We start from the raw sequence: 72,089 nt of genomic DNA, 5'->3' as shown, positions 1-72,089 counted from the left end.
TTAGCCAAAACCTATGGTACCATTGTATTCCTTGCATTTTTCTATGCGATTTTGATCTTTATTTCATGAAAAATGATTGAGAAATGAGAGATATATGATTGATGGAAGATTAGAAAAATAGTGGGAAAAAGAAAACGAAAATGAGAGAGAGAGGTTGAAAGTGATGCTGAGTTGGAATTAGAAAAAGTCCATGGAACCCCAAGGACGTGGGTTCGAACCTGGCCAGCATAATGTTTATTTTTTTCCACTTGTTAAATGTTCATTTTTCTTCCTAACTTCAAAAACCCATAACTTCATGACCCCTTAACCTTTTTGACCCATTCTTTTTGCCATGTGTTCATAAGAATGTCTATTTTATGATGATACCAAAAAATCTAAAAAAATATTATTTATTTTATCACTTTTTATTGGATAGAAAACATGTGCTTTTTAGGTGTTTTTAAGGATCCTAATCAATCGCTTTGGTTTATCTTTTGTTTTACCTTGTTGTTAAATGATTGTATGATCATAGTGTAGAACAATTTTAACAGATTCCTTGATTTTGATGATAACAAAGGATGAAACCAAAAATGGCACCCTAACGAAAAGTTTCTAAGTGTGCAGGGTTCTAAAGAAAGAAGAAATAAATCTGATGATGTCATCAGATGCACAACAAGATCAGATGCAAAATCTCAAGTATCAGAAGCATCTAAAGTGGAATCTCATTCAAGAAGCTCTGACTCTGGACAAAACTACAAAGTATCAGAAGCATCTGAACATGAAGTAAAGTCTAGAAGCTCTGACTCTGAACTAATGCCCTCTGTAAACTCTGGAAGTTATCAGCGCCATCTGAACTTTCAAGAAATAACATCAGAAGCAAGATTCTCCAGATACACGAAGACTCTAATCAGAATTGTTAATCATGATGAAGTAACGTTTAAGCCAAGTTAAAGTTCTGCAAATGGATTTCCTCAATTAGAAAGAGACGTTAATCTCCACTTCCAAGAGAGAAGATACTAATTGTGGTAAGTAGTCACTTCTAAGAGAAAAAGTCTACTGCAGAAGCTATTAATGGAATGGCGTAACTACATCTCAATATCCAACAGATTCAACGCTACTTCAACTCTACTTCAACTCCTATAAATAGAGAAGAAATTTCATTCAGCAACAAAAAAAGAAATCACTAGCCAAAACTATACTGAAATTATATCACGCTCAAGAAAAACATCTTTGTTCTTCAAAGAATTTCACTAAGCTTTTGCTTATCAAGTGAAAAATTTGTTCTTAAGTTTGTAATATTTGCTTTCTTAGAAGCACTCTAGATTACACATCTTGTATCTAATTTTTTATTTGATTTCCTCAAGTGACTCTTTGTAGTCTGTAGACTTGAGAGGACTAAGAGATTTTCTTCTCTCTTAGGGGTTGTTTGTAATCTTTCAAGATTAGTGGATTAAGTCCTTGTTGAAGGCGAAATCACCTTGGCCGGGTGGACTGGAGTAGCTTTGTGTTATAAGCGAACCAGTATAAAATCATTGTGTGATTTCATTTTTCAAAAGCGCTTATTTTTCAAACAATTCAAACCCCCCCTTTCTTGTTTTTCTCACCTTCAATTGGTATCAGAGCTCCGGCTCTGTTATTGATTTTCAAATCAAACACTTAACCGTGTAGAGAGATCCAGTGCGAGAAAAACAAATGGCCCACTCAAATGAGAAAGATTCTTACAATGCCAAGCCTCCTGTTTTTGATGGAGAAAAGTTTGATTACTGGAAAGATAGAATCGAAAGTTTCTTTCTGGGTTATGATGCTGACCTCTGGGACATTGTCACAGATGGATACAAACCTCCAACCTTAAATGGAGCTGAAGTTCCCAGAAGCAAAATGTCAGAAGATCAGAAACGTGAGTTCAAAAATCATCACAAGGCCAGAACAATACTTCTAAATGCTATATCATACAACGAATACGAAAAGATCACCAACAGAGAGACGGCTAAAGATATACTTGACTCTCTGAAGATGACCCATGAAGGAAACTCCCAAGTCAAGGAGACGAAGGCTCTGGCGTTGATCCAGAAATATGAAGCCTTCAAGATGGAAGATGACGAAGCTATAGAAGCTATGTTTTCCAGATTCCAAACTCTTATTGCAGGTCTTAAAGTGCTAGACAAAGGATACACGACTGCAGATCATGTTAAGAAGATAGTCAGAAGTCTGCCAAAGAAATGGAGACCAATGGTTACTGCTCTGAAGTTATCAAAGGATCTGAACAATATCAGCCTTGAAGAACTTGTTAGTTCTCTCAGAAGCCATGAGATAGAACTAGAGGAGGATGAGCCTCAGAAAAGGAACAAGTCAGTGGCGCTGAAGTCCAGACCTGAAAGACGGAAGTCAGACAGAACCAAAGCTCTCCAGGCAGAAACTGCAGATACTGACGACTCTGAACCTGAAGACTCTGATGATGAAGAAGAACTGTCCTTACTAACCAGAAGAGTTAAGCAACTCTGGAAAAGAAGGAACAACAACAACTTCAGAAGATCAAGACCCAGAGGGGATAGATCAGAGTCAACTTCAAAAGGTAAACCTAATAAAGATATTACCTGTTTTGAATGTAAAGAAACAGGTCATTATAGAAATGAATGCCCCAAGCTGAAGAAAGATAACTCTAAGAAAGAAAGCTTCAAGAAAAATGCCTTCAGAACAAAGAAGGGATTAATGGCCACCTGGGACGATAGTGAATCCGAATCATCAGAATCTGACTCTGATGAACAGGCCAACGTAGCTCTTATGGCTACCACATCCAGCAGCTCAGATGAAGAATCTGAAGAGGTATTTTCTGAACTTTCTAGATCTGACTTAGAATCATGTTTATCAGAAACTCTTACCTCTCTTCAGAAATTAAAACAAAAAGTTAAAAACATTAAAGGTCTTCTTAAAGCAAAATCTGAAGAGTGTAGTAAACTTGAGACAACAATTCTAACAAGAGATGATACAATCATATCTTTAACGTTAGAAAGAGATGAAGCTAAAACGAAAAGCTTAGAATTAGAAGAAGTGTTGTCTCAAGCACCACAAACTTCAAATGAAATTATTTATAAATATGAAGAAGCCTTTCAACAATTTCTGAAGAATGGAATAGATAGGAGTATTATGGCATCCATGATTTATGGAGTAGGTCAGAATAATAAAAGGGGAATTGGGTATGATTCTGATTCTGATAAAACTTCTACCAGTAACCTAATTAAATCGCCTTTTTCATACCACTACACACACACAAGAACACAAATTTAAAAATGCTAGAAGACCCAAAGTTGTAAGAAACTCTGGGAAAACTAATCTGAAAGGACCCAAGAGATTCTGGGTACCGAAAGATAAGATTATCTATGTTGCAGATATCCTATGCAGCAAAGTTCAGACACCAGTCATGGTACCTGGACTCTGGATGCTCGCGACATATGACGGGAAGAAAGTCTATGTTCCAAAGCCTGGAACTTAAAGACGCTGGCTTCGTAGGCTTTGGAGGAGATCAGAAAGGAAGGATCAGAGGCTCCGGAACTATTGGTAACGGTACTCTTCCCTCTATATCTGATGTTCTTTATGTAGAAGGATTAATGCATAACTTGTTATCCATAAGTCAATTAAGTGATAACGGTTATGATGTAATCTTTAATCAAAAAACGTGTAAAGCCATTAATCAGAACGATGGCTCTGTCCTTTTCACAGGCAAGAGGAAAAACAACATTTATAAAATAAATCTTTCTGATTTAAAAGATCAAAATGTTAAATGTTTAATGTCAGTTCACGAAGAGCAATGGGTATGGCATAGACGCTTATGCCACATTAGCATGAGGAAACTTTCTCAGCTAACTAAACTTGAGTTAGTCAGAGGCCTACCTAAACTGAAGTTTTCTTCAGATGCTCTGTGTGAAGCTTGTCAGAAAGGAAAGTTTTCAAAAACATCTTTTAAAAAGAAAAATGTTGTTTCTACCTCCAAGCCTCTGGAGCTTCTTCACATTGACTTATTTGGTCCTGTGAAAACAGCATCAGTCAATGGAAAGAAGTATGGACTAGTAATCGTTGATGATTACAGCCGCTGGACATGGGTAAAATTCCTAAGGCACAAGAGTGAGTCTCACTCTGTATTCACCAGTTTCTGTTCTAAAGTGCAAAAAGAATTTGACTCTAAAATTGTTAGAGTCAGAAGTGATCATGGTGGAGAATTTGAAAATAAAGATTTTGAAGAATTATTTGATTCTAATGGAATATCCCATGATTTCTCCTGCCCTAGAACTCCACAACAAAATGGAGTTGTAGAGAGGAAGAATAGGACACTCCAAGAAATGGCCAGAACCATGATCAATGAAACAAATGTAGCAAAGCACTTTTGGGCAGAAGCTGTAAATACAGCGTGTTACATTCAGAATAGAATCTCTATTAGACCTATTCTGGATAAGACTCCCTATGAACTGTGTAAGGGAAGAAAACCCAACATCTCATATTTTCATCCTTTTGGATGCATTTGCTTTATATTAAATACTAAAGAACATCTGAACAATTTTTGATTCCAAAGCACAGAAAGGTATTATGTTAGGATACTCAGAACGCTCTAAAGGCTACAGAGTATACAACACAGAAACCAAAATTGTGGAGGAATCAATTCATGTTAGATTTGATGATAAGCTTGACCCTGAAAAGTCAAAGCTAGTTGAAAAGTTTGCAGATTTAGAGATCACTCTGGTAGAATCTGAGAAAACTCCAGAAGCAACTGTCACTCCAGACTCTGAAGAAATTAAATCTCCAGAAATTCCAAGGAAAGTCAAGAGTCGTAGCAACGTATCTGAAGATTTGATTTTGGGAAACAAAGATGAACCTGTTAGAACCAGATCTACCTTCAGAACTTCTGAAGATATTCCTCTGGGACTAGTGTCTCTGATTGAGCCTACGTCCTGTGATGAAGCTCTTCAAGATAATGATTGGGTGGCAGCTATGCAAGAAGAGTTAGATCAATTCTCCAAGAATGATGTCTGGGATCTCGTTCCTAAACCCAGAGGCACTCATGTCATTGGAACCAGATGGGTTTTCAGAAACAAACTGAACGAGAAAGGAGAAGTTGTCAGAAACAAAGCACGACTGGTAGCTCAAGGTTATAGTCAACAAGAAGGTATTGATTATAATGAAACTTTTGCTCCAGTCGCAAGGTTAGAGTCTATTCGTCTTCTTGTATCATTTGCTATTAATCACTCTATAAAATTATACCAAATGGATGTCAAGAGTGCATTTCTTAATGGTTATATCTCAGAAGAAGTGTATGTCAATCAACCTCCTGGTTTTGAAAATTCAAACCTTCCAGAACATGTTTTCAAACTTAAGAAATCCTTGTATGGACTTAAACAAGCTCCCAGAGCTTGGTATGAACGCTTAAGCAATTTTCTTCTGGAACAAAATTTTATCAGAGGGAAAGTTGATTCTACACTCTTCTGTAAAAATCATAATAATGATCTCATGATATGCCAAATTTATGTTGATGATATTATTTTTGGTTCTGCTAATATCTCTGTTTGCCAAGAATTTTCTAAGTTAATGCAGGCAGAATTTGAAATGAGTCTAATGCAATAACTAAAGTTCTTTCTGGGAATTCAAATCAATCAAACTCCAGAAGTCACGTACATTCATCAAAGTAAGTACATTAAAGATGTTCTGAAGAAGTTTGATATGTCTGAATGCAACTCTGCAAAGACTCCTATGCACCCAACTTGCATTCTGGAAAAGGAAGAGGTAAGCAACAAGGTTTGTCAGAAGCTCTATCGAGGTATGATAGGCTCTCTTCTCTATCTGACTGCTACTCGTCCTGATATTCTCTTTAGTGTCTGTCTTTGTGCCAGATTCCAATCAGATCCTAGAGAATCTCATTTAACAGCTGTTAAGAGAATTCTTAAGTATCTGAAAGGAACTCCTAACCTGGGCCTGATGTATGAGAAAACATCAGAGTATAGGCTTTCTGGTTATTGTGATGCAGATTATGCAGGAGATAGAATAGAACGAAAAAGCACATCTGGAAATTGCCAGCTTCTGGGAAACAATCTAATCTCCTGGGCTAGCAAAAGACAGTCAACTATCGCTCTATCAACTGCAGAAGCAGAATATATCTCAGCATCACTGTGCACAACTCAGATGCTCTGGATGAAACATCAGCTAGAAGATCTTCAAATCTTTGAGAGTAACATTCCTATCCTTTGTGATAATACTGCTGCTATTTGTTTGAGTAAGAATCCTATTTTACATTCCAGAGCCAAACACATAGAAATTAAACATCATTTTATTAGAGACTATGTTCAGAAAGGAATAGTAACGCTGAAGTTCATTGATACAGAACATCAATGGGCAGATATCTTTACTAAGCCTCTGGCTGAAGATAGATTTCGTTTTATATTAGAAAATCTGAACATTAAAAACTGCCCTGAGTAAAATTTGGCTCTGAACATGTAAAATGAGAATCTGATAAAAACAAATACACTTCTGCCTCTGACTCTGATACTTCTACATTGTTAAGAAGATATCTGAGTTAGAAATCTTCAGAACCAATCTCTTGGTATTCCTGAAGATCAGATACATCAACGCGTGGAACTCTGAAGCGTCAAACTTTAGAACTTCTAGACAGCTGTCAAGAAATTCAAAAGGCAGACGTTTGAGTTTTCCTCGAGCAGTGTGCAAACTGTGGGATTAGACATTCATTTATGAGCTGTAATCATTTTTCCCCCCAAGCGTGCCATTTTGAGTTTTGTGTCTAACGCTGGTATGTGTGTCGTTTTGCATGCGTTTTTACTTAGGTATATAAACACTTTTCTCACATTTCATACACTTATCACTCTTCACTCACTCTTAAACCCTAAACCCTCTCTCGAAGTTTTCTCTGCAACTCCTTCAGTTCTTCATCTTCTTCATCAATTTTCTTCATGAATCCTCAAGAGCAAGAAGTTTTTAACTTCTCCCAACAAATGGAAGCCAGTTCTAATCCCCAAACCTCAAACACTCAAACACCCATGGTTATAGACGTTACCACGACCCCAGTCTACAAAGAACCTCACATTCTTGAACGTGAACAACACATAAACCTTTCAACTCCCTTTGAAGGTTTGGATGTACTGTGTGAATCACTGGTGGATTTTGAGAACTTGAGAAGAAACAGTGTTGATCTTACTGAAGATCTTCGCAAGCAAGGTTGGGAAACCTACTTCGACAGGCTTTATGGCCCAATCTATCCTCTTCTGGTGAAAGAGTTCTGGAGATGTGCAGATGCTGATGACCAGTTCATTGTCTCGTTTGTTCTGGGTGTAAAGATTGTCATCACTGAAGCATCAATTGCTTCCTTGCTAAACATGGAGAAAGCTGGAGGTAAAAGGATTTACAATATTCCTCCAAGGTCCAAGCGCATCACAGAAGTCATTAACCCAACAATCTTCAAAGCAAACGCTGAGGGAAATCCCTCTAAGAACAAGGAGCTTCATCAGAACCTCCGAGTTTGGCTGAAGATTATTCTGGGAACAATCCATCATCGTCCAGCCTCCAACTCTTCAGATTACATAAATGCTGATCAGAAATGCATCCTTTACTGTATTCAGAAGGGTATTCCGATCAACCTCCCTGTTCTCCTCTTCAGATATCTGAGGGATTCAGTCAGAGAAACCAGGAATAACATGAAGCCCAGATCCTACATTCCTCTGGGTAGATTGCTCTCTGACATCTTCATTGAGCATGGGCTGGTAGATGCTCTGGAGAAGACCAGATGTATGGATGATCTGGCAATTGACGTTGGAAAGCCTCTGAATGCCAAAAACCTGAGGAGTATGGGAATCATCAAAGACATCAGAGTCAAGCCCACTATGGATGTGACCTGGGAAGCTCTGAAGGATCAGAGGAAGATGCCTCATGGCCTTGAAAGGTTCTTCAAGAATGAACCCAGAGATGCCATTGCTATCTACCTTCAGGATCGTCTGGATGAAGGCATTGATATTTCTGATTTCCGCCTTGAAGACTGTCTGGACTCTGTAGAAGATTTGGTCAGATACAAAAGAGGTCTTTCTGAGAAGAAGATAGCTGAGGAAGCAAGGAAGGCAAAGAAAGCCAGACTTGGAGAAACCTCTGGCACCAAAGCTTCAGCACCTCTGAATGTCTCTTCTGGTAAGTCTATTCCTCCTGTCTCTTCTGAATCTATAATGGCTTCCTCTAACCCTCTCTCCTCTCAACCAATATTTACAACCTCTGAAATCCCTCCTTCAACCATCAGAACCTCTCAACCTCCACCTGTTCTAAAAATTGCTCGTAATTTCACAACAACCTCTGACCCTAATCAACTATATCACCACAGCTCTTCCTCATCCTCTGAATATGAATCACCCCCTTACCTTTCCCCTTCTTCTGACCAAGAGTTCTCTGAACAAGAGTCCTCTGACCAAGAACACTCTGACCCAAACTCCCCAACAATAGCTGAAATTTATGCTAAAAATTTCGCTCCACAACCCTCAAGACAATCTGAAGTAACCTCTCCCCTCCAAACTTCACTTCCACCACAACAAACAACAACCTTACCCTCTGAAACTCAACCATCTGATCCCTTCACCTCTAATATCACTCCACCATTTATTCCCGCTGTACCTGGACCAGACTCTGACCCTTTAGACCTAAATCCACTATATGCTTCATCCCCTAGTCTTCAACCAGACGCAGATTCTGAACTTCAAGCAGAATCTGAACCTCAACAAACTGAACCTCAACCTCTAAATCTCAGCCCTCAAAACTCTCCACCTCATTCACCTGAACCTGAACCTGAACTTACCATACCTACCCTTGAGGAGGCCATTATACAGGTTGCAGAAGCTTCAGTCCAGAAGATCAAGTCTCTGGCTAAAAACTCTGAAGTTAGTGATGATCCTAAATCTGTTAGGACACACTGGAACAGAGTCATTAGTTGGATGACCTCTGAGTCTTATAGGCTGAAGAGTATCTCTGAACAAGTCAGAAATGGCTACATCAGAGACTCTGAGGAAAGACTCCAAGAGAGACTGGCTAGAGAAGCTGAGGCCAGAAGATTAGAGGAGGAAAGATTGGCCAGGGAAGCTGAGGAAGAAGCAAAGAGGTTAGAAGAAGAACGACTGGCAAAGGAAGCAGAACTTCTAAGGATTCAGGAAGCTGAAGCCAAGGCTCAGGCAGATGCAGAAGCCCAAGCTGCTGCTGAAGCTGAAGCTCAGCAGGCTCTGACTCAGGGGGAGTCTTCCTCTGCGATCCCTCTGATTCTTAACACTCTGAAAGAGATAAAGCAAGATCAGCAAGAGATCAAGAAAGATCAGAATGAGCTTCGTGCCAGGATGGACAAGCAAGATGCTCTGAATGAAAACATCCAGAACATGTTTGCCATGTTGCTTCAGAGACTTCCTCAACCTCCAAACCCTTAGGCACTTAGGATTTATTTTGTTTGCTTGCCTAGTCTTTTTGCTTCTGTCTTCTTTAGCTCTGATATTCTGTTGAATCTGATGTTTTTTGACTGTTGTTTGCCTTTGTGTTTTTTTAATGAAGTGTTTTTCTCTTTATTATTCTTTTTATGCCTTTTTGATTATGCCAAAAAGGGGGAGAAATTATTAAATAGCTCTGATGAAAATTATGTCTAAAACCTTAAGCATTCTGCAACAATTATAGAAATAGTTCTGATATAAATAGCTCTGATTAAATAACTCTAACATTAAAATTAAGAATTTGCAGAAAGTTTTCAGAAATCTTATTGCTTGGAAAGCTCTGGTAAGAACTTCTGAACTCCCTAGTACTAACTCAGGGGGAGCTTTTGTCTATCTGATCTAATATTTTTCATGTTTCATCTGATAATTTTATTTGTTTTGTCATCATCAAAAAGGGGGAGATTGTAAGAACAAAAATTGTTCTACAACAGATTCCTTGATTTTGATGATAACAAAGGATGAAACCAAAAATGGCACCCTAACGAAAAGTTTCTAAGTGTGCAGGGTTCTAAAGAAAGAAGAAATAAATCTGATGATGTCATCAGATGCACAACAAGATCAGATGCAAAATCTCAAGTATCAGAAGCATCTAAAGTGGAATCTCATTCAAGAAGCTCTGACTCTGGACAAAACTACAAAGTATCAGAAGCATCTGAACATGAAGTAAAGTCTAGAAGCTCTGACTCTGAACTAATGCCCTCTGTAAACTCTGGAAGTTATCAGCGCCATCTGAACTTTCAAGAAATAACATCAGAAGCAAGATTCTCCAGATACACGAAGACTCTAATCAGAATTGTTAATCATGATGAAGTAACGTTTAAGCCAAGTTAAAGTTCTGCAAATGGATTTCCTCAATTAGAAAGAGACGTTAATCTCCACTTCCAAGAGAGAAGATACTAATTGTGGTAAGTAGTCACTTCTAAGAGAAAAAGTCTACTGCAGAAGCTATTAATGGAATGGCGTAACTACATCTCAATATCCAACAGATTCAACGCTACTTCAACTCTACTTCAACTCCTATAAATAGAGAAGAAATTTCATTCAGCAACAAAAAAAGAAATCACTAGCCAAAACTATACTGAAATTATATCACGCTCAAGAAAAACATCTTTGTTCTTCAAAGAATTTCACTAAGCTTTTGCTTATCAAGTGAAAAATTTGTTCTTAAGTTTGTAATATTTGCTTTCTTAGAAGCACTCTAGATTACACATCTTGTATCTAATTTTTTATTTGATTTCCTCAAGTGACTCTTTGTAGTCTGTAGACTTGAGAGGACTAAGAGATTTTCTTCTCTCTTAGGGGTTGTTTGTAATCTTTCAAGATTAGTGGATTAAGTCCTTGTTGAAGGCGAAATCACCTTGGCCGGGTGGACTGGAGTAGCTTTGTGTTATAAGCGAACCAGTATAAAATCATTGTGTGATTTCATTTTTCAAAAGCGCTTATTTTTCAAACAATTCAAACCCCCCCTTTCTTGTTTTTCTCACCTTCACATAGCACATTCTTTCAAGTGTTGATTGTTGTACTTAACATGTTTAAACTTGATTATTTTGATATCATGTCTAAATTGATTCACCTTGAATACATGTTTGAATGAATGGTTAGGAGATGATTAGGGTTCCCACTTGCTTGTTTCTTATTCATGCCATGATTAGGGTTTAAGTCTAAACTTGTCCCTAACGTGCTCTTGTCTCTTATTTAACTTGTATGCATAGTGATCCATTTAAGATTTTACTTTGTCCGTACCATGTTCATATGATCCATATTTTGAATATCCTTCTCTCGTCACAACTTGACTTGACAACCAATATCTTGATTATGATACTTGTCTTATGTGGTTTGATACCCTTATGTTGAGTAATGTACACTTGTTTAAATAATGTCTTGTAATTATATCCTAATTTGTGATGTTATATCCATATCTTGTAATTGTTTATCACTTCATCCAAGTATTTCCTTTATAAACTCCCATGATGATTGAATACGTATCTCATACCTATTCATGTGCTATCTCTTGTGGTGTTATGTAAACCTTTGTCATGTCTTGTTTATGATCATCATACTTCAAAAACATGTAAGTGGCTTGTTTATGGCTTACCAATTTATATATCTTTATTTACCTAAATCCAAGGGAAAGGATCTTATGTTGACTTATTAGTCATATATTGTCTGTTTGTTTGTTGATTTTATTTGCACATTCATGCATTAACCCTACCCCCTTTTCAAACTAAAACACCCACTCAAACCTTGACTTACCTTTAGTCAATGGATCTTTCAACTACACTTGAAAATGCTTTAGTACACATGAAGCATTTCAAACACAACCTTTGACTTACTTTTAGTCAATGGATCTTTCAATTACAAATGCTTTAGTACACATGAAGCATATCAACTCAAACTTTGACTTACCTTTGGTCAAGTAACACTTTCCAAAAACATTTTTTTAACCCTTTTATTATCCCATCAAAAAAAATTCAAACAACTCTTAAAACATAGATAAAATCAAAAGGTTCCTGTAGAGTACTATAGATGTTTAGGGTGCTAATACCTTCCCTTTGCATAACCAACCCTTGTACCTTCGATCTCTACTTGCTTTGCTCCTAGTTTTACTATTTGCTATTCATGTTTATTTTGGGTTTATTTTGAATCTTTTCCCCTTCCTTTGGAAAAATAAAAGTTCGGTGGTGATATCAATGATTTGCGAGTCAAGTTAATCCAATAGCTTGGTCTCCGATTCTCACCGCGACAAAGTAGGCCCAAGCAGACCTCAAAGAACAAGAAACATGCCTGCAAGGTTGCAAGAATGTGTGATTACATCAGATGATATGGTCAATGAAGAAGGTGAGCTGGTACATTATGCTTTCTACGCAGATGTTGAACCAATCAATGCACTTGAGGCATTGAAATATTCGAAGTGGGTGAAGGCAATGAACGAAGAACTGAATTCAATCGAAGTCAATAACACTTGGTCACTTTTCGAATTTCCCCAAGACAAGAAGGCAATCGATGTGAAGTGGGTATATAAGGTGAAGTTGAATCCCGTAGGAGAAGTGACTCTACACAAGGTGATAGTTGTGGAGAAAGGATTTCTTCAAAAAGAAGGAATCGACTTCGATGAAGCTTTTGCACCTGTTGCTATGATCGAAATAATCAGGTTGGTTGTTGGTCTAGCAAACATAAACAACAGGAAGATGGGTCAGATGGAGGTGAAATGTGCGTTCCTGAATGACCCCTTAGAAGAAGAAGTTTATGTTGCACAATCATCTGGGTTTTTGAAACAAGGCGAAGAAAGAAAGGTGTACAGGCTGCATAAAGCCCTGTACGGACTTAAACAAGCTCCAAGAGCTTGGAACAAGAAGGTAGATGGCTTTCTAAGGGAGAAGAAATTTGTGAAGTGTGCATCTGAACATGGAGTATATGTAAGAATAAGCAAGAGTGAATTGCTTATATTATGCCTATATGTCGATGACTTGTTGATAATAGGTAGCTGCAAGAAGGAGATCGAAGACTTCAAAGATGATCTCAACAAGGAATTCAAAATGTCATATCTGGGTGACATTTCATATTTCCTTGGCATCGAATTTTACAAGAGTGGTAGAGGTTTGATGATGCATCAAAGAAGGTGTGCATATGAAATCCTCAAGAGATTTGAGATGCAAGATTGCAACCCAACTTCGACTACAACTGAGCCCAGATTACAACTGTTGAAAGATTCAGATGAAGATGATGTAGATCCAACCCAATATAGATGACTTATTGGGTCACTTCGATACTTTTCTCACACAACACCTGAATTAGTATATAATGTAGGTATGGTGAGTAGATTCATGCAGAAGCCAAAGGTATCACATATAGCAGCGGCGAAGAGGATACTAAGGTATCTAAAAGGAACTCTCGACTATGACATTTTATTTCCTATAACTGATGAAGGAAAATAATGCAAATGAGTGGGATACACCGACTCAAGTTGGTGTAGCGATGTTGAGGATCGAAAATCCACAACTGACTATTTGTTTATGCTAGGTGGTACACAAGTTGCTTGGAGTTTGAGAAAGGAGCCAGTAGTAGCATTATCATCGTGCGAAGCATAATACATAATTGTTTCTCTTTGTGCATGTCAAGCAACGTGTATGGTGAATATGGTCGAAGAAATGACAGCGAAGAGTCGTGGAGCAATTACCATGGAGATCAACAACATGTCAGCTATCAATCTAGCGAAGAATCTGATAACACATGGTTGAAGCAAATACATCGAGATGAGGTTCCATTATCTTCGAGAGTAGGTAGCAAATGAGAAGATAAATGTGGAATACTGCAGAACTGAGAATCAAATTGCAAACATCATGACGAAGAGAGTGTAGGTTGAAGTGTTCAGAAGACTAAGAGCAATGATGAATGTAGATAGCTTAGACACAATGAATTAGGTGGTGTGTTGAATTGTAATTCCTTGTGTCGAAGAAGGTTTCTTGACAGAAGCAAGGAAGTATCGAATCACATAATGTCTCGAGTTGTATTAGAGTGTCGAAGTGTCGAAGCATGTTGTTTCGCACAGGATTTCGACTTAGGCCTAATTTTAGTAGTGTTAACTATTTTGGACTTTTATACTTTTGAGTTTTGGTTTAGGGAGTAAGTTAACCAAAATTTATAAATAAAGGGAGTAACCTTAATTCTTGTAATAGAGAATTCATAACATTGTATTTACAGAATTTTGCAGTTGCAAAATGAATAAAGAAGTTTTCCATATATTGTGGACAGAGAGAAACTCTGCAGAAAATATTCTTCTTCTCCATCGTTCTTTCTTTTCTCTCTCAATTGTTCTTCTTTTTTCATTGTTACTGTGTGGGTGATAACAATCTTGTTCATCAAGATAGATAGAAATTCTCCATAGATTGTGGTGGATTTCCAACACATTTTACATCACTTCTCACTCTCTTATTGACTTAGACATTGAAATAATAACTTTACATATAAACCCCCACACCACCGCGAAGTTCAATGCATTGTTCTAAGAGCCCAATCTCAACCACCACAAAGTTCAATGCATTATTCTAAGAGATCAATCTCACTTATTCACTCCTATTTTTGATTCCCTAACAAAACAAAAACTACAACCTAGTTGAAGAAAAAAAATCATAACAATTACTTTATAAAACAAAATGCTAGCTCAAATGAGTGTGTTATTGCAATGTTCGACAAAAATGTTCTAACCATTCAAGTTTACGTGAATTCAAGTAACACAATTCTATACGAGTAACAAAGTGATATTGGTTTGTAGAATTTCATGTGAATTTACAATATATTTATGGATTGTATTGGCTACCAAATTAGAACAAATAAAAAACATGATCATATCCTAATAAATTAATGAACACGAGAAAGCTAAAAAAAATCTTTTTTATAATGCCAATAGATTTTTGCATAAAGATAGAATGTGGATCAGAGATCTTTTAAGTTTAAAAATTGCTTACATTAAAGCAAATGTGAAGGAAGAAAGATTCTTACTAAATTTGTGATTGTCGAAAAATAATAGTTAGTGCAAAGGTTGCAATAGAATTAATGAGCACTAAGTTGTCTAGCACACATAAGTTTCAATTGTGATAAGAAAAAACAATAGGTAAGTTTATGAATGATATAATTAAGTAACCATAGTAAATCTACTATCCCCCTCTTTGTCTAGATTTATACTGTATTGTATTTAAGCCGAGAAAAGAGAGATTATTCTTATTAAGCTATGTCTTGGCTGACATTTCAGAGCATTTGTATCAACGTTTCATAGCACCCATAACATTGTTTTGGAGTGGTTATTTTTCACTCTGCTTTAACAAAACCTTGTTGTTGCGATCTATATAGCAAATAACCTTTATTTAAAACCACGATCTAGATGTCAATAAATTTCAATTCAACATGAATAGTATAAAAAAACAATTTATTAATGAATGTTGATTGAATCAATCAATGATATAATTTAACAGAATTCCGGATTATTAGATCTGTTACTTATTGAAACCGAAAAGTTAAAACAAAACAAAATGTACCTACATTATTCATACAAAGAACAACATCTGACAGTTTACAAATCATACAAAACAGCAGCAACATCATCAGAGTTTCTGGCGTCTGTAGTAAGCTGATGGAGTTCTTCGTAACAGACTCGACAAAATTTGTAGGTGCAAGGTGCAGATGGTGTTCATCAGGCTCAAAATCTTATTGATCAATGGGCTCGAAATAATTTGCAGGAATCTCCCCAGCAGTCAAAGATGCCATACTCATAAACTGTTTGTAAAAAAGGCCAGTTAGATTAGATATTAGTGATGGATGCAGTAACACACACAGACAAACAAAGTGAATACTAGGAAAATGGATTCAATGCAGTCACATTAATTAACCACGCATTTACACATTCAGGGCTTTAATGACCCCGAATGCATGTAACCGTGACTGATCTTGATTGAATGGTCAGTAAAACTCTGAATGCGTGAATGCGTGTGACTTTAACTGCAAGGAAAGCCGATTCACTACCTACCTTGGATTTCATGTACTTTTCCCGGACTGCTTGTACAGGCCACTTTGAGATATTGGAGTGCACTTCATGTATTGCAAGGACACATTCCTGCAGGTCACTTGCCTTATATCCTGATCGGCATTCTAACTCTTGATTCTGCTACACAATAAAAAGGAAGAGATATTAGGTTAAATTCAAAGTGAGTGATTCCTGATTTCATTTGTGTTAATCCTAAACTTGCCACTCAATTTTAGTTGAACAATCTCATCTCAGTTCAGCACTCCTAAATGCAACAGTTTTTAGGTAAAAACTCAAATAATCTAATATGATATCATAACCTATTTGATTTGGGTCATCAAGTATGTTATCTAGGCACCAAGTTCAATAGAGTGGATCATGTCATAAAAGACCTAATGTGCCCTTTCGGTTGATCAAATTTTAACAAAGGTAGCTAACATTAAATGGATAGTTGAATTGCATTTAATAAAACACAGTAGGAACAATAATGAAAGTGAATTGCAACATTAAATCGTACCCAGGGGTGATCCTTTGGTTCAAGTATAAACCTCGATAGAAATATCGCAGAAGCAGCAGCTATGGAAGGTAAAAACTTGATGCATTTGGATGATAATAAGCATAACTCCAGAAGATAACAAGCCAAGAATTCCATCTGCTGGTCATATTTCTTAGAGACCAAGTAATCGAATGGCTTGGTACAGCGCTACGACAGTAAAAAATAATAAAATCAGTTTTAAGACACATACGTATCTCTCCAATAACAATGTGACAGGCGTATCTAAATCATTCTTAACATGCATTCTGAAGTGAAGAAAAAATATTGAAAAAATCATACCAGAGTATTGGTGTGACTGTGAAAAATTCCGATTAAAATTCTGTAGGAAACGGGAATTGTTCAGCGAGTAAATACAAAAGGTAAAAATGAAGAACCAAATGAAAGATACTAGTTATTCACCTGAGAAAATTTCTAGAGGTGGGATAGCATAAATCAGAGTTCAAACATGCAAGGACATCCTTCTCCATCTGTATAACCTCGGAGACGTTGTAAGTATTATCCGTCATAAAGCACAACCGTTCCTCCGGTGGACAACAAATATCTGCTTGCTTCCTGTTTGTTAAATATCGAAAGGACAACAAGATTACTAGCGAGTTGCTCAAGAAAAACAAATATATATGAAAAACGGATAGGAGGAGATGATTACGAGGCAATGAGGATGGCAGTAATGCCGAGAAGCTGGAGGTAGTTTTTGTCGAGAGGATGAACAGAGAGGAAACGATCGATGCAAGAAACACCGATATAAAGAGTATCGGAAATAAGCTTGAATTCCTCAGTAACCTCCACTAACCAATCAATCAGAATTTCACGCATGTCATTTGTCATCCTTTTCTGAACTGTCCCAATGTAATTCCCTAATGGCCTCTTATTCTCATCCCTCTCCATGGTATGGAGATATTTGTAAATGGAACAGGGAGATGGCTGTTTGCTTTCCTCGGTCGTCTCTTCTTTTGTGGCTGGACTCTGGATGTCGAGATTGGCGATTTCGCCGACCACTTCTCGCTTCTTGGATGACACCGGTGAGTCTGGATGATCAGACGCACGGCGTTTCGGGTGGTCTTCTTCAGGAGGTGCGTCCAAAGCCATGGTACAGACGAGAGACAGTAAAGAAATCAGCGTTAATTGCTCTTCTCATAAATTGTGTTTTTTATTCTTTTCTTTTTTCTTTTATTTTTTTTGTGCGGGGAAAATTCCGCCATTTTCATTTGTTCAAATGCATTGCACCGCGCCATTCTTTTCCATATTTGTATTTTTTTTCTATTAAAATCTTTTTTTATTGAATTTTTTGGAATTTATTTTTAAGATAAATTTAGAAAAATAAAATAAAAAGAATAAAATATAATGCATTTAATTATTTAGTCAAATTTTATTGAATTACTACTTTTTAATAATAAATTTGAGTTCTTTTTTCACACTTTTTTTTATAAAAAGGAGTTTTTTTTCCACACAATTTAATAAAAAGGAGTTTTTTTCCACTCATTATAGGATAGATACAAACGATGCAATCTCAAAGAGTAAAAGAATACATATTTTAATAGAACTTCGCATGAATTAAGTTTGGAGATCGAAAAACTTTCTTCAATGAATAAAATCTGCAATAATTAAAAAGTATTTCCTGTCAAAAGATGATTTGACAACTCAGTTGAACTTGTTTTAGTTAAGTTAAAAAGTTAGTAGATATGAGTGAATGAGAAAAGAGTAACATAATATATCTAAATGGTTATAATCATTAATTTTATTATTAAACATATTGAAAATTTAAAAAGTTATTTATGTTTTGAAAATAATTTTTTTATTCTATTAAATCAACCTTTATATATATATATATATATATATATATATATATATATATATATATATATATATATATATATATATATATATATATATATATATATATATATATATATATATATATATATATATATATATATATATATATATATATATATATATATATATAATCCTTTCAAAATAAAATTCTTCCTATTTTTTTTATTTTTTTTAAAGTGAATATTTTAATAGATGTGTTTGAAATATTGTGTGAGATAAGGAAAAAAAATTCAACCTAGAGATAAAAGTATTGGAGATTTTTTTAATGCATTCTATATATTTTTTAGACACCACACGAAAATTCTAAAATGTCTCTAATTTTCGAAGATATATCTTCTCACGCATCTAATGCATATTCAGTCCAGATCATTATGAGTGATGTCCTATAAGTTGAGTTTTTTAATTCCGGAGATGCATCTTTGGGATATTTTCGTAGATACATTTCTAGAACGTCTGCACGTCAGTATTGGAAGCAGACACCAAAAATATGTAATTTGATAAAATGAAATTAACATTCATAACATAAAATAAGCATTACATAGACGATTTTAACATAAAATGCAACATTACACTTCAATATTCAGGTGGACGCTTCAACATCTTCAGAATATCTTCAACCTATTTTGGAATTGTCGCTTTTAACTCGAACGAAAATTTTGTTTCGAAACAGAAAAATGTATTTTACATAGCTTACATCTGCATCCGTCTTAAGCTCAAAGTTATTGAACTCAATCTTCCCTCCACTGTCAATCGACGGTGAACGGTACTCGATCTTCACAATTCTTCGATTGTCTCATTAAGGTAGGATATTATGGATTTCGTATTTAATATCTACAAGAGATGTATACTCGACGAGCTTAAAGTTTTGCCCGAGAGTTGCGTTGGAGAATGAGACATTTGCGACATATCAGTTGATTTTTATTTGTGTCATTTGAGACATTTTCAGTTTGTGTGAAATGAGAAACAAATGCACCTTAATTTATAGAAGTTGTAGATAATTATGGACCATTCAAAACCTGACATGCTAATTCCAGATATATATCTTCGGTTCCGTATCCTATTATCTTGTTCCGGATAATTATGGACCATTCAAAACCTGACATGCTAATTATGGAAACAAAACCTTTTTTTTCTCAAATGAACAAATGTTATTATGGGAAATATCAAAAATATATTAAGACACGGTATAACAAATTGAATAAAATACACTTCATTAATATTGAGACATAATTCTATACATTTATTTGTCTGGCTAAACACGAAATTAAAACGAATCGAAATATTTGTCACCAGCAAAATCTATGGGCGGTACCCCCTTTGATTTTTGTGCATTTGATTCTCTTTCAATGTTGCTCAATTTCTGGAACTCTTGCATCCTTTCCATAAAATGGTCAGACCATGTCTTACTCCGGTGAAGTATGTAGTATAAGGCATTCATGTTTCAAATAAACTTGAACGAAATGCTATAATTTTGAAAGTCACCCAATACACATAATACAATCATTTAGATTTTTAGGTGAGGTGACACGCAGTAGGAAAAAGGTTTCTAAAAACCTGCATCGTGTAAGATCAACACACACCTTATCGTACGCACATGCTATGAGGTGATCCATTTCAGGGAAGCACATTCATTTTGCCTCCGGTGTCGGTCCACTAAGGCAAGGAACAATAGACTCACAAAACAAGTGCATGATTATCTTCTCCTTTACCGAATAAAGACGAAACAACTTTATATCTACAATTACCATCCCCCTCAACATTGACGACCCGCACAATGTATTTGTGCATAAAAACCAGCATCTCATAAATGAATGGAATCTCTCTTATATAACTTTTCATTCGGTTAAAATATAGATATTCGATTTATCGTCTTTCATGTCACTATCATCAACAACCTTAAGCCTCTTCCAATGAGTGCAAACCACATCCAATCTTATTGGGCTACCAAGTTTCACCTTTTTTGCAATAACACAAGCACATGAGAGATAATATATTTTCACAATTGTGCATCCACACTTTGCGCTATCGGAGCCTACATTACCAACTTGTTTAGCCTCATGAAAAATATAATTCAAACTCGTTCGAGATATGTTGCCGACCAACTGAGATTAAAGATTGTTGCCTTTAAATATATGTTCAAAAACTGTGATGCTCCGACCAAATGATGTATGTATCTTATTATGCTGGTTATGAATCATTTAGTTCACGAAGTCTCAATCTCTAAACAAATCCCCCTGACTATTTCCCAACTAATTCTTCAATGTAGCATGGGTAAATTCAACTCGATTAGTTGTTGTATTTCCATGGTGTCTAATCTGATCAGTCCAAGCACAAACAATCTTCTCCTTCACCTGGTCAAGAATTGTGCTTTCAACATATTTCAACAAATCATGATATTTTTCGCAGACTTTTCTAAAATGCGTAACGGAATCGGCATATAATTTTTGTGTGGAAGAATTTACTATATGATTCCATGCATCCATTATTTTTTCCACAATCACACCCACCTTCACCATTTTTCCATCTTCGAACTCTATCTGTTTCATCCCAACCGTGGGTTTAACCCGACTTCTCACCCTATATGTTTCTTAGGCACCACACAAAAATTATAAAGTGCCTCCAGTTTCTGGAGATGTATCTCCGGACGCATCCCATGCACACTCAACACATGTCATTCCGAGTGACGCCCTATAAGTTGAGTTTTTTTAATTTCGAAGATGCATATCCGGGATAATTCAATAAAATATTCAAAAATATGTGCAAGTGCAACTTGAAATAAATGATCTTTACCTGAAATTGTAACTTCTTTTGCTCCCTTTGGTGTGATGAACTACAAGATTTGAAATTTGGAGTGAAAAAGTGGATTGAGAATGAAAGGGTTTTTTTGTGAGGATTTGTAAAGAAAAACAACAATGTTTGTGTGATCATGCAACTGTATATTTTATCAGATTATTTCGGAGATGTATCTCCACTTCCGCTTAAACTTTCGAAGATGCATCTCTGGAATTTCCGAAGAGCATCTCTGGAATTTCCACATTTTTGAAAGTCACCCAATACACATAATACGATCATTTGGATTTTGAGGTGGGACGGTGCATAGTGGAAAAAATGTTTCCGAGAAACCATATCTTATAAGATCAACACACACTCTATCATACAGACTTGTTATGATATGACCCATTTTAGGGAAGCGCGTCTATTTTGGTGTCGGTCCACTAATGCAAGGAACAAGAGACTCATAAATTGCATCAAAATTGTCTTTCTTTGTGTAATGTCGTATGTATGATTCTTTATGGATCCTTAGCTCATGGGTAAGTTGATGGCGGACAAGTGTGTGATTATATTATCATTTATCGAGTAAAGCTAAAACAACTCGAAAACCTTAGTTACCGTCACCCTCAACATTGACGTTTCGTTCGATGTATTTGTGCATAAAAACTAACATCTCGTTAATGAATGGATTTTTTTGTGGAGGAAGTGATTTTCTAATGCGAGCTCCTTTAAAAATAATTTTTTGAGATTTTGGAGTTTGTGAGTCTAGAAAGTTTTTGTCAATGTGTTCAAAATATGAAGGAGACGACGCCATTGAATTGCGATTCGATGTAGGCTTGACCTTCTTCGGAGCACCTTTTGTTTTTACCGGTTGAGATGGTGGTTTCAAGTTAGTTGCTTTCGGATAAGAAATCTTCCTCAATTGTTCTTTGATGTGGAGTTTCATATTGTCATTGGCTTTCAAAAATCTCTCTTGTATCACTTTCCATTCGGTCAATATAGAGATATTCAATTTACCGTGTTTCATGACACCATCATCATCAAACTTAAGTCTTTCCAGTTATTTCAAACTTCATCCATCCTCAACGGGTTACAAAGTTTCACCTTCTTTGCTATAAGATAAGCACATGGGATACCACAATTATGCAACCACACTTTACGCTATTGGAGCCTACGTTATCAACTCTTTTAGCTTCGTGAAAAATACAATTCAAACTTGCTCGAGATATATTGCCGACCAACTGAGAATAAAGATTGTTATCTTAACACGTGTTCCAAAACTGTGATGCTCTGACCAAATAATGTTTGTATCTTATTATGCTTGTTCTTGATCATTTGACTAACTGAGTCTCAATATCTACGCAAATCACCCTTACTATTTCCCAACCAATTCTTCAATGTAGCATGGGCAGACTCAACTCAATTTGCTATTGTATTCCCAAGGTGTCTAACCTAATCGGTCCATGCACAAACAATTTCTCTTTCACCTGGTCCAAAATTGTGCTTTCAACATATTTAAATAAATCTGGATATTTCTCGCAGACCTTTCTGAAATGTATAACATAATTGGCTAACTTTTCACACAAGTCATGGTCATGTAAACCACATATGACATTAAGTCTCCATTTATTATTTTCCAACATATAACAACGCAACTTAAAGGAACAGTCACATTGTCTTGAACCTGTGTCATCTCGTTTAAATTTCTGGATATGGGGTATATATTTCCCACTTCTTTCGCATGTCATTGTCAAAATTGCATCCTTTATATCCGAACCATTATCAGACATTCCAATTACCACTTCAAATCCCATTTTGGAGACCTCCATACGAATTTATTGAAGCATATGATCACAAAATTCAAACTCTTGCTCGTTTTTTAATTTGGTTGTCAACATCTACCTCCTTCACAATAAAATCTTTGGCATCCGGAGACATAACATATTTGAGGAAAACATCGGGGTGCATCATATCTAGTGGAAAAAATTACAATAAAAAACTTAAAAACTGCTAATACGATAAATATAGCTGAAAAAATGAGAACAAATGGATACCGGAAATGCATTTCTGGAAGAATTCATACAAACTTCGGAGATGTATCTTCGGATTAAACGCACATTTTTCAAACTAAAAATAATATTAATGTAAGCGACGGGGCTTGAAATAAATGATCTTTAATTGAAATTTCAGTTTTTTTTTCTCTCTCTCTCTCTCTCTTTGATGTGATGAAACACAAGAATGAAAATTTGGATCGATAATGAAAGGGTTTTTGGAAAGGGTTTGGAGTGGAAAACAAATATGAATTTGTGACCATGCAGGTGAAGGTTTTATCAACTTTTTCCAAAAATGCATCTGCGAAATATCTTACATGTAAAGAAGACAGAAGTTTCAAATTCTGCCACAAACCTCTATAGATTCATCTCCGAAATATCTAATAAGTTGCTCAAATATCAATATATTTGTTGAAAATACCCGAAGATGCATCTTCGGAATAAACTTTTGTTTTATTCCTGGATGACCCTCATTTGGTGCGTCATAAGGTGGTGTCTGGTGCGGCATGATATGCATCTTCGAAATTTGAGGACATTTCCAATTTTTCATATGATGTTTTTCCATTCATGAGATAAAAAATTCTCTTATTTTAAAGTAATATCTTAATTGGTATGTGTTAATTGAATTAAATTAAAATAAATTAACAATTTAAAATCCATTTTTTAACGACAATAGTCAATCCTAAGCATAGACAAGAAGACTCTTAGCACACGATCTCCAAATTGAAAGATCTCATTTTCACTATTCGGAGTGGAAACATATTATATTGCATGTTTAAACTACTGATAATTTAAAAAAAATATTATTTAAACTATTTAAAAATAAATATATATATATTGATTATTATTAATTGTTTAAACTATTAAAAAATAAAAGAAAATGAAATTTAAGAGAATTAGGGCCGACTCTTCACAACAACCATGTGTTTCCGCCCTCGGCCTATAATTCTAGGAGTCCAATTTTTTTAATTAATAAGCATAAGAAAATGCAATAATAAAAAAAAAAATAAGACACAAAAAATAGACAAAACCATTATATATATATATATATATATATATATATATATATATATATATATATAACTTTAATCAATTCATTTTAATACAATGTTAAAATAAATAAAACATTCAACTCATTTTTAACATAATTCATTCAAAATCAAAATTTATCTCCGCAAAATCAAATACACTGACATAAAAAATGTTGATTTAAATTTAATTTAAGATAGTTTAATTATAATTGATGTTTGAAGTTTTAACTTATAATTATGAAAAGTATTAAAATTAATATTATAAAAAAATAATAAATAAATAGATATTATAACAAATACAATAGATAAAATACCAACAATTAATATACAAAGTAACAATGATTCAAACAAAAATTAAATTAAAGCAAATTAGGTTGACTCTTCATAAGAGCAATATGTTTTCCCCACGCTCGAACTCAAATTCTAGGAGTCCAGTTTTTTTATTAATAGACATCAGAAAATGCTATAATAAAGAAAAACGAGAAAATCAGAATGATTCTAAAGTCAAAACAATTATAATTGATCATATATATATATATATATATATATATATATATATATATATATATATATATATATATATATATATATATATATATATATATATATATATATATATATATATATATATATATATTTTGTTGTGTTATTTTTAATTAATTAATATAAAATTATTTTAAATTAGAGAAGATTTTCAAATTGATTGGACCGATTTATTTATATATTAATATATACAAGTCGTATAAATCAACAATTTAAAAAAAAGATTTAAAGTTATTATATGGGTGTAGAACTTATTTATCTTCATATTAAAATAAACGTTTATACTCAAATTTTTTATCATTTCGTTTTAATACAATGTATTTAAACACAAAACATTCAATTCATTTTGAGCCTAATTCATTCAAAAATAATTTTTATCTCTGCAAAATCACATACACTCACATAAAATATATTTATTTAATTTAATTTTATATAGTTTTATTTGAATTGATTTTTGAAATTTCAACTTATAATTAGAAAAAATATTAAAATAAATATTATAAAAGTAAAATAAATAAATAGTTTTTATAAAAAATATAACAGATAAGATACCAAAAATTAATATACCAAAATTAAAATGATAAATATTATTACAAATAATAAATAATATTAAAAAAAAATACATCATACTAATATATATATACACGTTTCGTGTGGTGTCTTAATTTTATAGGTTTAATCTTAAAATTGGATTAATTTTATTTAAACACCTTTATATTTTTAATCATTTTAAATAAACTTATTTTTGTCATTCTTCCTTTGGGAACATTCGATTAAATTGAAACAATGCATATAGGATTAGGTTGACTCATGTGTAAGAATAATACTCACAAATCAATAAATAGTTTAGGTATTAAAAATATAGTAGCTAAAAAAAGTAAATTGTGTTATTATTCTAAAACAAAATAACACTCCAACGATATTAGTTTTGAAATTTTGGCATCTTTTCAAGACTCGCTTAAGAATCATGTTTTTTAAACTTATTTATTTAATTATATTTACGTATGTTTAATTGTTTAAATCAACTTGCATTTGGATGGTATTTAGTTTACATGGTTATTCTAAATATGGTGTTTAATGCATGATTGAGTAAGGGAAGTCCGTGACCCATTAGATTTTTCCTAATTTTTCCCTTTTGATGAATGATTGACGAATATGAGTTGATTTCTGTAATAGCATGAGTTATATCATTTATTATATGAATTTTGTGTACTGATTTATCATGATAATTGTGTGTTCTTGTTAGTGAAAATGATATGAATTGATGCTTATGTGTGCATTTGGGTGGTGTTTAGATGGTTACTCTAGATATGATGTCGAATGCATGATTGGGTAGGGTAAGGCCTGGTGCAAACAATTATAATATGGTGCAATCGATTGTCACAGAAATAAGTGTCGCTACTGACTTTGTAAAAATCACACTTCCAGGCATTTCAATCGATTGCATTCCCCTGCAATCGATTGCATTGCTTATTTTTTCACTTTTTAAAGGCATGCAATCGATTACACTGCTTATTTTTTTCAAAATTCCAGTTTCTCTCATACGATCTTCATCCTTCTTATCTCAAAACCCTCATACATAATTCCAAATTATTTCACACAAATTTAATAAACTCAAACATGATTTTTAACGGTGAACCATACTAGCATAATCATTAACATATAAATCACATATTTCACCATAATTCCTAACAATTTCATCATTAATTTCAACAAAAAAAATTCTTATCATCATGAACAAAACTCAAGCTTTCACACCCTTATAAATGGCAAAACATCATACATATATGTTCGCGGTTGTTCAAACATTGACTCAATCATAACGACACCTATAAACACAAAATCAACAAATAATTTTCAGAAAATTCATCATATAATAAGTCATCACAAGAAAGTCTAGAACCCTTATGAGATTAAGTACTTCTCATTACTACCCCATCAAACAATACATCTAGATTGAATGCCCTTTCTCCCCTTAATCGATAAATTAGCTAGTGTACTAATCTTTCAATGTAGTAATAAGTGAAATTTTCCCAAATATCGATCTCAAGAACTGCTTGACAATACATAGTTCGTGTTTTATCTTAGTTAAAAAAAGTCTGGGGGGGTTTAGATTATTTGTTTGAACAATTGAAAATAAAATGCAATAGAAGGTAAAAACAACAGTTTAACATATTAAAAGATATTATGAGTAAACATGCTAGGAAAACTGTGTGATTGGATTCATCAACAACAATAAATTAACCTTGCAACAACTTAATTCAATAACATTGACTACCGATTCTTAAGAGTGTTAACTCCTAAGTCCTTAGTGAGAAAATCTTTAATCGTTCAAATTAATACTTATGTCCATAGTGAATTACATATGCAATTAAGCAGTATTATTATCAAGAATATTCCGGTTTCCACTAGGTATCCCTAGGCCTAAGTGATATCTACTATGAATTATTCACAATTAAACATTAACAATGGTTGTCAAACCTATATATTAATCACAAATCAGACTCAATTTTTTCTAAAGAGCAAGCATTAAGCACAAATTACAAATAAGTCACATATCATAAAATCAAAGTTATTACAAGGTAAAAATCTAAAATTGTATCATAAATCCGAATCAGGGACACCCCCTAGCATCGAGGGGCTTAACTACTTATAATAATAAAGGAAAACATCAAAAAGAATGTAGAAATTATAAATTAATGGAAGAAAAGAGGTCTTCAATCATAAAAGGTCACGAAAATCTTAATCCACCATGAATTCTCTAGTGCTTCAACCTTCAAAACATGTTCTCTATACTCCAAAATCGTCTCACCCTTAGAAATTCGCGTTTTTCAGTTAAAATAGACAAATTTGAGCTTTTTTCAGATTTGGGTCACTCATACGTGTATGGCCTCCTCCCATATGCGTATGACTTCTTTTCACACCTACTCATACGCATATGGCCCACAGTAGGGTGTATGGCCCAATTGGAGCTGTACACATAAGGCTTCTGATGCGCACGATGACTTGACTTAGCTGGTCTTATACGCGTATGGGTCTTCCCATACGCGTATGAGCAAAGACTTGTTTTTCACCCCTCCCACTGGTACGCGTATGCTGGGGGGTGGAGCTGAGTGGCCATACGCGTATGAGAGGCCTCGTACACGTATGGGCATGAAACATGCTTTTTCTCCTTTTCTTTTCCTTCTTATGCATTTGTCTTCCAGTTTCTTCTCTGATCCAACTTTTCTTAATCTTTTGGCCCTGTAAACATATCAAACACTACCTCAAGCGTAGGAAATATCTCAGAATTATTGAAACACTAGCAAATCAAACTTTTGTAAAACTCTAAAGAAATCTCTTAAACTACTGCCCAAACTCCTAGTAATTCACCTGCTTTTGACATTCAAATGATATCAAAACTAACATAAATGGTGATTGATCACCTCCTTACCTTAGATTTCTGGCATTGAAGATGAATCAAATAACTTATATGGCTTCCCTCATCAAAACCCTAGTTTTCGCTCTTCTCCCTTTTTCTCCAACTTCAGTTTTTCATGTATTGTAAACTCTCTTAATTCACACTCTTCTCTATTTTAAAAAAATAGTTTAATCTTCCCATTTAGACTTTTCCCTCATTGTCCCCAAGTTATTCTCTAAATTATCATCATGCCCCAATTGGCTCTAATTTTATTAATAAAAATAATTCTAATAATATTCTCCTTTTCTCCTCACTATTTCTACTCTTCTATTTTATTCCAACCAATTAAATAAAATAGATATAGACTAATTATTAAATATTCTCATTATCCTAATTAAATAAATAAAATAACTAAACTCCATTATTAAACTAAAATGCTCATATTCTAATTATTTTCTAATCATCCTACCAATCATCTGTTTCTCACCACACCATACCAATACCATTACACCTCCAATGTCATATAATCATATAATTCATCTTAATTCACACCAAAGTCAAATAATTAAATAATATAATTCCAAAGGATTCAATTAACTAATTTAATTGAATTTCGGGGTGTTACAGAATCCATGAAGGAAAAAATCAAGGAAATTGAGAAGAACAAAACATTGATACATAAGCTAGTCAGCAAAAGACAATTTGATGTGAGTTGTGTGTATCAGATCAAAATGAGGTCAACTGGTGAAACTGTTAAGTATAAAGTAAGGCTATTGGCAAAAGGTTTTTTTTCTTCCAGAGACCTAGTTTGAATTTCAATGATCTTTACACCAATTGTAAGACTTTAAACAATAAAAATAGTTGTTAAAAGGTAGTTTTAGAGGTTAATCCATGCAACAACTGGATGCAAAATCACATTTCTTTAATGGATATTTAGAATAAGAATTTTATGGGAAATAGCCACATGGTTTTGAACTAAAAGGCCAAGAAAAAAGCGGTTAAGATTAAGAAAGACTGATAAGGAATGTGTTAATTCTTGTACTTTTATGATGTCTAAATTGATGAGGAAATCCCTCATTGGTAAACTAGTTTGGTGCAGATATACCTACGTTTGGAGGGTTTTAACCCATGAAAGGAATTTCACTCTGAATAGTAAAAGTACAAATTGGTATTAGATGAACTCTTCTAGTTCAATGTCTTTTTTCTTAATACTACCCGTGAATTTCTATTTATGACTCTCCCTAAATATGAGACTCCTCTCACTTTCTCTAAAAAAATATCCCTAGTGTTGGAAAAATTACAAAATGTTGAAATGATGAAACTATTACAACTCAATAAACCAAACTTAATTCCTTTGGATATGAATAATTCAAATGAATAGAGTTTTACAAGATAAACATACGAAAACACAAAGACTCAAGAAATACAAAACTCCTTGCAATATCTCTCAAGGTATGATGAGTCTTCTGTTATGGAGAGTGTCTCCTTAAATAGCATAACAATCAATTGCAGCTTGTGTTTAGGGTTTAGAATACATACGGCTGAAGAAACTCCAAAAATCGCATTTTCAATATATGAGTTAATTTAATTTGCAATATATCTTAAATTAAATCCCTATCAATATGATTTTGTCTTGATCTTTGATCTTTTTAGGAATTACTTTCAAATCCCAAATAGCGAATAAACTCACAGATAAATATGGAAACAAATCAGGTGCTTGATTATGATACACCGCGACAACTTCTAAGGCAGAATGTTCCACGGTGTGTGGAAAATCTTTCTCCACATCTTTGCCTCCTACTTTAAGCGCATAGATACAAAATGTCTCAACACAATGTCATGACATATTTCATAACATACTGTCTATAAAAATATGTCAATCACTTGTAACAACAATTTCTTTTAAATTACCAAATTAATATTTGTTGGATGAAAAATAAATAGTTGATAGAAAAATATTAAAGAAATTTTTTACGAACAAAAATATTGATTACATTCAATTAATTACTTAAATATCTCATTGTTTTAATTGACCCTTATTTTTCTATTCATTATTTTCTATTTTAAATTTGTTTATTCCCTCGGTTAGATTGCCCAACCAAAGGGAAATATCATTTGCATGAATTTCTCATAATACGACGCTTTTCTATTTTTTTTTAATTTATCTATTCCCTCAATTGACGCTAATACCCAACGTGAAAGATGTTTTGCATGTAATAATTCATATAACTGGACTCTAACTTTTCATTTACCTTTCAACACTCGTTTCATTTTCATTCTTCTGCAAAACAAAATGCCCTAACATATTTCTCATAAAAAACTAACCCTAGGAGATTTTCATCTTTATCAAAATGACCTAACATATTTCTAAACACATATTTCCTCATCATTTTCGAAACATCATCTCTTCTAACGCACATACGTGTTCAAACATCAACTCTTCTAACACACATATGTTTCCTCTTTTTGAACGCCATTGAACGAATTTTGAAACAAATGAAAGACAACCAAACTTGAACGAAACTTCCTCAATCATTGTCGCACCTTCTTCATCATATATTTAGTACGTAACTCACTTTATCCATGTACATAACTTAGAAATGTTGGTTTTTGTTGTTGAGAGAATTTATTCTGATCATGTTGAAAAAAAATGGAAATAGGGTTTTCCATTTTATTGTTGTTGTTGACAAAATTTCATTTGGTAGAGTAGTGTCATACCCTAAATTTTGCCCTACCCTAAATTTTGCCCTGCCTAAAGACATTCATTTACATTTCAAGCATATCTATTTATCAATTCGCATCCATTCATTGACATAAATTATTCCATTTTTTAATTTTTAATTTCATTTTAATACATTTATTTGCATAATTTTCATTAGAATTTTTTCTTTTTCTTTCTATTTACCAATTCACATAAAGAATAGGATCTTCATCATAAGATTCATATTTATAATAAGATTTTCATTTACCATGTCATTCATACATTTGTTTTTCATAAGTTTTCTATTTAACTTTAATTATTTAGAGTTATATTTTTGCATTCTCAAAAATTAGGTTCTAATGGTCTTGTCATGGTATTGTTCTGAGGTTATAGCAAGAGATTTTTTATGTTGAGTAGTAGTAATAATAATAATTAAAGTTTGTTAAAAAAAATTATTATTTTGATTCTCTTAATTGGATTTAAGTAAAATATTTGGTCACATTTTGTAAATAAATGTCATTGCTCTATCTTAAAATTCAAAAAAATAGTTATATTTAATTTTATTTATCTTCTATAGAAAAAATTCAGAAAATATAAAAATCAGTTTTTACATTATAATAAGGTATAATTTTTTTTACAGTAACAAATTACATTTAAAAAAAGAAAAGTATGGAACCCATTTTTCCGCTCATCAACCTTAGTGTCAACTTGGACAAGTGACTTGGAGCAGAATTTTTGTCCTATTGCAACAGAAAAATAATATCAAGTTAGCATCAATTGGAAAAGAATACAAAGGCAAACAGAAACCAAGCAGAAAAGCGAATAGCAGTACATTAATTTTTAAGACAAAGCATGAATTTTCACGAATTTTCACTAAAATGTTAAGGCAGTGCCTGTCCTCTTAGAAAGAATTTTGGAACCCACTACCAATTGCATAAATTTGACAGCAAGGACCAATCGTTACCTCTGTGCTAACCCTAGAAAATCACAGTATAAAAAGGATCTTTTTTTTGAAATGAGGAGGCTGGAAAAAAATTATTCTCAACAATCCATTCAGTTCACACACATAAATAACCGAACTCAAAATCATCCATTCATTATAATCCAGCAAAGCAGAAGAAAGGCCACAAAGCAGAAGTGAAAGGGAGACCGAAAATAGGATAGTCATAAGCAATAAAAGGTAAGGAGAAATCGATTTACCTGGAACTCCCTATGAGTCTTTTTATTTCCGCTTTTGTTTTTGTTTATATGCTTGCATCATAACTTGGTAACATCCATGGCGGAACAAACAAATATCGGTTGAAGCAGTGAGGCTAGAGCAGTCGAGTTTGTGGGTAGAAGGTCGGACGCCGCTGCGAGCGTGTGGGCGGCCAAAGTCGCACTCGCTGTCGCGGATTCTAAGGAGGGACCGCATAAGAGTGAAGCGGAGAATAGAGGCCCTCGCCGTCGCGGATTCTAGGGCAGGACCGCGTGAGAGTGAAGCGGAAAAGAGGGGCGAGACATCTCCGTGTGAAACGAGTCGGACGATGTCGTGAGCACCATAGTAGGAAAAACTTATGTGGCCTTTAGTTTCTTTGCATTACGTGAAGAGGAAGTTCAGGCAATGGGGGCGGCCGTTTGGCCATATTCCCCTAGGGTTTCGTTTGCTCCCCTTTAAGTTGCAAAGGCAAATCGGGTCAGGAAAGGGTCTGACCCAATCTTGGCCCAATTCCTTTTTTTTTATTTTAAAATTTCAGTTAGTTTTTGGGTCATATATTAACCAGTTTGATGATTTCATAATATAAGTCTTTGTCTTGTTGGTAAGGGTGTTGGTGGTTAGACTTTGGGGTAAGGGTTCAATCCTTGGTAATGGTAGATTTTGAATTCACTATTTTTTTTATATATAATCGCCATCCTTTATTTTATTTTATTTTCGTAACTTTTTGATTTAATTTAATCATTTTGTATCCTCTATTTAAATCAAATTATTTTAAAACGCTTGTTGATTTTATTTTAATTTTTAATTTTTAAGTGTGTGAATAAATTTTTTGTTGATTTTATTTTATTTTCATTTTAAGTTTTAAGTGTGTGAGTAAAAAACTTATTTATTTATGCATTCATTTATACTCGACTTATTTTGGCATCTTTTTATATCAAGTCTTTTTGAGTATATCCATTCAACTTTCTTTGATTTCAAACTTCCATACTTCGATCATTTTAATCTCAAATCTTTACATTAGCCTTTTCTTTTAAATCTTTCTCAAGTGAATCTGAAGAAAAAGATTACCCTGGATGGAATATCCAGTCGTAATCCCGAATATTAAGCCCAAGTTGTAAGAGCTTGTAAGCCCTATGTATTCGTCTTCTCTTCAAAACACTTGTAATTATTCAAACTTATTTTCTCAATAAAATCTGAAGAAAAAGATTACCCTGGATGAGATATCCAGTCGTAATCCTGAATATTAGGCACAAGTTGTAAGAGCTTGCAAGCCATAAGTGTTCATCTTCCCTCCAAAACACTCGTAAATATTCGAACCATTTCCTTAAGCAACTCGTAAATATTCGAACCATTTCCTTAAGCAAATTTGGAAGAAAAAGATTACCTGGGTGAAATATCTAGACGTAGTCCCGAGTATTAGACCCAAGCTGTAAGAGCTTGCAAGTCATAAGTACTCGTCTTTCAAACTCCAAAATACTTAATTCCTATCTTAACCCCTTTCAATAAAGATGGAAATGGAACATGGTGGATACCGTGCACTCCTGAGATTAAGATTCGAGGTGGATGCCTCGCCTATCTTGACTCTCGCCGTCATTGTCAATGTGGTTTCTTCAAACCCATTTCTCAATCAAATTCAAAACACTTAATCTTTATTAAACACTTTTGCCAATAAAGATGGAAATGGAACATGGTGGATACCGTGCACTCCTGAGACTAGGATTCGAGATGGATATCTCGCTCATCCAAGTTCTCGTCATTACTCAAAAATACATCCAACCAATCAAACTCTTTCTCGCTGCCGTGCGATTGATCAGAAAACCCTTTTCATAAACGAAAGACATCTTGTCTTAAGATGATGCAAAATAATGTTTCGGCCATAATTGTTGAGTTGAGATAAGTGACGTTTTTCCGAATGTTGATTTGTAAATCCATTCGATGTGTGGTATACGTCCGCTCCTCATCTGTTTTGGGTAAAACAATGTCTTCGTCGATTAATACAATATAGCTTTCGCTAAAATCGACCAACAAACAAACATTTTCAACCCAGAACTACGTAAGCCTTGAGTTCTCTATTGAGATACGTAGGAGCAGGATTGCGAAATCTTGTCAGGCCCACTAATAAAAAACTTAGGTTTAGTCCTTCGTTAAAAATCCAAAAATATTCTCCTCTCACCCTTTCTTTCTTTCCCACCTAATAACTCGAGAAGCCTAACATTTCTAAGCTAACAATAACGCACACAACTAACCTAATGGTTCCCGTTGAGTACAACGGACGTGAGGGGTGCTAATACCTTCCCCCTGCATAATCGACTCTCGAACCCTGATTTGGTTGCGACGACCATAATCATTGTCGTTCTTTCTTGAGTTTTATCGATATTTCCCCTTTCCTTTTTAGGAATAAATAAAGTTCGGTGGCGACTCTATTTAGTCCATCATGCGAGCGTGCGGTTGCGCTTCGCTAAGTCGTGCTCTCATTTTTCGAGGTGCGACAAGTAGTATAGTTGATATACATGAGTTAAGTAAAATAGATTTTGTTGGTATTGTGTCAAGTTAAATGTTATGTGTTATTATTATGAAGTGCTCTTAGAAAATGTTGATTTGGTGTTAAATAAATTGTATCAAATATACCATGAATCTCACATTAGGTGTCTTTGTTGATTTGTGTTAAGTAAAATGTTTATTATCAATGTTATTTAATCAGAGATGGGTAATTCGACCAACACCACTCCTATAACATCCACCTCTCATACAACTACCTATACTAAGACTAAAAGTACAAGAATTCTATATGTGCCACGATGATGAGGAAGTTGTCAAAATCCCACCAAAGGGGTATTAGGTACCCGATTGATTTTTGCGTAAGAACTTATAAGGTTTATGGTGAAAGTGATGAGAATTTTAAGAGTTGCGAGGCAATACTTGGTAGAAGCAAAGTCAACATTTTGATAGATCATTGGAGCGATGTTTCTGGTGAATTTAAAACAAGTATATGGACTGATATTGGGGTATTTATTTTAAATTTAACGATTTATTTTACAAGTGTATATGACCATTCGTTTTTTTGTTTAATACTAATACCAACTTTATTATATAAATGTAGGAAGTGTTTATTGTTCCAGACGATGATAAGCTGACAAAGAAATGAATTTAATATGTTGGTAAGCATTGCAAGGACTTTAAGACACAACTCACAAGAGATTATATTTCACATCCAAAGCTTAACTTAAAGCCTCCATATAAGATGTATAAATTATTCTGGGAAGGATATTTGGGAGAAGTTTGGCAAGTCTCACAACACTTCTAAATTCATGGTTGAGAGCCAAAGAGGAAAGGAGAATATGGCAAGAAATATGCATCCACATAGATTGTCTCATGAAGGATATGATAAACTGGAACATATAATGATTAATGAAAAAAGAAAACAAAGAGAACTAGAGTTGGGTGATCCTCCTAAAAGTCTTGACTGTAATCCATCTCCACCATCACAACATGAGAAATGTAATAGAGCACGTCGAAGACCAGGAGGCGAGTTCACATCAGACTGATTAGAGGCTACACGTGAAGTTATTGAAAAGATTGTAAGTAGATACTTTTTTCAACATTACTTATTTTAGTTAATTCAATTAGGTAAATATGACCTTTTATTTGTGTTGTAAGATTTGATGGTTGAAAAATCCAATTATAGTATCTTTGTTCCACAACTACTTCAACTTCATGTTATATTGATAGAAGCGATTGGAATAGAGGAGCATGGTGGGCATGTCTGTGATCTTGGAAGAGGCGTTGACTTGAGGATATTTTTGGATCATCGCCAAAGAATAACGAAGTAATGCATAAAAAAGAAATTAAAGAGTTGGTTGATCAAAGTGTGGATGAGAGGATATAATAAAAGTTAGAAAAGAGCGAGAAATGGTGACTCAAAAGGTGCGGGAGAGTGTGGCTCAAGAGGAATATAAGAGGGTGACTCAGGAGGAGTGAGAAAGGTTACATCTGGAGGAGCAGTAGAGGTTGATCCAGCAGGAGGTGCGGGATGGGGTGCATTAGGAGGAGCGAGAAAGGTTAATCTAGGAGGTGTGGGAGAAGGTGCATCATGAGGAGCGTGAGAGGTTGATCCAAGAGGTGCCAGAAAGGTTGATCAACGAGAAGCAAGAGATGATGCATTAGGAGGAGCGAGAGAAATTGACTGAGGAGGAGAGAGATTGACCAAAGAGATGTAGGAGAAGTGAACTTGTGACGTGATTGAGGTAAGTATAAGTTTGGTTTAAAATATTGTTGTGTATTATTGTTATTTTGTATATTTAAATTCATGTATTTTGTTGTTGTTGTTGTTTTTATGATGCAGTAATTAAAACTAATGGGTATACTCATTCACCCAAATTTAAATAAGTTAGACATAAATGAGAAAATTGTTTGCGGTGGCACAAGCACGAAAGATAGTTATTCTGCCTCCAACACAATATTGACACCACAATACTTCTACCAGATAACATGCTAAGACTATCAATGGTGGTAGAGAAGATGTGATACATCTTACATATGATATTAGAACATGAATCAAGTCAATCTTATATAATTGAAAAAAGTTATATTTTGGATATTTTGCAAGGTACAAGTTGACTAGACATAACCATACTACACTTATGGTGCACATAACTACATATTTATTGGTGATTTCAATTTATATTCATTACTCTTAAATACTTCTAATGTCAAGAATCACATCAAAATTTGACTTTGGTGTTAACATTTAGGTAGATGCGTCTGATGTGTGCAAAAAGAGACTTAACAAAGTATTTTCTTAGCCTCATTCAATATTCAATTTCAATAACATGCAATAATTACTGTCCAGGTGTACATACAAAATAAGTTAGTTCAGAAGATATGATAATGTTACCTAGGACCCTTTTCTATTCGTAAGTATATATGAGTTTGTGTTTTCTTTTAAAAATCAATTTTATACACATTATTAACTATTATGTTTATTTATGCAATAGGTATTGACAACTAATTATTATATATCCCAAGCAAAATAGTGTAAATCAGCTACGCTCGTTACACTATAATCTTAATTCAACGATGAAAGATGTTTTGACCGCTTAAGTGGAATTATTTGTAATACTTAAATTTTATCTTTAATTCTGAATAATTTTTAGTCATGTTTAATTTTTTCCAATATACATAGCTATGGAGGGATATAATTTTATGACTCGTAATGTAAGGAATAGAAAATAAAAGTTCTTTTCCCAAAAATAAATATTACTTTTCCTTTTTGACATTCTTTTATTTTTGTTAATGTATTACTTATTCTTTATGTGTATTAATAACTATACAAAAATTATTTGTAATCGCGGAAACAACCGAACGCATATTCTTGTGGATAATATATTATGAAACAAATGTCGCATATTGACGCATTTGTGGTTTATGGACTAAGATATTCACTTTATCCGTATGCATGTAATTTATTTATATTAGATGTTAACTTAATATTGTTGTTGTTAACTAGTAAAAAATTTATGTTAAGAGGTTTATGTTGTTGTGGAGATTGGATCTTCAATGCTGTTGTTGTTGTAGGGTCATCCTAATTTAATTTTTGTTCAAATTATATGTGTTTAAAGAACCAACGTCATTCAAATAAGAAGATATAAATAACATCCCTTCATATTGGGCCGATCCTTTCCTATCATTTTATGAACCTCAACAACATTTATTTCTCTTGTTTGCCATAAACAATGTGTATAGGTTCTATTGGTTTACCATTTTGGATATGGGTTCTATTAGTATATATCAATATTCATATGAAACAGTACAGTGGAAAAGCAAATTGCAATAATGTTCATATGGAGAAAATGGAAAACCAGAAACATTCAAGAAGAAGAAGAAGAAGATAACAGAAATGAAGAAGAAGAAGATAACAGAAAGTTGTTATTGGAAAACTAACTCTGTAAAACAGAAAGTGATTGGCTATTTATATTACATTGTCCACTATGTAAGGATAAAAGGAAAAGCCTATAAATATATTTACATGTGATAAGCTAAATATCAGCTAACAGCCCCCCTCAAGTTGGGCAGTGGATGGTAAAAACTCCCAACTTGACCAAACTGCTCTTCAAGGATGGTGAATGAAGAGGTTTAGTAAAAATGTCTGCCAACTGGTTATGTGTACAAATAGGAAGAAGATGGATAAGTTTTGAATTGATCTTTTCCCGTATAACGTGACAGTCCAATTCAACGTGTTTGCTACGTTCATGAAACGTAGGATTATGCGCCAAGTAAATGGCAGACTTGCTATCACAAAACACAGATGCAGGCTGCTCAAATTGAACCAGGAAATCTTGAAATAAGAAATGTAACCATTGTAATTCACAAGTGATAGAAGCTAACGCACGATACTCGGCCTCAGTGGAAGAACGAGAAACTGTGTGTTGCTCTTTGGATTTCTAGCATAATAAAGAGGAGCCAAACATAACACAGTATCCAGTGACTGATTTCCTGGTATCAGGGCATCTAGCCCAGTCAGAATCAGCAAAGCCAAAAAGTTGTAATTTGTTGTTGGAGGAGAAGAAAATGCCTTTGGCTGGGACAGATTTGAGATACCTGAGAATTTGAATGGCAACCTGATAATGAGGAGCACGTGGCTTGGATACATATTGACTCACATGTTGTACAGCAAATGCAATGTCAGGGCGGGAGTTGGTGAGATAAATCAACCTGCCAATTAACCTTCTATATACAGAAGGATCCTCTAAAACATTGCCTTCATCAGCTGACAATTTCAAGGTTGGGTTGAAAGGAACTGCAGAAGGTTTTGCTGCCAAGAGACCTGCATCTTCCAAGAGTTCAAGAGCATATTTTCTTTGATTAAGAAAAATGCCAGTAGGGGATCTAGCAATCTAAAATCCTAAAAAGAAACGTAGTTGACCAAGGTCTTTAATTCGAAATTTTTGATCCAAGAGGTGCTTGACTTATTGAATTTCAGATAAGGAATTACCTGCCAATACCACATCATCTACATAAACCAATAGTGCAGTAAATTCATGTTTGAATTTCTTAATATAAAGTGAATGGTCAGCCTGAGATTGTGTGTATCCAAGAGAAATAAGAAAAGTGGATAGTTTGGAATACCATTGCCTGCTGGCCTGTTTGAGGCCATATAAGGACTTCTGCAGTTTGCATACCTTAGATTCACCATATCCAGATAAACCAGGAGGGAGAGTCATATATACCTCTTCATGTAAGTCACCATGAAGGAAGGCATTGTTCACATCTAGTTGTTCTAAGTGCCAACCTTTAACAGCAGCTAATGATAAAACAACTCTGAATGTAGTAATCTTGGCTACAAGAGAGAATGTGTCAAAGTAATCAATACCCTCCATTTGTGTATACCCCTTTGCCACCAGTCTGGCTTTAAATCTCTCAATGGAGCCATCTGCCTTATGCTTGATTTTATAAACCCATATGCATCCTATGGGTGTTTTTCCATAAGGTAGATCAACAATCTGGCAAGTATGGTTTTCCTCAAGAGCAATCAACTCTGCATCCATTGCCTTCTTCCAACAGTCATGTTTATTGGCTTGGTTAAATGTCTTTGGTTCAACATGAGAGGATATAGAAAGGAAATAGTGTTTATAAGAGGGAGAACAATGATCATAGGTCAACACAGAGGATAAGGGATATGCAACAGTGGAAAGTTTTGGTTTGGTTTTAAGAGAGAGATAGGAGAATGATGTATGGTGTTATAGCAATGGTAATCTGCAAGATAACTTGGAGGATGAGAAACTCTAGTAGAATTTCGATTATGTAACATTTCAGCATTATTTGTTGGCTCTGGTTCAGGTAAAGGGACATGTGGTTGTTCAGTGGTAGCAGGTTGTTGTGTTGTGATTGGTACAACAGGGGAAACAATTATAGCAGGGGAAATAGTTGTAGCAGGGGGAACATGGGATTGTCCATCAGGTAATGATAAAGGTGTTAAAGAAGTTATGATAGGAATAGTTTGATTATTAGACCTATGTGCATCCAACAAAGTGCTAGAGTGGGACATTTGTGAAAGGTCATTCATGACAGGTTGTAAGTTTGGACTGAGGTGGGACCGGTCATTAATAACCATCTGCTGAGGTGTATCAACAGTAGACTGTACATGAGATTGAGGTGAAAGCTTGTCATGAGTTGTGGAAGAGGGAATAGGTTAGACAAGTGGATCATCATAGGTGGGACAGGCCATGAGAGTAGTGTTTTCAGGTTCATGTGCAGATGTATTAGGGGTTTTAAAGGGAAAGTAAGTTTCATAAAAAACTACATGTCTAGACACAAAGATATTGTGGTGTTGTAAATCATAGAGAATATATCCCTTAGTCCCTTCCTTAAAACCAAGAAAAACAACTTTTCTAGCTCTAGGTGCAAACTTAGTTCTGTGAGCTTGTAAGGAGGTGGCATAGCTCAAACATCCAAAGGTTTTTAAGTGGATGAGAATGGGAGGATGTTTATGTAGTAATTCATAAGGACTTTTGAGTTTCACACTACGCCAAAAATGACTTTTAACAGCGCATCTTAGACAGCGCTTTTAAAAGAAAGCGCTGTCTAAGGTTAAAATTAAAATAAAACACGGAAAATGTTCCAAGAAAATAATGAAAGCGCTGTCTAAGGGGGGGTCTTAGACAGCGCTTTTTAAAAGCGCTGTCTAAGACCCCCCCTTAGACAGCGCTTTTAGAAAGCGCTTTTAAATATAGACCTTAGACAGCGCTTTTGATAAAGCGCTGTCTAAAGTCTTTAAATTAAAAAAAAAATTGAAACCAAAAGCGCTGTCTAAGGGGGGGTTTAGAAAGCGCTTTTGGAAAGCGCTGTCTAAGGCATACCTTAGAAAGCGCTTTCCACAAAAGCGCTGTCTAAGGTCTAATTAAAATAAAATTTCAGGATTCTATTTTTGTTCTCAGTCTTTTTGTTTTCCCTCTTCTTCACTCACCTCTCAGACACCCAAAACACGACATCCCCATTTTCCTTCAACTTTCGAAAACCCTATTTTCCGCCTTCGAGGGTCCCTCCGCCGTCACCCAAACAAGCGACCGCCGCACTCGCCTCTCACCTCCGAACCTCCACCGTTTCCGCCACCGCACTCCTCATCTCAACAATCTCAACCGTGCCGATATTCCCAAAAAATTTTGTGTGTACTGTATTCTTGATTTTTTTTGTGTACTGTATTCTTGATTGAGTAAGATACTGGACACAATTACACTGTTCCTGTTTTACCTGCAATGTTCCATTGTTTACTGTATCATTTAATATCATTATATATTGTTCAGGCCAACGCCAAGGCAAAGTTTGACGAAACTGTTGAAGCACATATAAAACCGGGCATCGATTCCAAGCGAACAGAACTGGTATGTTTCAAGATACTTCTTTTTCTTTTTTATTGTTTTTCTTGTGTTTGTGTGTTTTTTCTGAGCTAGGGTGATTCTATGAGTACCATGTAAATTTTAAAGCGCATATTCAATGAACAGAACTGGTGTGTTTGACTTGTGGACTTAAGTTCTTTAGGTTTGGCATATTCAATGAACTACATCCTATCTTCATTGATACTCTCAAAACTTGAGAGTCATATGCCCTTTGAAGACTAATTGTGTTAGGAGAGTTAGATTAGTAGTCAAAACAGTTAGGAAAATGTGTTATGAAAAATGTTAGTTAATAAGCTGTTAGTAATTAGAGGTGACATGAGTTAGAAGTCCATTGATCATGTTAGTTGAGGTTAGTATGGAAGTTAGAAATCATTATTGTGTTGATGGACGTTGCAATGATATGCTAAAGTTAATGATGCTTTGAAATCAATTTGAATGTTCATTGAAACTACTATGGAATATGGTTGGTTTATTGATTTTGAATGTTGATGTTAATTGAATTAATTCTAATTTTATTATGGTTAACTGTTTGTTGAAAATGCTATGCTAATCGGTTAGTTGTTGGTGTTACAAATGCAATGTTTAATGATAGTTGGTGATTTGGGAGTTGTTAGTTTGTGTATGTATGTATATTGAGTTGTGTATGTATATGTGTATGCAATTTGATTTTCTTTATACTTGCTTGGTATGCATGATGAATTTTGAAATGCATTGCATGTTGGGGCTGTCATGACTAGGCTTGGATTTAGATGTTCAATATTGTTCAAACTTCATGTTTCCTTAGTGATTATACTTGAAGATTGAATAGGTAGTTTTTTTTCTTTTTAACTGCGAAAGTGTTGTTCATCTCACTTTCATTCTAAAGGAACAAGATTTCTCCCATAAAATGATTGAACGAACTCTAATATAGTTATAGGTATAGTTATAGGTATATTGTAATAGAAAAAGTTTGATTCTTGTAATATAAAAAATGAAAGTGATGAGGTAATTAAAGTTGGTATATTGGCGTATCGGATACGTTATTGAAGTTTATATTAACATTGGTTATGTATAGGTTTTTGAAGTTTAAAATGAATTAAAGCTTATAATTGTTAGGATATTCAAAGATACTACCTTAGTTATGTATTTTCGTCTGGATTAATTGTTTACTTTAATAAGTAGGAAAACCATGGATAAAACATGGATCTGTGCCGATCGAATGACCAAAGAGTACGAGAGTGGGGTTTTGGAATTCGTTAAGTATGCTGTTCAACACGCTGAAAACCCCAGACGAATGCATTGTCCTTGCTTGCGTTGTTGTTATATTGGTAAGGTTGACGCACATGGATTGAAATCACATTTGTTGAGGCATGGAATTGATCAAAGTTATCAGTGTTGGATATTTCATGGTGAGAAAATTAACGAGAATGTTGAATCGAGTGGAAAAAGTAATACGACCTATGCTTCATACGACAAAGACACGGAAACATACGATTGTGATCGAGTTGAAGAGATTGTAGAAGCACTGGAAGAAGATCTTCATGATTGTCCTGAAATGTTTGAGAGGATGGTAAGCGATGCAGAGAAACCGTTGTACAAAGGTTGCACTAAATTCTCAAGACTTTCTGCGGTATTAAAGTTGTACAACTTAAAGGCGGGCAATGGATGGTCGGATAAAAGTTTCACAGAGTTGTTGGCCCTTATGAGAGAAATGCTACCGGATGATAATGTTCTTCCTAATCGAACCTATGAGGCAAAAAAAATGTTGTGCTCTATTGGCATGAGCTATGATAAGATACATGCTTGTCCTAACGATTGCATTTTGTTTCGTAACGAATATGCAATGTTAACTGAGTGCCCTAAATGCGGTTTGTCTCGATATAAGAAAAGATTATCTCCCGCAAAAGTCTTATGGTATTTTTCGATAATTCCGAGATTTAGGCGCATGTTTCGTAGTGAAACCGATGCAAGACATCTTACTTGGCATGCAGATGAAAGAATTATTGATGGAATGTATCGGCATCCGGCTGATTCACCACAGTGGTCGAAGATTGATAATGATTATCCTGAGTTTGGATCAGAAGCAAGAAACCTTCGATTGGCATTATCTACTGATGGAATGAACCCACATGGTCTTCAAAGTATCTCACATACCACATGGCCTGTGATTCTTATGATTTATAACCTACCTCCGTGGCTATGTATGAAGCGTAAGTACATGATGTTATCTATGTTAATCTCTGGGCCTAAACAACCAGGGAATGACATAGACGTATACTTGACACCTCTGATCGAAGATTTAAAGATTTTGTGGGAGAACGGTGTGGAGGTTTATGATGGATATAGGAAAGAAAGTTTGAATTTGAGGGCGATGTTGTTTGGCACAATTAATGATTTTCCAGCATACGGGAATCTATCTGGGTATAGCATTAAAGGTCAACGTGCGTGTCCTGTTTGTGAAGACGGAACCGATACGATTCGATTGGAACTTTGCCAGAAGAATGTGTTTCTCGGTCATCGTAGATTCTTACATTCTAAACATCACTACCGTGGGTGGAGAAAAGCATTCAATGGAGACACCGAACATCGTAGAGCTCCACCCGCATTGTCAGGTGAACAAGTTTTTGAAAAGGTGAAAGATGTGCGTACTGAGTTTGGCAAGCCTTTTGCACATAAGATTGTGAAAGGTGGGTGGAAGAAAAGGTCGATATTTTTTGAATTGCCATATTGGAAGTCTTTGTACGTGAGACATTTTCTCGATGTTATGCATATTGAAAAAAACGTATTTGAAAGTGTTATCGGTACATTACTCAATATAAAAGGCAAGTCTAAGGATGGCCTTAAAGCAAGGGAGGACATGTTAAAAATGGGAATGAGAACTGAATTAGCACCCGTGAAGAAAGGAAGACGAACATATCTACCACCTGCTGCTTTTACTTTATCTAGAAAGGAGAAAAAAATTTTGTGTAAGTCTCTGAGTGAAGTTAAGGTTCCAGAAGGATACTCATCTGATATCAGAAGACTTGTTTCTATGAAAGACCTCAAGTTGAAGAATTTGAAGACACATGATTGCCATGTTATAATGGAACATTTTCTACCGATAGGTATACGTTCTATTTTGCCAGAAAAAGTAAGAAGTGCCATAACTAAATTGTGTTTTTTCTTTAGGTCAATTTGTAGTAAGGTGATCGATCCCGAGATCTTACCAACACTACAAAAAGAGATTGTAATTACCTTGTGTGAGCTTGAAATGTATTTTCCTCCGTCTTTTTTTGACATAATGGTTCATTTAGTTGTTCATCTTGTGAAAGAGACACAGTTGTGTGGACCAGCATATATGAGATGGATGTACCCTGCTGAACGGTATATGAAAATATTAAAAGGGTACGTGAAATCCCGAAGTCGACCAGAGAGTTGTATTGTTGAACGATACATTGTTGAAGAAGCTGTTGAGTTTTGTACTGAATATTTGTCTAACGTTCAATCGATTGGACTCCCCAGAGCTCAGATTTTCGACAAAATGGAAGGTAAAAAATTAATTGGGAATAAAATTGTGACAATATCAAGGGATGAACGGGATCAAGTTCATTTGTATGTTCTGCACAATAATAATGAGGTTGAGCCATATGTTGAAATGCACAAGGATGTACTCCGAAGGTTAAATCCGAACAGAAATGAAAATTGGATAGTTATAGAGCACAATCAAAGTTTCATACAATGGTTGAAGGATCATACTTATTTGAAGCGCTCTTCAGATCCTTCTTCGGTAACAGAAATGTTGAGATGTTTGGCATATGGTCCAAGTTTGCATGTGTTTTCTCATAGCGCATATTCAATTAATGGATACACATTTTATACCAAAGAACAAGATGATAAGAGTACTATGCAAAATAGTGGTGTCACCGTGCTAGCTGAAGCAATGCATATATCAAGTATGAAGGACTTAAACCCCAAATATGCAAATTTGTCATATTTTGGAGTTATTGAGCACATTTGGGTGTTTGATTACGAGAAGTTTCAGATTCCCATCTTTGGTTGCAAGTGGGTGAATAGTAGTGGCATACGAATGGATAAGTCTGGATTTTTGCAAGTTGATCTTACTAGGGTGGGGTACAAAGATGAACCTTTTATTCTAGCATCTCAAGCTAAACAAGTGTTCTATGTGAATGACCCGAAGAGTACAAAATGGTCTATAGTGCTTTTCTCTAACAAAGTGACTGATGATAGCGGTGTCGATCAATGTGATATTGATGTTGAGAATGAGTCATGCATTAGACGGAATGAGTTGAATAGAAATGATGAAGTTGAGGATCTTATACCGGATGAGTCATATATAAGAAACGATCATAATGAGGGAATTTGGATCAATTCATCCGTACGCATTGCTAAGAAACAAGTGATTAATATTCCAACAAAGAAAAGAAAGAGATGTTAGTGACTTAGGTAAATTATCCATGGTTTCTTTATTTATTTTTTTCAATTGTTTTGATTATAAGTTATATGTGATAATGCATGATTTCATTATATTTTTGTTTTCAATTGCTTTGATTATAAGTTATATCTGATAATGCATGATTTCTTTATTTTTTTGTTTTCAATTGCTTTGATTATAAGTTATATTTGATATTTGATGGTTTCCTTGGTTTATTACAGGTTAGACATGGCTGATAACCAACAGGAGGAAGTTAGTAAAAAAGTATCCGCGGAAGAAGAAATTCGAAGAGGCATCACAGTAATGAGGAGGGTGGTCCAAGGAAGATCTCGAGGCATCATACTAGATGTCTGTTGGAACAACCAGGGACAGCTTATAGAACCTAATGGGCATACCTTAACTAGTTTTATCGGTGCACTAGTAAGGAATGAAATTCCCATTACATGTGATGATTGGAGAAACAAAGAGCTGAATGAGTCGAAAGAAAAAATTTGGAGTGAGATAAAGGTACAATCATTTGGCCCTTAATTATACGGTATCAATTATGTTTTTTCAATTACCGATACTAACTATCAATCTGTATGTTTTTCTTAGCGATGTTTTAACATCGAAGAAGAAAGAAGAGGTTTTTGTATGAAGTTGGCCGGAAAGCTTCTAAGAGGGTTTCGGACATTTTTATCATCCAAGTTCCTTAAGGATGCGGATGGTAATTTTGTGGATGCGGAGCTTCCTAAAAAATATGAAAGTTTGATATCGGCTGAAGAATGGGAAGCTTTCAAATCCAAAAGACAAGACCCGGTTTTTCAAAGAATAAGTGCTACAAATCGGGAAAGAGCATCAAGTCCCGCATATCCGTACCGAAAAGGACGTGTCGGATATGGACGCTTAGAACAATCCATGGTAAGTATTTATAAATTGCGATAACAAATTTGTTCATCATATATTAGTTTTATCTGATCAAATTGTATGACTTAATGTGTAGCTGCAGAAGGAGGAAAGTTCAGAAACATCTCTTCCTGCACATGTTTTGTGGAAGGAAGCCCGTGTGGGCAAATCTGGAGTTCCTCAAGAAGAAGTTTTACACGTATACCAGAAATGTGTAAGTATAACATTTTTTCAATAATTGAATAACATTTTTATACACAAATATTTGACAAGTATTGTATACGTGCGTTTTCGACGCCATGAGATTTGGTGTAAGAAATGATTTTTTCGACAAATGATGACATGGGTTGAAACGATTTGATTAATAAGTATGGTTCGACACTTCGACAAAATGGAAGTTTCGTCATTTCGACAAAGATGTTTGCACCTAGGAAAAGCACTTTTGACAGATAGGGAGAACATTGCAGTATGTTGATAATTCGACAAAAATCCTGAAGGAAGACGTCATTTCGACTTAAAAGTAAATTTGAATTTAAAAGGTTGTGACGTTTGGCAGAAGACGCGTGGAAGCATCTGGCGAAAGGAGGAGGGCCATGTGTCGTAGTTTTAGGATTTAGTCGTTAATAACAGTTATGTTATTTGTGTATATATAGGGTAGTTATTATCTAAAAAAAGGTGTGAAGAATTACTTATACAAAATTCCTGAAAACACTCAAAGTACCCGTGTGAGAGAAAAAAGTCATATTTGGAAAATGTATGTGTAAACAAACACCAATTCCTTCAAAGTTTATTTTATAAAGTTCAAAGTTCTTTACAAATCTCTTTTATGTTTTCCAGTCATTTATCTTTTTGCACTTTATCCTTTTCGACACTTTACATTTCGTCAGTTATTTTCCGCCATTTACTTTATCTTGTTAAATTTACATCCACTTAACATTGTAATCAACATATTTCGACGTAAAACACTTAGAGAACAGAAATGAAAGATATGAAAGTGATTTTAGACATCTTCAAGACTATCTAGATCTGCACATGTCCTAGGATTTGTGTGGTTGATCCTGCAAGTAACCCAATTCTACAAGTTTTGGTAAACCAGAGGTTGTTCGCCAAAATTCACAGCGAACAAATTGGCACGCCCAGTGGGACTGTGCAAAAATTTAGAAAGTTAGATAATCGCTAGTCAAAATCTGTCCTTCATTTGTATGAGACTGAGAAGCGGTAAATTAGTCGTATCCGAAGTAGAAATACCTAAAAGAACAAGAGTAAGGAAAATGGCGAACCAGCCAAATAATCCTAACGAATCCATCCCAGTATCTAACCCTGTCCCTTCGGCAGAAGGCAATATAGGATCGGTCCCTGTGTCAGAGGCTGTACCTTCGTCAGCGGGGTCGATACCAGCGGTTTCGATGTCACAAAACGCGCCTAGTTCGTCCTTCAGGGCACAACAAATGCCCATTGGGACACCCCCCCCTGTGGGAAACACTTCTAGGCCTTTTGTAACAAATTTCACCATGCCTCCGCCTGGTAGGGAACAACCCTTCGGAATGCCAACTTCGTTGATGGCAAATTTACATAACTCCCCGTTAATATATTCAGACTCGATGGCCAACGTGTCTTCACCCTTACAAGGGTCAGGATATGGTGGAAACGTGAGTAGACTGAATCAACAACCACTTTACGTGCCGCCGATAACAAATAATTTGGCGCAAGTGATTAGACAGCAGATGAACGAGAGTAATCATGATATGGTCCAAATGTTGACGCAACAAATGGGAGCGGTGTTTAATCCACTGATACAGAACACCACTCAAACAAACCAAGCGTTGGCAGCGCAAATGACGCGCATTGCTGATTTCTTCGGAGTCCCTCAAACTCGACACAGAGAACAAGTGGTTCATAACCCAGCGGTAGCGGTCCAAGAAGAACCTACGATAAACCAGATACCGTTAGACAATCCTCAAACGAACGTCAGAAACCGAGAGGATGTAGTCGAACAGCCTCGTGTCGAAATCCCCATTCCACAAGAGCCTAGAAGGATAGTAATCCAGAGAGGCCAGGACGCGGATGTTGTATTGCAACAACGGATGCGGTATAATAATCCGCCTGTCGAAAATAATTTGGCAGCCATGGTCGAAACGATAATGGCACAAAATGGGATGAACATGGGTTTACAAAGGCCTAGTTACGCATCCCCACTATCAGAATATATTCTGCAAGAAGAATTGCCACCAAGGTGGAAAGTCCCTAAGTTCACAAAGTTCTCAGGGGACACTAGTGAGTCCACTATAGAACATGTGGCACGTTACCTGATCGAGGCAGGGGAGATAGCCCGTAACGAAAATTTGAAAATAAAATATTTCCCTAGTTCCTTAACAAAAAACGCGTTTACTTGGTTTACATCTTTGCCTGCAAACTCAGTATACACGTGGACCCAATTAGAAAGGCTGTTCCATGAACAATTCTACATGGGACAAACAAAAATAAGTCTGAAAGAATTAGCCAGTGTCAAGAGAAAACACTCCGAACCAATAGATGATTATTTAAATAGGTTCAGATTGCTAAAGGCTAGATGTTTCACCCCAGTGCCAGAACATGAGTTGGTCGAAATGGCCGCAGGGGGACTAGACTATTCTATAAGGAAGAAACTAGATACCCAGTATCTGAGGGATATGGCACAATTAGCGGATAGAGTGAGACAGGTCGAAAGGTTAAGGGACGAAAAATTCAGGGCAAATAAGAATAAAAAAGAGAGGGTAGCCTACGTAGGGGTTCGCCAAGATGATGAGTTCGACGAACACGAACCAAGTAGCTTCGACGAACAAGAAATCGACCTAGCAGAACTAAAACAAGGGCCACCTTATTCGTGCAAAGTACTAACCCCGTCGAACGGAAACCCAGTCGAAACCAACGATAAGTTCCCCAAAAGGACTTATACGTTCGACATCACCAAGTGTGACGAAATCTTCGATCTGTTGGTTAAAGATGGTCAATTAATAAAACCACCAGGCGCTAAAGAACCGCCTATGGAACAACAGAAAAAGAGAGGTTTTTGTAAATACCATAATTTTCTGGGCCATAAGACGTCTCGTTGTTTCCTTTTCAGGGATCTCGTTCAAAATGCTATCCGGGACGGAAGGCTGAAGTTTGGTGACAAACCAAAACAACAGATGAAGATCGACTCGAATCCTATGCAAGCAGTCGAAGCCCACTATGCTGAACCATCCGTCGTAAACATGGTGGAGGCCGAAGTTGCTCCTGATGGCAATTTGGAAATGGTGGAAGCCCCTGGAAGCTTCGACGCAAATGTCAACATGGTCGAGATTACTGATGATCTCGCAAGCCAGAAAAGAATAGAAACTACTGGAGGTTTCGACAAGAAGGACGGTGACAATGCTGTCGAGAATGTGAAGTTTCGACAAGAGGAGAATTGGGACCGCTTGGGACAACCAAGTGGGAAATATGATTTTCTTGTGAAGTACAACGCGCCGGCAAGCTCTCAGATCGACATCAACACAATCCAACCAAGCGGTTGGGGAGATGCCTCTTCAGAAAACAATGAGGAGACAGTCGACGCAATTGAGCATGCCCCTAATACGAAGGGGAGGGTTACTGAAGACCCAGCGATTGAAAACAAGGCTGCTGAAGGCCTTGATTCTAACAAAGCAAAGAAAGGTGATATCGCCAACTGCGTCAACACCATGGGGCCTTTCAGTGAAGAGGTCACAAAAATCAAAGCGGAAGCCGCTAACGGTCCTTCGAAGCCCATGATCAGTGGGATTCTGCGTAGGACAATGGAAGACCCCAGAAGAAATTGGAACAAATGCTGTTGCAAACATGGTCCCAGGACCATATCTTGGTGCTGTTGCCCAGAGAAAGAGTTCGACCAGACACCAAAAGGCGTCGAAGGCGAAGAAGAGAGGCTCATCAGGAAGATGAACGAATTAAGCATCGCCGACGAACAAAATGTTGGGGTAAATATGGTAGAAATATCTCAGAAGGACCAGGTCGAAAAGGGCGAAGAGCGTCGTCAGAAAGAGTACCAAAGGCTGGCGTACCCTAGAGAGGAGGAAAACTTAATGGAATTCATCAAGAGGTGCCAAAGGATGAAAACCGAAGTGATGTTGTGCCCACGCTGCGGCGCTGTTTTCGACAGGAAGGCAGCAACCAACCTGGAAGCGGTGGATAAGACCAAAAGGAAAGAGAATTGGGGAACAGTGAGATATGACCCAAGGAGAAGTGATCACCACCAGTGGAGGCACGGAGAGAGACGCCAGAACACCTATAAACCACCTGACAAAGCGACGGACGACAAATGGGTTCAACCCATTAGGGACGCCCAGGGGCAGAAGAAATGGGGAAAGTTCGAGGTTCAGAGAGGCGCGTCGATGGAGGGCAAGAAGGAAATGGAAAAACACAAGCCAAGACCATACCCGTCAGAGAATTACAAAGGCAAAAATCCCATGTCCAGGTCCCAATGGAGGAGGTTCCAAAGGCAGAAGAGGGCAGAAATAGAGATGGCGAAAAAGAACATGAATGGTCCAAACGAAGCAGAATCTAGCAACAATCGTCAGACAAGGAGCAGGAAAGAGACTCCCCTCCAGATCAATCCTAGCAGAGTTGTCGAATCGGTGGCGTCGAAAGAGAAGATGCAGGAAGATGATGAAGTAACCGACAGTTTTAACTCTGACTCAGAGGCATCCTTCAACGTGATTTGCAACGTGGTCTCTGTTCTCCCTAGAGACTATGATAGAGTCATGGAAATTGAGGATGAAGGAGACGAAATGGAGGAAGAAACAATGGCACACAAGCCTGTCTGCTACTATGTGATGAACAACGGATGCGTCGAAGAGCAAAACGCTTTTTTCGAAAGACCAGACGACTCCATGAAAGCGCATTTGAAACCTCTGTTTATAAAAGGAAAGGTGGAAAATGTCGGCGTGAATAAGATACTGGTGGACGGGGGAGCGGCAGTGAATTTGATGCCCCACTACATGCTGAAGAAGATTGGAAAAGACGATTCGGACGCGAGCCTCACAACATGGTGCTGTCGAATTACGAAGGGAAGATAGGGACAACTATGGGAGTCATCCGAGTGAACTTAACTGTAGGAACCATAACAAGACCTACAATGTTCATAGTCATCGCTTCGAAAGCCAACTACAACCTGCTGCTTGGTAGGGAATGGATTCACGGCGTAGGAGCTGTACCCTCTTCAATGCACCAGCGGATAGCCATATGGAGGCCAGATGGAATCGTCGAAAACATCGAGGCTGACCAAAGCTACTTCATGACCGAGGTAAACATTGTCAACAACCAAAGCTTCGACAAAAACCTGGCTCATATACCTCCCTGCAGCCCGACAGAATTCGACTTGAAGACGACAGACAATGCCTATTGCTCCATGTACCTACATCCAACGCATGGTTTCCAGTGGGATAAAGAAGTGATTGGCGAAACTTACATATGGGGAACCACTCATATAGCGCCGACGGGATGGGGTAGTGAATTTGACGATGACGAGTGAACAATCAGCGATCGAAAAGATTACGGCTTACATGGCCGAAAATAAACTAAAAGAGGCCCTTGAGGCTGAGGTAAAAAGTATGGCTGTCGAAGCCAACCAAGAGAACTCCAACAAACAATGTCCTCAAGAAGACGTTGCGGAAGATCATGTCACCAACCAAATGGGCGGATGGCAACACCAAAAGCTTGACGCCATTTACGACGACGAACCTCTGGGGTTCGAAAAAGATCCAGTGTCAACTAACGAGAAGATGGTGGCGCAGGATCCTTTAGAAGAAATAAACTTAGGAGTGGGGGCAGAACATAGACCAACGTACATAAGCGCAAAAATGGACCCCCAGTTCAAAGTCGAAATAGTCCAGTTACTGAAAGAGTTCAAAGACTGTTTCGCATGGGATTATGACGAAATGCCTGGTCTTGACAGAAGTCTGGTCGAAATGCAGTTGCCAATAATGGAAAAGAAGAAGCCAGTAAAGCAGACTCCGAGACGCTTCGCACCAGAAATCCTGTCGAAAATAAAAGAAGAGGTCGAAAGACTTCTAAGATGCAAGTTCATCCGCACAACCAGGTATGTCGAATGGATTGCAAATATTGTTCCAGTAATTAAGAAAAATGGCAAACTTAGGGTATGTATTGATTTTCGAGACTTAAACTCGGCTACCCCAAAGGATGAATATCCTATGCCAGTGGCAGAAATGCTCATAGATGCTGCAGCCGGCCATGAGTACTTAAGTATGCTAGACGGATACTCTGGCTATAACCAAATTTTTATCGCTGAAGAAGACGTTCCTAAAACGGCTTTCCGTTGTCCTGGAGCCATAGGAACGTACGAATGGGTAGTAATGCCTTTTGGTTTAAAGAACGCTGGAGCGACTTACCAACGTGCCATGAATTCCATCTTTCATGATTTCATCGAAACTTTCATGCAAGTGTATATTGACGACATTGTGATTAAGTCTGTTTCAGGAAAAAATCATATAGATCATCTTCGACAATCCTTTGAAAGGATGAGGAAGTTTGGTTTGAAAATGAACCCACTTAAATGTGCTTTTGGTGTGCAGGCGGGTGATTTCTTAGGCTTTGTGGTCCATAAGAAGGGGATCGAAATAAACGAAAATAAAGCCAAGGCCATAATGGAAGCGAAAGCGCCATCAACCAAAAAGGGTTTGCAGTCTCTGCTAGGGAAAATCAACTTTCTCAGAAGATTCATCTCCAACCTCAGTGGGAAGACACAAGCTTTCTCTCCTCTACTTCGACTAAAGAAAGAAGACTTCGCATGGGGGCAAGAACAGCAAGCGGCTTTCGACAAAATCAAGGAGTACCTGGCTAATCCCCCAATCCTGATGTCTCCTTGCAGAAAAAGAAATATGAGATTGTACATTTCGGCATCAGACAAAACATTAGGAAGTATGTTGTGTCAAGAAGATGAGAATGGCGTCGAAAGGGCCATTTATTATCTCAGTAGAGTCCTGAACGATGCCGAAACTAGATATAGCATTATAGAAAAGTTATGCCTGTGTGTATATTTCTCTTGTATCAAACTAAAGCATTATATAAAACCTGTCGATGTATATATTTCTTCCCATTTCGACGTAATAAAGTATATGTTATCTAAATCTATTTTACATAGTCGAATTGGAAAGTGGGCTTTAGCTTTAACAGAATACTCCTTGAAATATCTGCCTTTAAAAGCAGTGAAAGGACAAGTGGTCGCTGATTTCATAGCGGACCACTCTATAAACGAAGACGTGGAATACGTCGAACTGGAACCTTGGAAACTGTACTTCGACGGTTCCAGTCATAAAAACGGAACGGGCGTTGGGATGTTGATTATTTCTCCTGAAAAAATTCCAACAAAATTCAAGTACAAAGTTGAAAGTCTGTGTTCAAATAATGAAGCAGAATACGAAGCTTTGATCGCTGGACTTGAAATCTTGTTGAAATTGGGGGCAACGAGAGTCGAAATAATGGGTGATTCCGAACTGGTAATAAAGCAGTTGACGAAAGAGTATAAGTGCGTGAAAGAAAATTTAATCATGTACTTTGTAATAGCCAATAGACTTCTCAAAGCATTCGACAACGTCGTCTTCAGGCACATTCCCAGGTTGAAGAATCAAGAAGCGAATGATCTTGCTCAACTAGCGTCCGGATACAAAGTGTCGAAGGAAAAGTTAGAAGAAGCCATTGAAGTCAGAGGAAGAGTCGTGTCCACCAAGTTGTCCCCATCGGATCTAGAGTCAATAAGATTAGGATACGGTGACGAAGAAAACTTCGAGATATTCAACATAGATGATTCAGGAATAACAGACTGGAGAAAGCCTGTCAAGGATTATCTACAAGACCCAAATCAGAAAGCGGAAAGAAAGGTAAAATACAGAGCTTTGAGTTACGTACTTTTGGGAAATGAATTATTCAAAAAGACTGCAGAAGGAGTTTTGTTGAAATGCCTGAGTGAGGACGAAGCCTACATAGCCTTGTCGAATGTACACAGTGGAGCGTGTGGCGCGCACCAAGCAGGTCACAAAATGAAGTGGCTTTTATTTCGACAAGGAATGTATTGGCCAACAATGCTGAAAGATTGTGTCGAATTCGCAAAAGGTTGTCAGGAATGTCAAGTACATGCAGGCATACCTCATGTCCCTGCAAGTGAGTTGCACTCAATTATAAAACCTTGGCCATTCAGAGGATGGGCGTTGGACTTGATCGGGGAGATTCGACCAGCTTCCTCAAAAGGGCAAAGGTACATTTTGGTTGGGATAGACTATTTCACAAAATGGACCGAAGCCATACCATTGGCGAATGTGGATCAAGAAGCAGTCATAGACTTTATCCAAAAATACATAATCTACAGATTTGGGATACCTGAGACAATAACAACAGATCAAGGATCTGTGTTCACCGGTAAAAACATGCAGAAGTTTGCACAAGAAACAGGTTTTAAGCTCCTTACTTCGACACCCTACTACGCTCAAGCAAATGGGCAAGTTGAAGCAGCCAACAAGGTAGTGATAAACTTGATTAAGAAGCATGTGGGGAAAAAGCCTAGAAATTGGCATAAGACTTTGGATCAAGCCTTGTGGGCTTGTCGAACGTCCCCCAAAGAGGCAACGAATTCGACTCCATTCAAGTTGACTTACGGACACGATGCAGTTTTGCCAGTCGAAATATATCTGCAGTCAGTCAGAGTGCAAAGGCATCATGAAATCCCATCAGATACATATTGGAGTATGATGATGGACGAACTAGTTGATTTAGACGAAGAAAGGCTGCGCGCGCTAGACCTAATAAGAAGACAAAAGGAGAGAGTCGAAAGATTTTACAACAAGAAAGTAAGATTCAAGACCTTCTTAATAGGTGATCTTGTGTGGAAAGTAATCCTTCCTATGGATCGAAAGGATAAATTAATGGGAAAGTGGTCTCCTAAATGGGAGGGACCTTTCCAGGTCTTGAGAACATTTTCAAATGGCGCGTATGAAATAGAAGAAATAGAGAAGGATAAGAGAATCCTAAGAATAAATGGCAAGTATTTGAAAAAATATAAGCCTATATTGCAAGAAGTAAAAGTAGTAACAGAATAAGTGCAAAACATAATTGTGATAAGATGGGCCAAATAAAAATGGCATTAAAAAGTTATTACAAAGAAAGCCTCAAAGGGCTGAGAGTTGCTAAATAAATTCGACTAAAAATTAAAATTGGCAAAAGTATTCCTCAAAGTGGCAAACTTCTGCCTCTGGAGTTGGAGTCGATGATCACAAAGACTTTTGTGAGTAGAGAGAGTCTCAATCTCCTGACTAAGTTGATGGGCTTTCTCTGCATGTCGAATACCCACCCTCAATTCTTCGTCAATCTCGCTCTGCCTGGGTTGCTGAATGGATGCCTTACGTTTCTCCTCTTGAGAGATCTTTTCTTGAAGTGCTGCTATCTGCGTTTTCCATTTTTGAATATTGTCATTGCAAGCAGCAACTTCTTCGACATACGTTTCAGAGAGCTTTTGCAATTTTGAAACTTTGTCAGTCGAAGTCGAAACAGCATCCCATTCAGCAGTTTGAGTTTCAGACTTGGAGGAGATTTGATTGGTAAGATCCCTTTGACGATGGAGATCTGCAGTGGCCAAGTCAATGAGAGTCATCGGCTCCATCACAAAACTTCCAATCTCAGCAGAAGCTTCCAGGACATTCACTTGCTTTAGAATTTTCTTAAGACCAATTTGTGCAAGGGAATTTTCTTCCAAGACTTTAAACAAATCGACATCAAGGATTTTCGTTTTGATTTTGGTCAGGAGGTTGCCAAGTGATGGTGCTTCAGAAGTTGCCCCAGAAGTGGTCGAACTACTCTGCGAAGAATCCTGAAAATTGAAACGGGTGCTAAGCATGGCTTTCAGATACTCCAAAGGTCTTTGCACTTTGAGATTCTCAAGCTCCTCGCGAGAAAAACTGGTCGAACCAGTTGATTTGCCACTCACTTGGGCCCGGTCAGGAGCAGGTGGAGTGTTTCGCGTCGAAGTAGGCTCAACCTCTGTTCGTTTCAACTGGTTGTCCCCATCTCTGGCAGCTCCATCTTCAGGATCATCTTCGACTACAACCTCCATTTCAATATCATCGCCCTGAGGTGCAACATGTAATCCTGGATGAGGAGGAGATTCATCTTCAGAAGCTTCACCCACTGTAGTGTCGAATTCTTCTATGGTTTGCATGTCATGGTCACTGGCGGGGATATCTTCCTCTGGCGCTATTTCCTCCAAAATTTTCTCAGACGCTCCTTCGACAGCCACTTGTTCCTAAAAATAAATTCTAAGATTTAGAAGAAAGATGTAGGAAAGGTAAACATATGCTGTCGAATTGAAAAATTACCTCAGGAATTTCAGTGTTAAAACCGGATTTTCCACTCCCCGTATCTTTCGACTGAGGCTTGGCAGGAGAAGTACTGGCAGAATCCTTCCTGATTGGGTTGACGATGGACCTTTGGGAAGAAACCTTCGTGAGTTTCTTTTTCTTCTGAGGAGGAGGGACTAACTCTGGAGATTCATCACCAGACTCTTCACTAGGGACTTTATCCTCTTTTCTCTCCTCTTCACTCTTCTTCTTTTGGATTGTTGAGGGTTTTCGACTTACCTAGTCATACAGGCCAAAGCCAGTTAGTTTTGAATAATGGAAGGAAAATAATAAGGAAAAAGTGTTGTACCTTTGTCGAAGGCTTCTTGGCAGTACTGGGCGACGCTTCGACAGCAGCTTTCTTAGCAGGGATCTTCACGGCTAAGGAAAGAAAGAAAATTCAGAAACAAAGATAAGAGATACATGATAAGACAGTTAGAATAACAGAAAGAAAAATCATATTTTTCTGTGAACACCTTCAAGAATGGTATCTTCCACGCGAACGTGTTCTATTCCAATATGAAGGTGTCCTGGATATTCGCCCAGATGATACTTAGTCGGAACCACACGCTCAGCAGGTTTTTGATACTTTTGACGAAGAATTTTCATAAAATCCCCACAAAGGAACCAGTCTGGAAGTGGAAAACCAAACGCCACCCCAAAGTCAGCAGTTGGCAAAGGAGGAAACTTTGGTGGATGACAATTGAAAGCCAGGTCATAGCGCGCCTCTGGTGAAAGATTAGAAGGCAATGACAGTTTTTTAAACTTCTCTGTCAATTTACGTTTTAATTCGGCCGCTGCTTCGCATATGGTTCGACTAAGATCATCAGGTCTATACGCAGTTTCAAAATATTTTTGAAATTTCTGTATTTCCTTAATATGTCGTGGAATACCTTTTTTGGTCCGATCCTGCACAAAAGCGAAAGCATTTGTCAAAAGTGTAGCAAAAGCAGCTACGTCAAAAAATTTGTTGGAATAATAATCCTTCCACCATTCATCAAACTCAGGAGTGCATAAGAATGGTGGTCGAAAAATAACTGGTCGAATGTCGAGAGAAGCATCAGCTAGTTTCTTCGACAGCTCTTTGCCTTCGTCTTCAGTGTAAAGGGAGTTATAAAAGATGATGGACCCCTTTTTGGGGAATATAGGTTGAGGTTTGATTTGGATTAGACCAAATTGTCTAGAAACAAGGTTGGGTTGATAAACTATCAAAGCAATTTGGTTTTTAGTGGTGTTACGATAAGAAAAAAGGAGCCTAGGGGTCAAGAACGATTCCCAAACATTCAGAAATGTGTTTTCGTCCTTTTGCATCTCCAAGGGCAGTTGTTGGGTAAACCACTTAGGTCCGATTTTTCTATCAGCAAAAGGTGCCATGGTCGAAGTAAATTGATGACTTTTAGCAAACATCATAACATAGCTTTTAAAAGCTTGTCGAAGGCTGATTCCTTCATCAGTTGGCGTTAGTAGCACTAATCTTGGCCATTCGACAGTCCTATTGTTTACTTCTTCTTCATCTATTTCTGGTGCTACAGGAAGACTAGCTTCAAAGGTGGCATTGAGCCATAGTTGCAAGAGCCAAAAAGGTCCTGATAAGTTGATTTTCCCTTGGGATTTGGTGTTCTTTAAGAAATGTACGCTCTCGCTCAGAGATTCATAGAGATTCGCCAGAATCATTTCGCTCAAACATAGTTTCGTGCCTGCATGAAGCTGATTGGCTATGGTGATAAATCTCTTGGCAACTTGAAGAGAGCGAGAACAGAACACATATTTGGACAGCCATAGTGTCAAAAAGGCTATATGTTCGACATCTAAAACTTCAGTGGTACTCTTATCATGGTAATAGGACATGAATAAGGAGTAGGGTGCAAGGCTAGTCTCGAAAGCAATGGTATCTTCACTTAAGACAGTAGGGTCGAAATCTATACCATTGGGGTGAAGACCAACAATGGCTGCTGCGTCGAAAAGGGTAGGCGTAACCATCCCACAAGGAAGGTGAAAGGTGTTGTAAGTACTATCCCAAAAGTAGAGAGAAGCCAAAAGCATATTTGGGCAGATATTGGGTCCTACTCTCGACAACTGGATAAGGTCGAAAATGCCTACTTCTTTCCAAAAAGACCCTTTAACTTTTTCGATTTTATCTAACCAAGATACGTAGTCAGAAGGATCTTTCAACCATGGACAGGTTCTAAATATCCTGGGAAAATTCAAATAGGTTAAGTCCAACTCTCCAATATCCGTCGAACTCGATGAATCTTTTTGTTCTACAACTTTCTCTTTAGGCTGAGGTTTTCTTCCAGCGCCTATGGGTTTTGTGTGAAAGTAAGATGGAAAAAATTCTCTTAAACGCTCTGGTTTAATCTCTGGATTTGGAAGGGGACCTAACATAGCGTGATAATTTCCAGAAATAAGAACAGGGATTAGTACCTGAGATTTATAGATGCAGTCTTTTTCCTTTTCATTTGGAGGTTCCGGAACATACTGTTGATTTCCAATGGTCATTGGCCCTTTTAAATCATGTACAGGAGGAAGAGATGAGTCTTGTTTCTTCTTGGAGTGTTTACTGCTTGAGGGTTTTTGAGGCGCCATTGCTGGAAAAAACTGAAGAAGATTTCTCAGAAAATGTGAAAAGCTTGAGAAATGGGTATGAAAAAAGGAAATCTGAAACGTAAAAGGGTTTAAAGAAAAGGTTTATGGGTACTTATAGGAAGAAGATGTTGAAACGTTTTAGATGGTAATGGTGTTAGTGGGACACGTGGCCATTTCTGATGGAAATGATGAAGAGGTGGAAGTTGAAAAGAAACCATGATGTGAGGAAATGATGGAAGTAGATGGTGAACGTGGGCTAGACGTGACATTGTGGAGAAAGTGTAATGATGAACCTGCATTGGGAATTGAGATTATCAGACTTGCATTTAATGAAGATTAAATGACATGGCATCAAAACACTGATTGACAACAAATGACTGTTTCTCCAGAACAACGGTCGAAACGTCTTTGCTGGGGGGCAATTTGTATACGTGCGTTTTCGACGCCATGAGATTTGGTGTAAGAAATGATTTTTTCGACAAATGATGACATGGGTTGAAACGATTTGATTAATAAGTATGGTTCGACACTTCGACAAAATGGAAGTTTCGTCATTTCGACAAAGATGTTTGCACCTAGGAAAAGCACTTTTGACAGATAGGGAGAACATTGCAGTATGTTGATAATTCGACAAATATCCTGAAGGAAGACGTCATTTCGACTTAAAAGTAAATTTGAATTTAAAAGGTTGTGACGTTTGGCAGAAGACGCGTGGAAGCATCTGGCGAAAGGAGGAGGGCCATGTGTCGTAGTTTTAGGATTTAGTCGTTAATAACAGTTATGTTATTTGTGTATATATAGGGTAGTTATTATCTAAAAAAAGGTGTGAAGAATTACTTATACAAAATTCCTGAAAACACTCAAAGTACCCGTGTGAGAGAAAAGAGTCATATTTGGAAAATGTATGTGTAAACAAACACCAATTCCTTCAAAGTTTATTTTATAAAGTTCAAAGTTCTTTACAAATCTCTTTTATGTTTTCCAGTCATTTATCTTTTTGCACTTTATCCTTTTCGACACTTTACATTTCGTCAGTTATTTTCCGCCATTTACTTTATCTTGTTAAATTTACATCCACTTAACATTGTAATCAACATATTTCGACGTAAAACACTTAGAGAACAGAAATGAAAGATATGAAAGTGATTTTAGACATCTTCAAGACTATCTAGATCTGCACATGTCCTAGGATTTGTGTGGTTGATCCTGCAAGTAACCCAATTCTACAAGTTTTGGTAAACCAGAGGTTGTTCGCCAAAATTCACAGCGAACAAGTATACGGTATTCATCTGATTTTTCAGGAGGAGCTATCTCAGTCTATATCTCCCAATGATACTAAGGGCATACTTAGTCGGGCATTAGATGTCCCTGAGTATTCTGGTCGGGTGAGGGGTAAGGGATTTGGAGTCACTCCGACCTCCCTGAGTGTTAAAAAAGGAAAGGCTCCTAGTAATCGGGAGCTTCATGCAAGACTGGAAGCCATGCAAGCTGAGCTTGATGCATTGAGGAGAGAAAGAGAGGCTAGCGCCTCAACAGTATACAGAGATGCTTCGGACAAAAACAGTATCAACTGTACCTTTCAGCCGAACATTCCAGAGGTAATTACATATAATTGTCTTAAATTGAACTATTTGCTTAAATTATGTATTTGACATATATACACATTAACGATTTCTTGTTATTATTGGTTTTAGGGCATTTCCCATTGTCAGCTGTATTTGTCGTCACCATACTATCGGATGGTTGGCAAGGGAAAAGTGCATAACGTTAGCGGAGTATTACTCCACACTAGAGAGCTCCCTGCTGGATGTTTGAAGGTATCAGTTGATATTGCAGTTGAGCCGAATGCAGCATTACCATATCCTAGCGATGATTCGGATGCAACAACGGTGCACAAAGCAGTAGGTTCGTTTGTTGCATGGCCGACAAACCTCATATGCGTAGGATATGAGGTATGCTTAAAACTTATGTTAACTTTAATGTGTATATTCAAAGTTTAAAATTTATGCTTAAAATTTTACTTACATATTTTCCTTGGTTATGTTAAATAGACTCCCACAAAATCCAAATCAAAAGAAAATGAGGTTAGCAATGCCTCCGCACAACAAAAAAAGGAGGTTAGCAACGCCTCCGCACGGGTAAAAAGTTCTGGTGCTAAGAAGACCGTAGCTAGGAAAAAACCTACCACCAAGTATAGGTCGTGCCTCAGGACATTTCTAGAGATGATCGATATACCGACCGGAGGTGTTCGGAATGTACATATGGAGGTAGGGATTTTCGGCTTTGATTACGACTAAATGATTGGTAATGAAGACTTCATGCAAGTTTTTGGTCATGAAGAAATCGGCGTCAACGTTGTCAATACATATATTAGGTAAATCCGGTCTACTTTGTTTTATTAATTAAACAACTTATGTTAATGATGTTTACTTTATGTTAATCCGGTTTACTTTATGTTTCAAAAGAGGTGTTAATGATGTTTTTATATTAGGTTTTTGTATGACAAATTGATGCGCCCCAATGATTTGGACGAGTCATTCGGATTCTTAGCACCCGCGACCGTCAACTTAGGTTTAATCTTAAGTAGACCGCATACCGTGACGGAGTATGTTCTTCGGATCCTCATGGACAATAAAGATGCGGAGAAGTTGTTTTTTATACCGTTTAATACCGGGTTAGCATTTCATTCTAAATTCATCTATTATAATTATTTTCCAAGTTACCATCTAACATTTGCCTAATCATTACAGTGGACATTGGTTGTTGCTCGCAATCAATCCTATCCGAGAAATTGTGTATTATCTTGACTCGTTAGGAAATGATTGGACAACATACCCGGATATGAAGGTCCTAATTGACACGTAAGTGAGAATGTTCAAAAATTTTCTTAGTTTATGTGAATTGTTCTAATTGCTTCATTTTTATTTTATTAGCGTCCTACAAGCTTTTCGGGCCCAACGAGATATCCAAACCTCAAGGAGGGGCGCCAACTGCATTACATGGATTAAAGTGGCGGTATATTTTTAATTACCACATTTTTTATTATATTAGTGATGACACTTGATAAAACTTAGGATTTATAATCCATATTTTTTTTTCATGTAGTGTCGTCAACAACGTAATCAAATAGATTGCGGGTATTTCGTGTTGAGGTTTATGCGAGATACTCTTGCTTTGGACCGATTAGTGATTCCCACCGATGTATGTATTTCTAACTTATGAGTTATTTTTATATTTACACATATCTCATATAATTAAATAGTTGGAATTAATTCAAAATATGTTATATGTCGCATCCTGCGAAAAATCAACCGGCGAGCGAAAAAGAAATAAAACACACAGAGCCGCCACTAAACGTTATTTATCCCAAGATAGGGAAAGGAAACGCTCAGAGAAACCTGGAAAGACATGGTCTCGCGACCAGAGAGAAAAGGTTCGGGAGTCGGTTACGCAAGGGGAAGGTATTAGCACCCCTCACGTCCTAGGTACTCCTAGGGATCCACATCCTAGAATAAAGAAAAAGGTTGCTAAACATCACACACACACAGGGAACGCAGGTGGGGTTAAGAGAAACGGGCTCGATAAGGCGTCGCACCTTATGCCTACATATCTTGTCTGGAACAAGAATCAGAGCCACTGTAGTTCGGCTTACGCACGCCAAACAATACAAAACATACAAACAAGCAAGGGTGGCAAACATGGAGCCCGACAACCACTGGATGGAATTACGTCGGCATCCGAACCCAAAACACGCACAAAAGGGCAAACGTGGAGCCCGACTGCCAATCACTGGGCTTACGTCGGCATCCGAACCCGAACATACAATCAGATAAGTTAACGCACGCAAAAAAGAAAAAGGCGCCCGGAGAGGTCTCGCACGACCCCCTGCCTACATACCTCGTCTGGAACGAGGATCAGGGCGATGTAGTTCCCCTAAACAGGGGAGAAACTCTCTCCTAACCAGAAACAGAGGGAAAAACATGACACTAGGGAGCTAAGACTCGAGCCTAATGTTGTCATGCAAAGCCGCCCTAAGTTCAGGTTTCTAACCTACTTGCATAAGCAAACTATTCCTAACCAGGAAAAAAGCTAACACACAAGCATACAAGCATACCAATCAACATACATCAAATGAGAACAGGCATCTCACACAATCATGTCAATCAGATATCCACAAAACACCCACTATAACCAAACAAGAGGCTCAATCAATGGGGTTTGACCGCCGAAGCGAGTCGTCTGTACAGGCTGGTTTTGCTCTTAACCTTGCCATTACGAGGCTAAGGTGAAGCAGATGAAAGGATGAAGTGAGGATCAGACCTCACAGCTCTTATCCCTAACCAGGGAGAGCTGACAAATGAGCATGGGTCCAGAATAGGGGAACCCTTCTATACTCGATGACTCTGACACAATGTGCACTGCACAAGATCTTGGGCTTTTGATCTCAATGCTACAACCATGTAATGGGAGCAAGGAGAAGACTCACTGAATAGTGGGGGACAGGTTGCTTGTCCCTACCTTCCACCAATTGCCTTACTTGAAGGACTTTTCCTGCTTGGGCTTGAAAAATAAACATACACAATCATTGCCTCTTAAGGAGGACTTCAGACAATTTGCCCGGCCCGGTAACAGCCGGGTCTCCAGACTACATGAAGTAAGAAGGTTATACCTCTATGCAAGTTGCTTAAGCAAAGCAAAGCAAAGCAATAGTTCACAAGGAACTGAGCAACTAAAGTACCTGGAAACAATCAACCTTAGTCAGTACTCAATCAGACAAACTGTAAAGCAAATAGTTAACCAGCTTAAACAATACAACACAAAACAAGCCCAAGGCTTAAGCCCAAGCTCCAACACCTACAAAACAATGTTATGTTAGTGTACAAACATCCACAACATCAATCAAAATTGGATTTGGATCATTCTCCATGTACATTGCTTTTTTGATCCTGAAAAATCAAGCAAATATTAGCAACTAGACCACTAGGCCAAGCCTAGGGTCCAAAAGCAAGAAAAAAGTTAAAACAGCAAGGTATTCATTAACCAACATCAAATTAACATCAAACACAAGCAAACATCATTGGTCTCATGTTTATATCATCCACCAAGCTCATGTTATGCACAAAACAATCCATATTGGTTCAAATGAAGCACCAAACATACAAACAGAATTATTGCATTCAAATCCATACCAAAACACATCCAAAAATTCTCAAATTAAATACACCTAAACAGGGGTCAATCAAGGTCTACCATGTCAAATTTGAGCTTAATTGGGCAAATGAAACCATGTCAATGAAAATCATCAAAAACAGATACAATTTCATGCTTCAATTCACACCATCAATGCATACATCCAATTCAAAAATTCATATCTCATTGAAAACAAAAAAGAAATGGATGAGACCAAAACAGGGAGGTCACACAATGTGTCTAGTTCATGCATATCAAATTTCATGGCCATACAATACAATATGAGGATTTCCCAATCAATCTACCAACATGTATCACATGAGCTTGCAATTTCAACAACCAGAAATGAAAAATCATGATCAATTAGAAAAGGCAGTGAAAAATTCTACAAAAATTCATACAACATCACGACATGCTAACTAACCATCATGCAAAATTTCAGCCAATTCTAACATGTATAGGTCACTCAAAAAAATCCTGCAAGTTGACATAATGAGGTGTGACACAAATTGTCACACCTAAGTTCCAGAATTTGCTGCTCTCTAACCAGGTATCAAAAATTCATGAAATTTACATGTATATCACCATTGGCCTGTCTACAATCACCACAAAAATTTTCAAGAATTTATTTAACGGCATGTGCATTTCGTGATCAAATTGGTGAAATGTATCAAAAATGGACACATGTGAAACAAGTCTAAGTCAAACAAGATATTTGCCATGCACAACTTTGACCAATAGGTCAAAAAATCCTACACTCATCAACAAAGTCATAGAAAAAATCCTCACATTTTTATGAATTTTCTACAATTTTTTATGATTTTTTCAATGTGTTAATGATTTTTTGTGAATTAAGCAAATTAATTATAATTAAATAGAATGAAATTTCAGTGGCATTTCTGTAATTAATTGGCGGGAGCGGGAAACTGCATATTTGAAAATTCAAATGGAAAACAAGATCAAACAGCTCCTATTTCCAGAATTCGTTCTCTTCTTCATCAGCCATGCCAAGAACACGAAATTTCAAACCAACACCAAAATTGACATGCGAATATGCATTCGAACCGTCTCACCAAGCACATTCCAAATATCAACTCAATTTTGCCTAAAGGTCCCTAAAATTCCTGAATCTAGCAACCTAGGGTTTGACATTGAAACTTCAATTCCAGATTTCGCATGTTATAGTTCACCATTCACAAATCTAAGAGTATCATGATGCTCTACAATCAACAAACTACACGAAGCATATAACGATTTGGAAAACCGTGACGTTCGAAAACTCACGTACCTGGTATGGCAGCAAGGGAAACGGACGAATTCGTGAGTTTTTGCTCCAAACAGTCCAACTAGAAGCTCCAGGGAATGGAATGATGCGCTCAGGTTCGAACAACTCCACTCCTAGCATGCGAATTCTCGATTTACCATTGGAGCACCTTCCTATGACAGCCACGATTCAAGCCTTCTCCACCTTCGAATTCCAAAAACAGTTGATGTTGATGATGATGTGAGTTCAGATCAAAAGAAATTTCGAAAAATGGTTGAGATTTGGTGAAGAATTTTGGAGTTGAAGATTTGTGTTCTTGATGAAATCTTGAGAATTTGAGAGGTTTCTAGATCCAACTTTGGAGAATGTGAGGTTCTGTTATGATTAGGAGATGATTTAGATTATATACTTCAACTTAATCCACACTTAATCACCTTAATTAACCAAACCAAATGTAATTAGCATAATGTGGTTTAACTTAAGCAAGGGCAAAATGGCCTTTTCACTCAAGCCCTGTGACAGCTCATTGACAGCTCATACATTCTCAATTGATATTTGGAGTGTGTTGGCTCAAATGAGATTTTCACTCTTGTGCATGAAGATGGTGCATGAAGTAATATGGACATGAACAGTGCTGTATGAGAGCTCAAAATAGAGTTATGTATTGATACATAACACTTTTTAACAGTATGCATCGATACATAACTTGTTTGCATCGATACATGGCACTTTTTAACAGTGTGCATCGATACATAACTTGTTTGTATCAATACAAGGCACTTTTTAACAGTATGCATCGATACATAACTTGTTTGCATCGATACAAGGCACTTTTTAACAGTGTGCATCGACACATAACTCGTGTGCATCGATACATGGCCCTTTTTTGCCTTGCACGCATCGATACGAAATTCGTGTGCATCGATACATGGAAAATTTTGCCATGCACGCCCGGTGGTAATTTGACCATATCTCCTCAACCGTTCATCCGATTCTCACGATCTTGGACTTTTTGAAAATGGGAGAGAAAGATCTACAACTTTCATGTTCAACAAAATTCCATTTGAAGCTTTTTTGATGGGGGAAAATTGGGTTGAAGTCGTTCCAAAAACTTGCCATCCTTTTGGAAACTTGAAACCATAGGTCATTTTTCCTTTTGGAAACCTTTGCTATGACCTCAAATCCTTCAATGTCAGTATTTGAAATGTCAAATGAGACTTGTTTGAACATGAATGGAGTATCTCTTGCCCTCTCCCTCCTCCAAATCCATCAATCCAGGCACAGTTGACCACAATTGACTTTTCTGACAGATAGATGAATTTGGCTACGCACTGATCAAATTGAGCCCCAAACTCCTGATGAAATGGCTCAACCATGAAACCCTAGCATCCATGAGCTCAATATAATCACATTATGATCCCCATAACCATCATAAACCTCATCTCCTGATCCAGCCCTGATTGGCCCAATGCAGCTGATTAGGGTTGACCAGTGGTCAAAACCCTAATCTCAAGGAATCTTCTTCGATCTTCTGATGACATCCAACCATGATGACGATGATGTATCATTACAATCAAGATGAAGACTAATACCCTTGAGAATCATGAAACCCTAATTCACAGTCCAATCCTCAGATGGCCCATGATCAATCAATAAACCCTAGGCTTGCACTTGGACTTCCTCATCTTCTGATCAAGACTTGGGAAGATAGCTTGCATAATGTAACCACATGATATGCAACATGAAATGCCTAATGCCCTAAAATGATATGCAAATATGTTAATGCTTAGTCCCAAGAGAGGAGGGCAAATTTTGAGGTGTTACAGCTGCCCCTATTCAATCCACTGTGAACCTGTCGATATGAACAGCCTCGGCTTTCAGATGATCAGGATGAAGAGTGATTGAATACCAAGAACAGACGAACAATTTGCACTCTGATGGGATAATAATTAACAACACCTGTCAGAATCGGTGAAGAACACAATCTCGAAACACCCGTCCGGAAATACCGAAACAGCAACGTCGACCTGGATACCAAAATAAATGGCAACGCAGGGACAACCATGGCTTGAACACCATATCCGCTCGGGATTATTATTCTCTTCTTTTTATGCTTTTCTTGAACCCCGAAAATTTTCTCTATTTTTCATTTTCTTGAACCCCGAAAATTTTTCTTTGCGCAAACGATCCTCGGATCTCTGCATTTGAACCCCGGAAAATGCCTCAGCACTTCTTTTTGCCAAAATAATGAACCCCATTCTCCGATTTGAACCCCAGTCGCCTGACGATAACTCTCGATCGCCAGAATGAACCCCATTCTCCAGAAAATGTCGCAACATCTCCCTTTCTCCGTTTGAACCCCGTCTCCAGAAAATGTATCCACATTTCCTTTTCTCCATTTGAACCCCAGAAAATGCCTCAGCATCTCCTTTTCTCCAATCTCTCGTGATAATTCCGCTGGCAACGTCGGAAATAACACCAAACCACTCTGAGGGCGACATGTCAGAGGGTAAACCTTCTCAAAGGAAGGTAGCATGTGTATCTCTTCCTCAGAAGACACCTATAACGACCTCCATTGGCATCCGCCAAAGCCTAAGGTGACACATGAACAGAAGATAATCCTAAGGACCTCATCCCGGATACAATCTTCAACTCCATCTCCATTTGAACCCCAGAAAATGCCGCAACACTTCCTTTTCTCCATTTGAACCCCGAAAATGCCTCGGCATATACTCTTCTCTGATTGAACCCCGAAAATCGCGTTGATCGCGCAACGTCTTCTGATTTTATCTCCATCTCTGTCCGACGGAAACATCTCCTCCAATATCGCACTACTGGGGAACATTGTTGATCTGACGTCGTGATGCTAAACTCCTCAGAGTAACATCTTCACCATCCAGCGAAACCAAAACTCCAAGCGGTAACCACGGCTTGAATTGCGCTGATCGCATAACCTTTCCATCTCTGTTCGATGGAAAACAATTACTCCAGTATCGCACCACTGGGGAAATACCTTTGATTCAATCACGATGCTGAACTCCTCGGAGTAACACCTCTTCACCTTTGGGAAAAACCACCTCTCAAACGGTAACCACGGCTTGAGACTAGCTTATGCTTGCCATGATGAATGATTGATTTTTTCAGCGTAATGCTCCACAATTATGGAAATGCTACGCGATTATTTATTTTTCTATGCAATATGCCATGTTTATTTTTTCATGATGAATGCATAAAGAAAGTATCCCCCTCAAGGGACTCTTCTGGGGAATACGAGACACTCTGCTGAGGGACTCGTCAACGCTCCGATTTCCACCATGCTGGGGAATCACTGCTGCTAGGGATAAGGCACCCTTGCTGGGGAATACCTCCTTTGCACCCAACCCTCTCGAGGACCTGCTGGGGAAGAAGAACCATCATCGCGCTCTGTGGGGATACCACAATCTCTTTGACTCGCTGGGGATACACGCCCCAACTCCACTTCAGGAAAACCCCCACAGATATCTGTCGACTTCACTGGGGAAATGCTCACAGATACTCTGCCAGGGGAATAGCAACCTCCAGGCTCAACTGGGGAAACATCAATACATCACCTGCTGGAGATAACCACCTGACCCTGCTAGGGAATGCATACTACTCCGCTGGGGACAATCCATGCAATCCATAGGTAGAATCAACTCAGCTGGGGATGCAAAAATTCGTCCACTATGGGAACCCGTTCAATCCACTGGTGGGATGAACACTGTTGGAGATATATTTCTTTGAAAAAGACCCGCTCCACTCGGGGACTGCTGGAGATATATTTCTTTGAAAAAGACCCGCTCCACTCGGGGACTGCTGGAGATATATTTCTTTGAAAAAGACCCGCTCCACTCGGGGAACAGCAACCTTCTGGCCTGGCTGCTGAGGAAACACCATTGCAAACCTACCGGGGATAACCATCCTGACTCGGCTGGAGAGGTCACAGACCTTGGATCTGCTGGGGAGCTAGTCCTCTTCACTCTGCTTGGGGACCTAGCTGGGAAATGAGAAAAGTTGGCACAACACCTGTCGACTCATCGAACCACGGTATCCACCCCCCAATCTCGTATCAGCTTTCCACTTTTGAGAAATTCCCAGACTCGTATGGACCTTTTCTGCTCCATCATCTTGCATTCCAAGTCGTTCCGCACTCGACGAGAGACTTACTCCTGGGATTTATACATAAATTTCAATTTTCCGATTTTGAAGAGTCTTCTTGATTAATTTCAAGGGTCGTCGGACGTCTCTCGTCGTCTCTTCGTCCTTTCTTCATGCACTCGTCCCTGATCGGACTCTGCGGGGAATTACATACTTTCAAGTCTTCCGACTTTGAAGAGTCTTCTTGATTACCATCAAGGAACGTCGTACGTCGCAACGTCTTCGTCATTCTTTCATTCATTAGTCCCCGAGCGAACTCTCTGGGGATTTATTACAATGCTTCCACATCACAACCTGCAAGTGAGTGAAAATATCTAACAGTTCCTGCAAAACAGATCATTAGATAAAACCGTGCCCCAGGCGTGTCAAGATTTCAACACTTGGGTCACTCAACCTTCCAAATAAGATTTCAAGCTTTCAATCTTATAAACATGCATTGGAAGGAAACCTGTATGTTTTAAAAATGCAAGATTCTTTATCAAAATAATCTGGATGTTTTTGCAATCAAAGCGGTAATGAGAACAAAAAAACAAAATTATTTGACTGAATATGCATTTTATTGATTGAAAAAAAGTGTGGCTCAAATGAGCAATACAAAGGAAGCAATTCCTGAAAAGAGGTAATTGCGCAAAAGGAAAAATCTATCCTAATGGCAATGTGAAACTCGTGATCTCATCGAGTTCCAACTCGGTTACACCCCATATATCCTCAGACTCTCCATGCCTTCTGCCTTCCGAACAAGACGTTTCTGACTGATCCCTACCGGGTATTATCCATGATGCTTTAACCAAAGCGCAAACGATCATGCTGGACGCAGTTGTTCGTTTCAATCCCTCTTTTGCCTGGACCGCCCTTTCGGGTTTTCAGTCCACCGGGATACCCTTTTTTGCCCAAGCCGCCCTTCTCAGGTTTTCGACTTGCCGGGTGTACATTTTTCATTTTATCCCTAATTTTTGCCCGAACCTTTCTTTCTGTTTTTGGTTCGCCGGGATGCCCATTTTTGCCTGGACTATTTTATTCTTTTCGTCCAGCGGGTCAATTACACGAAGTATTTTTTAACTGCGTCCGCATTCACAGGGGATGGAAAATCCTCACCATCCATGGTCGTTAACAACAAGGCTCCACCAGAGAAAACCTTCTTGACCACGAATGGACCTTCATAATTCGGCGTCCATTTACCCCTTCGATCGTTTTGAGGAGGAAGAATCCTTTTCAGCACCATATCACCCACGTGATATACCCGAGGTCTCACCTTCTTGTCAAAAGCACGCTTCATCCGTTGCTGGTACAACTGCCCATGACAGATGGCTGCTAGCCTCTTTTCCTCAATCAGGCTCAACTCTTCATACCGGGTCCTTACCCATTCAGCCTCTTGCAACTTCACGTCCATCAGGACTCTCAAAGAGGGAATCTGAACCTCAACAGGTAATACAGCCTCCATCCCATATACCAATGAGAATGGAGTAGCCCCAGTAGATGTACGCACCGACGTTCGATACCCATGCAATGCAAACGGCAACATCTCATGCCAATCCTTGTAGGTTACCACCATTTTCTGCACAATCTTCTTTATATTCTTGTTGGCTGCCTCAACTGCCCCATTCATCTTCGGACGATAGGGAGAAGAATTGTGATGCTCGATCTTGAATTCCCGGCACAACTCTGCCATCATCTTATTATTCAAATTAGAACCATTATCAGTAATGATTC

At 37.1% G+C, this 72,089-nt stretch overlaps 2 protein-coding genes and 2 long non-coding RNA genes across 5 annotated transcripts; 1 reads left to right on the top strand and 3 right to left on the bottom strand.

The window, feature by feature from the left end:
• Positions 1 to 15,381: 15,381 nt before the first annotated feature.
• LOC127076875 (putative cyclin-A3-1) lies at positions 15,382 to 17,712 on the bottom strand. 2 transcript variants are annotated; one of them, XM_051018664.1, is made up of 6 exons: positions 17,199 to 17,712; positions 16,952 to 17,104; positions 16,832 to 16,871; positions 16,514 to 16,699; positions 16,000 to 16,137; positions 15,382 to 15,749 (listed from the first exon to the last, which is right to left on the bottom strand). In XM_051018664.1, exons 1-6 carry the CDS (start codon positions 17,636 to 17,638, stop codon positions 15,681 to 15,683), a joined length of 1,026 nt encoding a protein of 341 aa, XP_050874621.1. In that variant the 5' UTR covers positions 17,639 to 17,712; the 3' UTR covers positions 15,382 to 15,680. The 2 variants fall into 2 exon arrangements, with proteins under 2 accessions (XP_050874621.1, XP_050874622.1); XM_051018665.1 differs by having other exon boundaries at positions 16,000 to 16,134; positions 17,199 to 17,710.
• Positions 17,713 to 31,475: 13,763 nt separating this feature from the next.
• LOC127076873 (uncharacterized) lies at positions 31,476 to 32,622 on the bottom strand. Its single transcript, XR_007786904.1, has 2 exons — positions 32,084 to 32,622; positions 31,476 to 31,623 (listed from the first exon to the last, which is right to left on the bottom strand). It is a non-coding gene; the product is annotated as an uncharacterized LOC127076873 (long non-coding RNA).
• Positions 31,630 to 37,167, top strand: LOC127076874 (uncharacterized). Its single transcript, XR_007786905.1, has 3 exons — positions 31,630 to 32,063; positions 35,182 to 35,659; positions 35,811 to 37,167. It is a non-coding gene; the product is annotated as an uncharacterized LOC127076874 (long non-coding RNA).
• Positions 37,168 to 39,735: 2,568 nt separating this feature from the next.
• LOC127138224 (uncharacterized) lies at positions 39,736 to 59,749 on the bottom strand. The gene is made up of 4 exons (XM_051064616.1): positions 59,588 to 59,749; positions 57,143 to 57,403; positions 56,473 to 57,069; positions 39,736 to 40,215 (listed from the first exon to the last, which is right to left on the bottom strand). Exons 1-4 carry the CDS (start codon positions 59,747 to 59,749, stop codon positions 39,736 to 39,738), a joined length of 1,500 nt encoding a protein of 499 aa, XP_050920573.1.
• Positions 59,750 to 72,089: the final 12,340 nt, after the last annotated feature.

The sequence above is a fragment of the Lathyrus oleraceus genome, chromosome 4 (assembly GCF_024323335.1).
Source record: "Lathyrus oleraceus cultivar Zhongwan6 chromosome 4, CAAS_Psat_ZW6_1.0, whole genome shotgun sequence".
NCBI lineage: Eukaryota > Viridiplantae > Streptophyta > Magnoliopsida > Fabales > Fabaceae > Lathyrus > Lathyrus oleraceus.
The sequence above is the reverse complement of the archived record's forward strand: the minus strand, read 5'-3'. Positions and strand labels throughout refer to the sequence as shown.

Bases quoted from the DNA above. Each gene is read 5' to 3' on its own strand.
- LOC127138224 (XM_051064616.1), bottom strand. From the start codon at position 59,749: ATGGCGCCTCAAAAACCCTCAAGCAGTAAACACTCCAAGAAGAAACAA. The intron at 57,404-59,587 runs GTACTAATCCCT...CTGTATGACTAG, and splicing joins ACTGCATCTATAAATCTCAG to GTAAGTCGAAAACCCTCAAC. The intron at 57,070-57,142 runs GTAATTTTTCAA...ATTTATTTTTAG, and splicing joins TTAACACTGAAATTCCTGAG to GAACAAGTGGCTGTCGAAGG.
- LOC127076875 (XM_051018664.1), bottom strand. From the start codon at position 17,638: ATGGCTTTGGACGCACCTCCTGAAGAAGACCACCCGAAACGCCGTGCG. The intron at 16,872-16,951 runs GTGAATAACTAG...CGTTTCCTACAG, and splicing joins ACCTCTAGAAATTTTCTCAG to AATTTTAATCGGAATTTTTC. The intron at 16,138-16,513 runs GTACGATTTAAT...TTTATTGTGTAG, and splicing joins AACCAAAGGATCACCCCTGG to CAGAATCAAGAGTTAGAATG.